The 72,089-nt window shown below is 36.5% G+C and overlaps 2 protein-coding genes across 3 annotated transcripts; one reads left to right on the top strand and one right to left on the bottom strand.

Moving 5' to 3' along the window:
• Positions 1-46,780: 46,780 nt before the first annotated feature.
• LOC123549945 (putative nuclease HARBI1) lies at positions 46,781-52,265 on the top strand. The gene is made up of 4 exons (XM_045338387.2): positions 46,781-47,275; positions 47,831-48,057; positions 51,730-51,837; positions 52,101-52,265. Exons 1-4 carry the CDS (start codon positions 46,781-46,783, stop codon positions 52,258-52,260), a joined length of 990 nt encoding a protein of 329 aa, XP_045194322.2. The 3' UTR covers positions 52,261-52,265.
• A 36-nt stretch (positions 52,266-52,301) lies between these two features.
• On the bottom strand, positions 52,302-55,788 carry LOC123549946 (uncharacterized). Of its 2 annotated transcripts, XM_053548849.1 has the most exons (4): positions 55,375-55,788; positions 54,500-54,641; positions 54,114-54,191; positions 52,302-53,275 (listed from the first exon to the last, which is right to left on the bottom strand). In XM_053548849.1, the coding sequence occupies exons 1-4, from the start codon at positions 55,493-55,495 to the stop codon at positions 53,167-53,169; spliced, it is 450 nt and encodes a 149-aa protein (XP_053404824.1). In that variant the 5' UTR covers positions 55,496-55,788; the 3' UTR covers positions 52,302-53,166. The 2 variants fall into 2 exon arrangements, with proteins under 2 accessions (XP_053404824.1, XP_053404825.1); XM_053548850.1 differs by lacking the exon at positions 54,114-54,191.
• Between the last annotated feature and the right edge of the window lie 16,301 nt (positions 55,789-72,089).

The following is a 72,089-nucleotide window of genomic DNA, read 5'->3' on the forward strand; positions in this document are numbered from 1 at the left end:
TTTAAGCCAAGTAATTTCAAAGTCCCTTCATCAATGGCAGAGTTATGGACTGGACAATAAACAGACAATGTTAACCTTTAACCTATAATTGTGACCTTGACCCTAGAGCTAGGGGACTGACACTGACATGTCTCATTAAAGGGAAGCAAAGTTATTTTAAAATCCCTTGATGAATGGCAGAGTTATGGACCGGACACAAAACAGACCCTGTTGACCTTTGACTTCTGTGACCTTGACCTTGGAGCTATTGGTTTGGGTCTTGCGCATGACACATTGTCTCATTATGGTAAACATTTATGCCAAGTTATTTCAAAATCCCTTTGTGGTTGGCAGAGTTATAGACTGCAGGGAAATAAATTAGCAGGAGCCAAGTAGCCCATGGCCCCTTGATTTTGGACTGGGCCCCCAAATTGTTGAAGAACATGCTCTTATACCTAACGTTAATTTATTTTTGACAGTCTGTGCCCCTAAATAACAAGAGCTGTCACAGGAGACAGCGCACTCGACTATTTCGCTGCAGGATAGTGAAACTGGGCACATTTGTTGAAGCTGGAGCTGTCACTGGAGTGTTTAATGACTCCAACGTGGATGAAATATTGGATAATAGCTCGAGTCTGTGTCAAAAGTATTAAGTAATAAGAGAGATAAGGATCAAGTGTATCAAAACCTTTTAATATTAAGTATAATTCTTAGCAAAAAGGGGGCGTAATTCATGAAATATTGGTGCAACAGTGATGCACCTTGTGTCATGTAGAATCAAATCCATTTTGTAATGACTTGAGATATAGTGAAAATGCATCACAATTAACCTTTAAATCTAAGTAAAAGTGGCATTATTCATGAAATATTGGTGCTAGAGTTATGAACCTTGTGTCGTATGATGTGGGTGATAAGGTGGAACAACTATTTCAAGTTTGAATCAAATCCATTCAGTAGTAACTGAGTTGGAGTAAAAGTGCATCAAAACTTTAACCTAAAATTATAAGTAAAAAGGAGGGATAATTCATGAAATAATGGTGCAAGAGTTATGGCCATTGTATAATATGATGTGACTGATGATGTTGAACAACTATTTTAAGTTTGAATCAAATCCATTCAGTAATATCTGAGATAAGGTGAAAGTGCATAAAAACTTTAACCTGAAATTCTAAGTAAAAGGGGGGATAAATCATAAAATACTGGTGCAAGAGTTATGGCCCTTGTGTCATATGATGTGAGTGATGATGTTGAACAACTATTTGAAGTGTTAAATTATAATTGCGATAAAGTGAAAGTGTACCAAAACTTTAACCTGAAATTCTAATTAAAATGTGGGATAATTCATGAAATATTGGTGCCAGAGTTATGACCCTTGTGCCATATGATGTGGATGATGATGTTGAACAACTATTTTAAGTTTGGTTCAAATCCATTAAGTAATAATTGAGATAAAGTGAAAGTGCACCAAAACTTTAACCTGAAATTCTAAGTAAAAAGGGGGAATAATTCATAAAATATTGGTGCAAGAGTTATGACCCTTGTGCCATATGATGTGGGGGATGACGTGGAACAACTATTTTAAGTTTGAAGTAAATCCATCAAGTAATAACAAAGATAAAGAGAAAGTGCTTCAAAACTTTAACCAAAGTGCGGACGCGGAAGGATGCCTATGTCGGGTCGAGTAGGATAGCTCTCCATACTCGTATAGTCGAGCTAAAAATAGCTAGTCTATATCCCTGGACTGGACACAAAACAGCCCGTGTTAACTGTTGACCTCTAATTGTGACCTTGTCCTTGGAGCTAGGGGTCTGAATCTTGCACATGACACATCATCTCATTATGGTGAACATTTATGCCAAGTTATTTCAAAATCCTTTTATGGATGTAAGAGTTACAGACCGGACAAGAATTTACCGGACGCACACCCTGACAGTGTGATTTTAATATGCCATCTTCGGGGGCATAAAAAACTGGTTTTGTTGTCATGAGATTTTGCTTGATACATGTTCTTACAAATTTTAAATAGAGAAATGCATTCATTGTCATTGCAGTCAGAAAATGTTTCCTTTCTTTTTATAAAAAAGCGAGAGTGATAGACTGTCACAAATTACACCCGTCATCGAAACTGGCTTAATTCAAGGGCCATAATCCAAGAGTGCCTGGGGCGATATTGCTGGTTATGGAACTTGGCTGAGATATTATGCCCATGAACATTATCTGCAAGTTTGTGGAAGATCGGATGAAAACTGTTCGACTTATTGAGAACTGACAAGGCTAAATTCACACTTTTGCCAGTAATTCAAGGGCCATAATCAAAGAGTGCCTTGGGCGATTTTGGGTTAGTTATGGAGCTTGGCCAAGATATTATGCCCACAAGCATTGTCACCAAGTTTGGTGAAGATCGGACGAAAACTGTTTGATTTAGAGAGCGGACATGCATTTGGACACCGACCGCCACGGGTGTTCACACAATACGCCCTGCTCTTCCAGAGACGGGCGTATAAAAAGCTGAAAACATAACACAAATTATGTCAGGCCCCGTTTTACCACAGAATAGTTTATGCTGCCAGGCCATCAATCTTTGCAAGAGCACCTGTGACTGTACCAAAAGTTCAGTCTTCATACACTGGCTGTAACATCTTTTCCTGACTGGGCCCCTAAATTGCTGAAGAAAATGCTCATGTACCTAACGTTAAGCATTTATTTTTGACAGTCTGTGCCCCTAAATAACAAGAGCTGTCAAAAGAGACAGCGCACTCGACTATTTCGCTGCTGGATAGTGAAACTGGGCACATTTGTTGAAGCTGGAGCTGTCACTGGAGTGTTTAATGACTCCAACGTGGATGAAATATTGGATAATAGCTTGAGTCTGTGTCAAAAGTATTAAGTAATAGAGATGTACACGCGTAGACCGATGTGAAGATGGACAACGGATTAGCGGCAAAAAGCGGGGAGTTTCTCAAAGTTATTACCGTAATAAATAAGTAAGGAGCGATAGCTTGAATTATGTATAAATTTATTCACAATTTAAAAAATCAGTCCAATTGATCTCCTCCGGCACACCAAAGCTGCAGATATCCTCACAGTAACAGACAGCAATCTCCTTGGATTGCGCCATACGGAGCTTACACATTTATATGTCTTTATTTGGCCTATTGCGTGCTCAACAGACACTCTATATCTTCTATGATATCTATTAAATCTAATACACATTTGCCTTTCTTGACCGTGTTTTCTGCGTAATTGAGCTGCGCTGTAAGGTGTTACAACGGGGTGTCCGTTTGGATAAATTTTGTCCGCTAACAGTGTACAGTTGTCAGGAAATGGCAAATCTGCTGTACCAATTTGACGCATTAGCCTGTATGTTTGTGCGTCGTTCTGGTGACCAAGAAAACCAGATTCAATATAACATATTTTACCACTGTTATCAACCACAACCTGTGTATGAAGACAGTGGTACATCCTATGTTCTGAGTAAAACTGATGTTGGTTATCAGTAGGCCTATATATTTCATGGCTAGTGCCATCTATTGCCCCAACAGCGACTTGTAGTTTAGGCCATCGTCCCCGCAACTGCTGCCAGTTCTGAATACTTGGCCATTGTATATACGCGGAAAGTGCATCATCAAATGCGGGAATAGAACGTTTTATTTCAGACTGAATGTACGACACACTACACCAAACATGCTTGATAATCCGGTAGGTTGGATATGTCCTCAACCACATTAAAACTAACAATATTCTGTTCCTTTTAGACAACACATTATCCTGTGACTCAGTCAGTACAATCAAATTCACAAATTGAAGGAACGTTTCAGGACTCTCACCAGTAATTTCAAAAAATGCGTACCGATGACTAGAAAACAACTCGAAAAGGTTCCTTCCAGTATAATTCAATTCCAGGTCTCGAAGAAGTCTGCTTCGGACATTGAGCAGAGGGTCCGGTGGAGGTTGACGAAGTTGAACAATGGTAGCCAATACATATCTTTGATAATCGGAAATGTCAGGTGGAGGTCTGGTTTGAATTAACAATAATCCAAGGAGATGCCGCCTACGCCGAGGATCCATTATTTTCTAAAAGAAATACATTTCCTTAAATACACTGAACAGTATTAATCTCACATTTTGGTACTACGCGAAAAAACATGAAGGTAAAGTAAGAACAAAAGAGAGTGTTTATATGTGAAAAAGTGAGATTTATATATGTACAATGTATACCAATATAAGGTACAATTATATGTAGTATACACGTCGGTCAATAGCCAAAACTATTGCCCTAGGTCTTAAGGATAAGTGAAAGCGGAAATAGTTGAGACTATTGACCGTCAGGCCATTCAACAGATGTTTTATAATATCATATCTGAAATAAATTATCATACTTATTTTCTTCAAGATTTAATTTTTAGCCATGCAAATTTTAGTGTTGAATATAAACCAACCATTACCAACTTTTAGTAACATCTCTAAACCGATAAAGCGGGACAGATCTACCTATCATAAAAATCAATAAAACCAATAATCCAATATCATCGCTACCGGACGGATTCGTTTATTTCCGTACTAATTGTTGTTGTTGTAGTAAGACGGGGCTGAAATCGATAATTAACAGCTTTGGTTATTATCTGATGCATTTACAGGCGGGCGGTTTGCTAAACGATATACTTGATTTGAATGAAGTTTTAATAAGTATTAAAGTGAAAGTCGGAACAAGTCAAAAATTTATATAATACTTTATTAATTGTCAAATAAAAGTAATATTTAAGAATATAAATTGTTATCTTAATATTTAGAAATCGTTACATTTTATACATCGAACACATCGATTTACTTTTTTTTAATACATGAAACTCAGCTACGTATATCTATGTACAGAAAAGAAATATTTACGCACAAGAAATTGTCTGTAAATAAAATAAATATTCAAGAATATGAATATGTTATCTAAAATATTTAGAAAGCGTATATACTTCCTCTATACGCGCTTTCTTTCACATATTATGAACATTAGAATATGAGCTTTTGTTTCTAAAATATTTTCAAAATTCTAAATCACTAACGTTTTTCGATTTTCAACGTAAAAGGTAGTAAAACAGCAAATTCTCATGTATTTCCGTAACATAAAGTTTGTCAGTAATTAAGTTTTGAAGCCTTCATAAGAAATATAGCATTTTTTTTCAAGATATCTAAAATGTACATTTGTTGTCGAACGATCTGGAGGCCAGTCGCTTTAAAGAAAAAGAAGTATAGAAATGAGACTTTTAAAAGGAAATACTTAACCCTTACCATGCTGGACACGATTGGTTCTTCCTTTACGATCAGTGTAGATCATGACCAGCCTGCACATCCGTGCAGACTGATCATGACCTGCACTAGCTGTCTGCCATTCAGCCAGTAACTTTTTGGTATGCACCCATTTTCATAATTAATAGTACTGTCCAAATTGAAAGATAGACAAGTTCATTATTGTAATTTAGCATGGTAAGGATTAAGTTTCTTATATCGTGCCTAAATAGAAATATCATATTTGCGTGACTTGAATAAGTACTGCTGACCAATACTTCTACCATAGTATACTTTAATTTAAATATATTGTTACAGGAAAAGAAAAACATTAAATAAAAATAACTTCACCAATATCTCAATTTTAGAATAGCAGACTTAACTAAGTAATAACTTAAGTTTTCGTGAAATTTGGGCCAGGATCTTTACTCAGTAAATATTTACGGAACAACTCTGTTAACGATGTGAATTCTAGATTTGTACTGATTTTTCCTACTGTCATACGATTTATGAAATAAGGGTAAAAATCGTAAAAACAAAACTCCTGAAAGAAAGGGAAAAGACTATATAAAGACAGAAGAAAGTGAAAGATATATATTACAACGCAAAAACCATAAAACCATAAAAATACATATCACTTATAGTAAGTGGGGTAACATATCTTTTATGACCCGGCTTGAAACAACACTGACCGGATATTGTTTACCCCTAGGCAATATTGCAATACACAATAAAAGTCAAAGGGTAATTTTAAGATATTTGTTACAATTAAATTATTTTATGCTTAATGTGATTGTGTGCAATCTAGAGACTAAAACAATTAATAGATATCGCAATTTTTTTTAAACGAATGATTAAAGAATGTACCAAAAACATGCATTAATTTAAGAATACAGAATAATATATACAAAAGGAGGTTCGGAAAGAAGCAGAATTATCAGTTCATCAAGTCTATCTTTCAAATTAAAGTTTGGTCATATTATGAATATTAGAAAATGATTTTTTTTTTCGTTTCAAAATTATTAAACAATCCCATATGAAGAAAAAAAGATGACCGCGTCGGAGATCGGACCCGGACCGCCGCGGCAATAAAAAAGTCTCCAGATCGTTCGGCAAAAAAAAAAAAATATATAGGTATATATCTGGAAATTAATCATCGCTATATTTCTTAAGAATGCTTTGAAACTCAATTACTGGCAGACTATATTTTACGGAAAAACACAAGAATTAGTTGCTTTAAGTATTTTTTTGCGATGAAAATTAAAAGCATTTGTATATTTAATGCGAATTGAACACTAAATCCTCCATAGCGTTATTTTAAACGACAGCGGATCTAGGTTTCGGCGTTTCTGAGTTCAACAATTAATTTGTTTTAATTTGTCTAATTACAATCTCAGGGTTTTTTTTGTCAATGTGAAGTTGCCTACAATTCATGGGCTTTGGGCTATAACAACTTGTACCGACAAAGTCTGACTAGCAGACGACAATATTTTCCGTTACAGCTTTCGAGTACTTACGGATAACGGCGGAAAAAGCCGGATTTTTTAAAGAAATGTTCACTGTACACACTAAAATGCAAAAAGGACCAAACAAACCATTATTAAATTTAAAACAAATTACACATCACGAAAATTGAATAATTTTTCTACATTTTTAGGGTATCGATTTTTTGATTATTTGCGGAAAATATCTCATTTTATCTGTTATATTTGAAAAAGTCAGTTTTTTTACCAGTTTCCTACAGAGTCTATATGAACTGAGGTGGGTCTATTTAAAGTCAAAAAGGACCAACCAAATATTAAAATATTTAAAAAAAAAATACTCATGATATCCGGAATAAATTAAACTTTAATTTGTGGGGTATCGAATTTTTGATTTCCAAATAGAACTTTTTCTATTTAAGTATTTTTTTCCTTCTTTGTTTATATAGGCAAATTTATCGATTTTCCGATAGATCGATGTTACTAAAAGTTGGTAATGCGTGTGGCGCAAACTACGGACGGACGGTTTATGTAAGATCTCAAGCATGTAATAACTATCTGTCTACGTAAAAGAATTTATTTTATGCTAACTAATGAAATACTGTATTCTATCAGTTAAATATTTTCATATCTCATCACTCACACTGTGAAAATATGAGAGATATAGCTCCGCCCCCTCGTGTATTGTGTATAAATCTTAAATCATTTGCTTAAAACAGGATGAAAATTGTAGTCGCACTTTGTTCTTTATAGTATATTTCTCGATTCAAATTATTTTACTTAATGAAAATTTCATAACGTTATGTAGAAAAAAAATAAAATAAAATGGAACTTTATGTTGTGTGCGTCTTTCTAACGTCATAACAAGGCTGACGTCATGCCTGTTTACGCGCGTCTGTTTCCCGCGCTGAGATTAAAATTTGTTGCAAATGCATATCTCAACGTAATTAAGCATACAATAAAAAGAAAATTTGTTTGTTTTTCGTGAATATGGAATAAATCTCACCTCGAAGTGAGAAAATTTTCACATTTTCACTCGCGCTACGCGCCCGTGAAAATATTTGAAATTTTCTCACTTCTCAGTGAGATATATTCCATATTCACTTAAAACAAACAAATATCCTCTATATATTAAAAACAATAATAGTTGTTACACATTTAGCTGTTACCATTTTCTATGCAAACATCACTGAGAATTCACACTAACGCGTTATTAAGTTATTGAGCTGAAAGTTTATCAGTATCTAGGTCACCGTGACCTTGATGTTTTAGCTACTGTCATCTTAGGAAATATTCCTTTGAGAACAAACTGTCCCTAATTATTGACCTGAAACCAAATGGTCTACCGATGTACAAAACAGACGGACAGATAGAATGACAATAAGCATTCAATAAAATGTTTTGTTCTTAATTTCTTATATTTGTACAATAGCCATCACATGAACTGTCACGATTTTCACGAGCGATACAAATAGTGCAAAGTCATTGTATGCGTACGTTTTATTTTGTGGCGAAAAAATAAACATGGATAATAACCAAGGTATGGTCGTTTTTATACATGAATAAGTTGAATATAATCTATATGTACTAAAAGGAAAATGAAATGAATTATAGAACATATGCAAACTTACTTATTACAGAAATAATCTATGCACTATCCAGCATGAGTCAATGGTTTTTTGTGTGTGTGTGTGTTTATGGACTATATGTAGTTATAACATGTTAGGCCAAGGCATAATAAACTTTGTGTCTGTCAACTTCTCTGTTGTTGATAAAATAATTTCTAAATTATTTATTTTGCAGGAACACTTCTCGCACGGAGAAAACAAAAGGTCAAATTTTCAGACGAAGAAGTGATCACCATCCTTCGGGCATATATTGCCCATCCAACCTCCTGGGTTGACGTTATTGACGATGTTAAAGGGAACATCGACCGCTTACAAGCGTCAGCGCGCCAATTGTATGCTACAGCCACAAACAAACAGCTACGGGACCGCATGTCTTCGAAGTTGAGTTCACTTATGGCTAGAAAACAAGACAGCATACAGAACGTGCAAATCAGGTAACAATGTTGTACTTATGTTTCACTAATTCGCATTAATGAATATTCATAATTTAATGCCATAATATACTGATATACTCTCATTTATATATTAATATTTTTATTTACGGAAGGTCGGTGGTTCTACCCAGGTGGCCGCTCGTGATGAAAACTGCACGGAGGGGCACCTGGGGTCTTCCTCCACCATTAAAGCTGGAAGTCGCCATATGACCTATCATGTGTCGGTGCGACGTTAAATCCAACAAAAATAAATATAAAAAAAATATATATTTTTATAATATATAATTTAAAAAAAATGTTAATAGGTAACATTTATGACAGGATTCCTGATCATACAGGTAATATCTATATTAATATTTTCATAGATCTTCTACAGTCAATTCGTGTTACAGAACGACGCCTTGTAGCTGATCCCATACCACCGTTGCATCAGCCTGCAGCGGCACCTGCAGCACCCGCACAGGCTCCACCAGCCGACCAAGCTCCCGTTCCTGGACCTGCCGTTCCTGCACGTGCTTAGGTAGACATGCGAGACGGCATTGTAGTGGGGATGCCACCTCCATCATCTGACACTGAAGGGGAAGCAGCAGACTCCCAACCACCTGCGAGAGGGGAGCGGAGGCGTAGGAGGAAGCGAAAGCGATCTCTTGCTGATTTGGTTAGAGAAAATCAAGTTATGTATAGGCGATGGATGAAAAAGAAACTGCCAAAGATCCAGCGGGAGTTGGGTATCTCATCATCTTCTTCTTCGTCTTCTGATGACGAGTGACATGTTTATTTCATGTATTTAGAAATAAAAATTGTAAAGTGTTTTTTTAGTAGATCTTATTTCTTTGCCCGTAAGGATCACTGTTACATATTATGCATATTGATTTAAAGGTTAGAACATTTTTGCACTATTTAAAATTTGTAACGCGTAATACTGATTAATGAAAAAGAATGATTTTAATAGTTTATGGCATATATCCCATACAAAAGCTTGCTTACATGTTATTAAGTCAAAAAAAGGACCTAACTCCATAAAATAACCAATCATGAACATCAGCAGATTGTCAGAATGGCAGACGAACAGACAGCTCAGACACTACACATCTCGCGGGATCTTTTAACATTTGGGGCAAAAAAAATGAGATAAAAAAAACGCAAAGACGCTGATTTTTGTTATCCTCTGAAGTCAGCTCAGGGATGCAATCACCTACCACCATAGGGAGCCAAAACGGAATCAACGTATTCACGGTTTAAAAGGACTTGATTAGAAGATATGTTGTTATATATTTTTTGTGCTACTTAAAGTTCGCAATTAAATGAAAGAACTGTGCCACGTCACATTCAAATGGAAGTGTCGGAACTTTGTATCTGGTGATACTGAACTTTGATTTTTGTTTTTCTTTCTTCTTATAATCAGTTTGGTTTTTTTTATATCATCTATTCATTGTTAATAATCATCTTATGTAAATAAATTTGTAAATATTGTAAAGGGTGTTGATTTGTTTTGATGGTTACTGTCGCCGGTACGGCCTTTCCTGTCACAGTGTTCACATAATACGCCCCGCTCTTCCAGAGACGGGCGTATAAAAAGCTGAAAACGTAACACAAATTATGTCAGGCCCTATTTACCATAGAATAGTTTATGCTGCCAGGCCATCAGTCTTTGCAAGAGCACTGTGACTGTACCAAAATTTCAGTCTTCATACACTGGCTATAACATCTTTTACTGAAAACACAAGCCAACAAATAACATTAAAAATAGAAGTACAACAACAGTAATAAAAAAGCGTTTTTTTTTTCCGACAGTCGAGCTATTTCTTTTGAACCATTTTGGTTGCAAAATACCCTTTGTAAACAGTTGAAAACTCATGTCAATACTGAGATGTCAAAAACATTTAATATCCCTTTGGTTAGAAATAGTACATGTACCATAATGTTGAGCCTGAGTCTTGTGGACAAACCACCTCAATGACTCAAACATTTTAGTACATTAAAAACAAGAGGGTCATGACGAACCTGAATCACTCACCTGAGTAATATGAGCCACATGTTTCAAATGGCAAATTGATGCTAAAATATTAAGAAAGTAGATCAGTAGGTCACATTCATAGTCACTGAAAGTCAGTTTCAAGATCAGTGTGCAAAACTGTACATGTCATCCAAATTTCAAGGCTTATCTTAAAAAAACAAAAAATGTAGGTCAGTAGGTCGAGGTCACAGTTAAGTAACCACTAATCACTCGTGATTATCAGGAAATCTAATTAAATAGTCTAGGAAATATGATCTGATAATTTTTGAGTTACTTTTTCCTACATAATTCATAAGAAGTGACCCCAGAGCGGGGCCTCTTTTCACCCCAGGAGTATAATTTGATAAATTTTGTTAAGAGATTCACTAGGCAATGCTACACACCAAATTTTAAAGTCCTAGGCCTTGAACTTTCAGACAAGAATATTTTCAATTTTTCATTTCTATATAAGTCTATTTTAAACTTGGGACCCCTAGGGCAGGGCCTCGTTTCACCGCAAGGGCATAATTTTAACAATTTTGTAGAGGAACACTAGGCAAGGCAACATCCCAAATACCAAAAACCTATGCCTTGCAGTTTCAGGGAAGAAGATTTTTTATTTTTTTCCCTATAAATTAAGTCTATGTTAAACCTGGCAGGGCCTCTCTTCACCCAAGGGGCATAATTTGAACAAGATTGGTATAGGACCACAAAAAAATGCAACATATCAAAAGCCTAGGCCTTGCAGTTTCAGACAAGAAGGTTTTTAAAGTTTTTTCCCCTATATAACTCTATGTAAAATTTGAGACCCCCGGGGAAGGGCCTCTTTTCACCCAAGAGTTATAATTTTAATAATTTTGGTAGAGAGTCACAAAGCAATGCTACATACCAAATATCAAAGGCCTAGGTCTTGTGGTTTTAGACAATCAAGCTTTTTCCTATACATGTCTATGTAAAACTTGTGACCCCTGCTCTTTTCACCAAAGGGACACTTTTTGAACAATCTTCATAGAAGTCATAAGATGATGTCACATGCCAAAATAGTTGACATAGCTAGGTATTCTTGCCTACAGATAGAGACTGTTTTAATAAACAAGTGATAAAAGTTTCAAAGCCATAATTATGTCAAACACAACACAAAATGTGAAATGGTACAAATTTCTAAGTTAAAAGGGGCCCTAATTCAATCAAAGTCCTTGATGGAGTGAAATGGGGATCAAATGTTCGGGTCATGTGCCCGTCGAATTTGCGAAAACGCTCACTTTATCCGTTTTTAAACCATGTCGAACTTAACTTATCGGCACACAGGTAATGACACATTGCTATATAATGTTTATCTGTGTCGGTAAGGTTCATATCTTTTCAACCATGCCATTAAAAGCGATATATGCCCGGTCAGATTGAACAGCGGAGGAAATGTTACAGCTCCTTAACTCGAAATACTGCAGAAATGCCGATTTTAGCGTATTTTTAAGTGCGCATGTAACATTAATTCTCGCCTGCCTGACGACCATTTCTACTGTATAATATATGTCCGTGTAGCTCACGGAAGTACCTATACAACCGTACTAGTTAACGCGAAATCTGGTCGGTCTTGTTAAACTGGGGAACAAATGTTCGAGTCACCTGCACGTCCAATTTGCGAAAACGTTCACTTTCTCCGTTTTTGAACCTCTTGAAACCTATATAATCGGCACACTGGTGATGATACAATGGCATGTGATGTATATCCGTGTAGGAAAGCGTCATATTTTTTTAACAATGCTTTTTAAAGCGGCATAAGCCGGGTCAGATTGAATAGCGAAGGATATGTTACAGCTAATGGCCTTGAAATAATGCAGAAATGTCGATTTTAGCGTTTTTTTTTAAAGCGCATATAACATCAATTCTCGCCTGCCCCATGATAATATCTGCTGTATAATATAGGTCCGTGTAGCGCACGGAAGTACCTATACAACCGTGCTATTTAATCCGAAATCTGGTCGGTGTTGTTGAAATGGGGATCAAATGTTCGAGTCACTTGCCCTTCGGATTTGCGAAAACGCTCACTTTATCCTTTTTTAAACCATATGGAACTTAAGTTATCGGCACATTGGCAATGATACATTGCTACGTAATGTATATCCGTGTAGGTAAAGGTCATATCTTTTCAACCATGCCCTTCAAAGCGATATATGTCAGGTCAGAATGAACAGCGGAAGAAATGTTCCAGCTCCATGCCATGAAATAATGCAGAAATGCCGATTTTAGCGATTTTTAAAGCGCATGTAACACTAATTCTCGCCTTCCTGCTGATCATATCTGCTGTATAATATATGTCCGTGTAACCCACGGAAGTACCTAGACAACCGTGCTATTTAATGCGAAATCTGGTCGGTGTTGTTGAAACGGGGATCAAATGTTCGAGTCACGTGTACGTCGAATTTGCGAAAACGTTCGCTTTATCCGTTTTCAAACCATGTGGAACTTAACTTATCGGCACACAGGTAATGACACATTGCTATATAATGTTTATCCGTGTCGGTAAGGTTCATATCTTTTCAACCATGCCATTAAAAGCGATATATGCCCGGTCAGATTGAACAGCGGAGGAAATGTTACAGCTCCTTAACTCGAAATACTGCAGAAATGCCGATTTTAGCGTTTTTTAAGCGCGCATGTAACATTAATTCTCGCCTGCCTGATGACCATATCTTTTGTATAATATATGTCCGTGTAGCTCACGGAAGTACCTATACAACCGTACTATTTATCGCGAAATCTGGTCGATCTTGTTAAACTGGGGATCAAATGTTCGAGTCACGTGCACGTTCAATTTGCGAAAACGTTCACTTTCTCCGTTTTTGAACCTCTTGAATCTTATATAATCGGCACAATGGTGATGATACAATGGCATGTAATGTAAATCCGTGTAGGTAAGCGTCATATCTTTTTAACAATGCCCTTTAAAGCGGTATAAGCCAGGTCAGGTTGAATAGCGAATGATATGTTACAGCTAATGGCCTTGAAATAATGCAGAAATGTCGATTTTAGCGGGTTTTTTTAAAGCGCAATAACATCAATTCTCGCCTGCCTTATGATCATATCTGCTGTGTGATATATGTCCGTGTAGCTCACGGAATTAACTATACAATAGTGCTGTTTAATGCGAAATCGGGTCGGTATTGTTTAAATGGGGATCAAATGTTCGAGACACGTGTACGTCGAATTTGCGAAAACGCTCACTTTATCCGTTTTTAAACCATGTGGACCTTAAATTATCGGCACACAGGTAATGACGTATTGCTATATAATGTATGTCCGTGTCGGTAAGATTCATATCTTTTCAACCATGCTATTAAAAGCGATATACGCCCGGTCAGATTGAACAGCGGAGGAAATCTTACAGCTGCTTAACTGGAAATAATGCAGAAATGTCGATTTTCGCGTGTGTTTTTTTAAACCGCATATAGCAATAATTCTCGCCTGCCTTATGATAATATCTACTGTATAATATATGTCCGTGTAGCTCACGGAAGTACCTATACAACCGTGCTATTTAATGCGAAATCTGGTCGGTGTTGTTCAACTGGGGATCAAATGTTCGAGTCAAGTGCCCGTCCAACTTGCAAAAACGCTCACTTTATCCGTTTTTAAACCACGTGGAACTTGAGTTATCGGCATATTGTTAATGATACATTCCTATGTAATATACATTCGTGTAGACAAAGGCCATATCTTTTTAACCATGCCCGTAAGACCTATATATGACCAGTCAGATTGCGCAACGGAGGAAATGTTCCAGCTCCTTGCCTTGAAATAATGCAGAAATGCCGATTTTAGCATTTATTAAGCGCTCATGTAACATCAATTCTCGCCTTCCTGCTGATCATATCTGCTGTATAATATATGTCCGTGTAACTCACGGAAGTACCTATACAACCGTGCTATTTAATGCGGAATGTGTCGGTATTGTTTAAATGGGGATCAAATGTTCGAGAAACGGGCACGTCGAATTTGCGAAAACGCTCACTTTATCCGTTTTAAAACCATATGGAACTTAAGTTATCGGCACACAGGTAACGACATATTGCTATATAATGTATATCCGTGTAGGTAAAGGTCATATCTTTTCAGCCATGCCCTAAAAAGCGATATATGTCAGGTCAGAAAGAAAAGCGGAAGAAATGTTCCAGCTCCGTGCCATGAAATAATGCAGAAATGCCAATTTTAGCGACTTTTAAAGCGCATGTAACATCAATTCTCGCCTTCCTGCCGATTATATCTGCTGTATAATATACGTCCGTGTAGCTCACGGAAGTACCTATACAACCGTGCTATTTAATGCGAAATCTGGTTGGTGTTGCTAAATTGGGGATCAAATGTTCGAGTCACGTGCCGGTCCAATTTGCGAAAACGCTTACTTTACCCGTTTTTAAACCACGTGAAACTTAAATTATCGGCACAGAGGTAATGACACATTGCTATATAATGTATATCCGTGTCGGTAAGGCTAATATCTTTTCAACCATGCCATTAAAAGGGATATATGCCCGGTCAGATTGAATAGCGGAAGACATGTTCCAGCTCCGTGCCTCGAAATAATGCAGACATGCCGATTTTAGCGGATTTTTTTTTTCAAAGCGCGTGTAAATTAAAATTTTGCGTGCCTGATGTTCATATCTGCTGTATAATATATGTCCGCGAAGCCCACGATAGTACCTATACAACCGTGGTATTTAATGCGAAATCTGATCGGTGTGGTTGGAATGGGGATCAAATGTTCGTGTCAGTTAATACCTTCGATTTGTTATACTTTTTGGCAGCAAATATACGAAATAACACCTAAGAAAGCCTGTAATTATAGCTAGATATTACTTTTATTGAATGGAATAACTTTGAGTAACATCCGTCTGTCCTTACGCGTTCTAGATAAGGCACAATTGCTGCAAAACACTTAATTCTTGCGAGTTTCACTGGTTTTTTTCTTGCAAATTTATTCATCTCCAACAAGCTCTAACAAATATGTCCAGTGGTGACGTATTAACACGAGATAACTTTTAACATGGTATTTTATAGTTTGGGCCTTTGGAGAAAGGAAGTAAAGAATTAGATCCGGATTCTCCGGTCGGTACCTCTCAAAAATAGGCTCGAACATGGAACCCTCTTACCGGACTTGTCGTTGATTTGTCTACATTAAGCTATATAGGAGAGCATGTTGAGAAGGCTCTAACTTCACAACCGGTTGTGCTAGAGGTAAGACTGAGGTACCGTTGGACTCGGCAGGGTTCATGCTACAATCTTGTGTTACAGTCCAACTCGAATCCGGTCCGATTTCTAGTGTAAGGGTTAATGAAATATGGGACGAAGCTAGACGAAAAGTAGGAGGTGTGCAAGTTCATGTCATGATAAAGACTCGTGCAACGTTTTATCAATTTTATTTCAAAAACAGAAATAAGTAAGTACTATTTTGTCTGTATGTCAGGGCTTCCTGCTAGGATTTGAACCTAGAATTCTTACCGAAGTAAGCGTGTTTCCTTACACTACAAGAAGTGACCACATAGCAACACAGACGTTTTAAAGCATCTTAACACTCATTTATACATAATATAAAAGTAAAATTAGTTCCCAAATCTGCAATAATAGATGATAACTGAAAAGACATATACAAAACAGCAACCTATATTATATATGTCACAGTGATACTTGTAAATATTTCGACGAAACAAAATTTAATACATCATGGCATGGACTGCTGTGATACGTGCTGATAAATTAACAACACTCGGTAGTAGGTACATGTACAACTAAACAAAATAACAAAAATGAAAGTGAATTTTGCAGTTGTTGTTGAATCTAAAAGTGGCAAAATTAAAAATATGTACCATATCTATAAACAAATGGATGCGGTTACTCGACCCCTTGATCCTACCAGTCTACCAGTCCGGGTATAATGTTATACTTTAACAGTAATTGCTGTTGGGAAAAGCTGAAGTAAGTTATCATCAAAATTGCCACTTTCCATTTGTAATTAAAGAATCTGTACATTTGTATGAAAAAAAAAAAGATATCTATGAGGCGTTAGACTCGAACTTCAATCATGAATTAAAGGATTGGATTTGGGTTTGGGTTTGGGTCTGACTTTGGTTCGTGCAAAATAGTCGGTCTGTGGTAAGGGTCATTGTCAATTGACAGTTCGGGTTCGGTTTGGGTTTATATTAAGTTGTTTACTTCGGGGTTTGCTTGCGTTAGGGTTTGGTTTATGTTTGGGTTTCAGTTAGGTTTGGGATTGAACTTGGGATGCGTTTAAGTTCGGCTTTGTGTTTCGGTTTGGATTTGGGTTGAAGTTCGGTTTAGGTTTGGGTTTGGGTTTGATGGTTACAGTTTCAGTTGTGTTTGGGATTGAAATTTGCATGGGTTTAGGTTTGGGTTTAATTCTGGGTTTGGGTTGGTGTTCGGGTTTGGCTTTGTCTTTGGGCTTTGGTTTGGATTGGTGCTATATCAAAAGGTCGGGCGTCTTGAGCAATTGACTATTGGGTTTGGGTTTGACATTAGGTTTTTCGTTTGTGTTTGGTTTGGGTTTAGATTACAGGGTTTGGGTGTAGGTTGGACTTCGGGTTGAGTTTGGATTTGGGTTTTCATTCCGGTTTGGATTTGGGTTTGGGTTGGGTCTGACTTTGGTTTGAGCAAAATAGTGGATATGGGTTAAGGGTCATTGTCAATTGACAGTTCGGCTTTCGTTTGGGTTTGGATTAAGTTTACTTGGGGTTTGGTTTGGATCTGAGAGTTTGGGTTAGGCTCTGGTTTTTCTTTGGGTTTCGTTTGGGTTTGGGATTGAATTTGGGATGGGTTTAGGTATGACTTTTGTTAAGGTTGGGATTTGGGTTGAAGTTTGGTTTGGGTATGAGTTGTGTTTGGGATTGATTTTGGGTTAGGTTAAGGTTCGGGTTAAAGTTTGCGTCTGGGTTTACGTTTGCGTTTGGTCTTGTCTTTGGGTTCGGTTTAGATTGGTGCATTATCAAAAGGTCGGGTGTCCTGGTCAATTGACTATTGGGTTTGTGTTTTGGGTTTGAGTTTGGGTTTGAGGGCTTCTGTTTCACTTGTGTTTGGGATTGAATTTGGGGTGGGTTAAGTTTAGGGTTAAAGTTTGGGTTCGGGGTCGAGTTTTGGTTTCTCTTTGGGGTTGGTTTGGACTGGTGCAATATCAAACGGTTTACAAGGTTTGGGTTTAGGTTTGACTTTCGGTTGGGTTTGGGTTTTCTTTCCAGTTTAGATTTGGGATAGGGTTTGGGTCTGACTTTGGTTTGAGCAAAATAGTCGGTCTGGGGTAAGGGTCACTGTCAATTGACAGTTCGGGTTTGGTTTCGGTTTGAATTAAGTTTACTTCGGGTTTGGTTTGGATCTGAGAGTTTGGGTTAGGCTTTGGTTTTTGTTTGGGTTTCAGTTGTGTTTGTGATTGAATTTGCGGTGGGTTTAAAATTAGGATTAAAGTTTGGGTTTGGGTTCGAGTTTGGGTTTCTCTTTGGGGTTGGTTTGAACTGGTGCAATATCAAAAGGTCGGGTGTCTTCCTCAATTGACTATTGGGTTTGGGTTTGACATTAGGTAAACGTTTGGGTTTGGTTTGGGTTTGGGTTGGGATTAAGTTCGAGCAAAATTGTCGGTCTAGGGTAAGAGTCATGGGTTTGGGTTTTCTTTCACTTTCAGGGTTTAAGAATATAGTGTAGTATCACACGTCATGTGACATATGGCATCTATTTATAGCCCCATAACTCACGTGACCTTATGACGTATTCTATATATGCAATGAGACTAGTACGAATGCGCGAACGCACGGCGAGTTCGTTCAGACAGACCTACGGACGGACAATGGTTCCACAAGTGCTATTTTTGTCCAAGAAACGGGTTCGAGCACTGATTTCCTATATAAAAATGATAAAAACAACCAAATCAGCATTGCTACCCGTCATGCATGTACATTCAATAACACATGCGAGCAAATTATGCATGTTTATGATATTTCTTTCGGAAATAAATGCAGCAGACGAAGAGAAACATCTTTGCTCGTAAAATTTCAATTAATTATACATTTCTTACCTTTTCATTAATGCAAAAAAATCGAAATAATTACGCTTCTATATTCCTACTGCATTCACTATGTAACAAAAATGGAGTCTTCTTTATCAACAAAATTGAATTCAGCCAATCAGAGCACGCCATCGCATGATGACATATTTTACCAATAATGCATTTCTCGCGCATGCACAAACATACTTCCGTGAACGCTTTTATGCACGGAATCTTCCTCTCACTAATACCCTAACCCTAACCCTAACCTTCCGTGAACGCTTTTATGCACGGAATCTTCCTCTCACTAATACCCCTGTCCCTATCCTTAATACCCTAACCCTATGTCGCCATATGACCTAAATTGTGTCGGTGCTACGTTAAACCCAACTAAATAAATCAAATAGATAATACCCTAACGCTAACGTTATAACCCTAATACACTAACCCTAACCCTAACTCTTAACCTTAACCTTAACCCTTAACCCTTAACCCTGACCCTAATCCAAAACCTAACCCTAACCCTAATCCCACCTCAAACCCAAACCCTTTAACCCAAACCAAACCCAAACGAAAACCTAAAGTCAAACCCAAACGCAAACAGAACATGAACCCAATTACAAACCCGAACTCCAAGTCAAACCTAAACCCATCCCCAATTTGATCCCAAATCTAACTGAAACCCAAACAGAAACCGAAGCGGAACCTTAACCAAAAGTCTGCAATCCAAACCTAACTCCAGCTGTACTAAATCCAAACCCAAACCAAACCCCGAACTGTGAATTTACAAGGACCCTTACCCCAGAACGACTATATATGCTCAAACCAAAGTCAGACACAAACCCAAACCCAAATCCAAACCGGAATGAAAACCGAAATCCAAACACAAACCTAACCCTAACCCTAAACCCAAAACCTGTAATCCAAACCCAAAACCAAAATCGAACACAAACGATAACCCTCATGTCAAACGCTAACCCAAACCCAGTAGTCAACTGATCTTTTGATATTGCACCAATCCAAACCAAACCCAACCGCAAAGACAGACCAGACTATTTCGCTCGAACCAAAGTCAGACCCAAACCCAAACCCAAATCCAAACCGTAATGAAAACCCAACCCAAACACAACCCAAAATCAAACCTGAACCCACCTCAAACCCAAACTCTTTAATCCAAACACAAATCCAAACTCAAACCCGAACCTAAACCCATCCCAAATTCGATCCCAAACTTCACTGGAATCCAAACAGAAACCGAAGCGAAACCTTAACCAAAAGTATGCAATCCAAACCAAACCTCAACTATACAATATCCAAACCCAAACCAAACCCGAAAACCCGAACTGTCAATTTACAATGACCCTTACCCCAGACCGAAAATATGCTCAAACTAAAGTCGGACACAAACCCAAACCCAAATCCAAACCGGAATGAAAACCCAAATCCAAACACAACCCTAACCCTAACCCTAAACCCAAACCCTGTAACCCAAACCCAAACCCAAAACCAGTCACAAACGATAACCCACCTAATGTCAAACGCTAATCCAAACCCAATAGTCAGTTGATCTTTTGATATTGCACCAGTCGAAACCAAACCCAAATCTAAACCGGAACGTAAACCCCAACCCAAACACAACCCAAAATCAAACCTAAACCCACCTCAAACCCAAACCCTTTTATCCAAACACAAATCCAAACTCAAACCTAAACCTAAACCCATTCCCAATTCGATCCCAAACCTAACTGAAACCCAAACAGAAACCAAAGCGAAACCTTAACAAAAAGTCTGCAATCCAAACCAAATCCCAAATATATTAAATCCTAACCCAAACCAAACCAAACCCGAAAACCCGAACTGTCAGTTTACAATGACCCTTACCCCAGACCGACTATATCCTCAAACCAAAGTCAGAAACAAACACAAACCCAAATCCAAACCGGAATGAAAACCCAAACCCAAACACGATCCTAAGTCTAACCTAAACCCAAACTCGGTAACCCAAACCCTGTAACCCAAACCTGTAACCCAAACCCAAACCCAAAACCAAACACAAACGATAACCTAATGTCAAACGCTAACCCAAACCAAATAGTCAATTGATCTTTTGATATTGCACCAATCCAAACCAAACCCAAAGACAAACCAGACTATTTTGCTCGAACCAAAGTCAGACACAAACCCGAACCCAAATCCAAACCGGAACCAAATAACCAAAACCCGAACACAACCCAAAATCAAACCTAAACCCACCTCATACACAAACCCTTTAATCCAAACACAAATCCAAACCCAACCCAAACCTATACCCATCCCCAATTCGATCTCAAACCTAACTGATAACCAAACAGAAACCAAAGCGGAACCTGAACCCAAAGTCTGCAATCCAAACCAAACCCCATATATACTACATCCAAACCCAAACCAAATCCTAACCCAATTTTTGGACTGTTTAGAGTAGGATCAACGTGTTTGTTAGGTCAGCTAGGGTCATGAAAAGGATGCCACAACGAATGTGAAGTAAATGAATTCGATGGTGTCATCCATTTTTCGATATCACTTCCGGTTCGAAATGTCATACCTCAAGCAATATTGGAGTGTTTAAAGTAGGATCAACTTTTTAATTAGGTCAGCTAGGGTCATGAAAAACGAATGTCACAACAAATGTGAAGTGTACAAATTCGACGGTGTCATCCATTTTTTTGATATCACTTCCGGTTCGAAATGTCATATCTCAAGCAATTTTGGAGTGTTTAAAATAGGATCAACTTTTTAATTAGGTCACCTAAGGTCATGAAAAAAATTGTCAGAACAAACGTGAAGTGCACAAAGTCGATGGTGTCATCTATTTTTCGATATCTCTTCCGGTTCGAAATGTCATATCTCAAGCAATTTTTGACATTTCAAGTAGGTCATCAACTTGTTAATTACGTCAGCTAGGGTCATGAAAGAAAAAAAATTCAAGAACAAATGTGAAGTGGACAAATTCGATGGTGTCATCCATTTTTCGAATTCACATCATGTTCGAAATGACATATCTCAACATATCTCAAGCAATTTTTTACTTTTTAAAATAGGATCAACTTCTTAATTAAAAAAAAAAGAAAAAGAAAAAAAACACACAAAAAAAACACCATACTTTCCCCACAGACAGGGTTTTATCTTCGTGTGTTCATATGTAGGTAATGGGTGAAGTGTAAGATAGGAGTAAGTACGGCAGTAAAGATAATTTTGTAATTAATGATGATCATCTCACTTGCATTAAGCGACCCTCCTGCTTTCTAACTCTGGACTTTGGACCCGACGACGACGCAGTTACCGCTTGAGTGTCAATGAGTTCAGAGGTTCGTGTTATCACTGTTATAAAACAATCTGAGTGTCCATAAGTTCAGAGGCTCGCTTCTCACTATTAAACAATCTGAGTGTTCATGAGTTCAGAGGCTCCCATTATGATTATTCCACACATATTATTTCTACATCACTAGCACTATCCTCTTCTGCGCTTTCGTTGTCACTATAAATTTCCTCAACTGTGTGAGAAGGAGTTATGTTCGAACTGTCATTTTCAACACTTTCATTGTTACTATACATGTCTTCTCTCCTGTAAGTAGGAATTACTTCCGGAAGTGACTGTACATCACTGTCACTATCGTTGTCACTAAAAAATCCTTCAGTAGTGGAAGTGTGACTTATGTTCGTAGGTGTGTCGATAAAAACGGCCTCGTCTTCCACCGTGTAGCCATTAACGATACGGGTTAGTGGTCTGCTTTCCGGAGGTATCCAATATTCATCGTGTGGAATGTCTACGTCTGCAGGGTTAACGTGTACAGATCGAACTAGCGGAGCAACGATGCTGACAGGCTTTCCGAGTTTGATTAAATCGCTGGTTGCGAGAAAGGGCGTTATTGCCTTAGACATCCAGGCTTTCTCAGGTCTAACAATCTTCCCATCGCCATCATTTTCGACAGAGTGCATCTTTCTCTTCATTTTGGAAGCTTTTAATATATATCAACTTATGTGTATCTTAACGCTGAGCAATTTACACTATTCGACTCGTTTGGCAGCTTATATATATCACATATTAGCCCAATAGCCGACGGCTAATGGCTGTTAGTCATTAGCCAGCTATCAACGGCTAATGCCATTTAACCATTATCCATTGGTCTACGGCTAATAGGTCTTAGCCATTAGCCAGTGGTCACCGGGTAAAACACCTCTGGACATTTCGCATGCAAAAATCAAATAGTGAAATGGATATAACTCTGCTGCAAATACATGCTTGATTGCCATGAAACTTTGCTCAAATAAGCTTTACTTTGCTCCCTTTATGGCAGTTGCTAAATATTTAACCTCACTTGATAGAAAATATCTTTTATGACGCATCACCTATGAGTTTTGAAAGACCGGCAATACAGATACTCTCTGTGCGTAACAGTACACACAGTACAGGCGCTCAGTGTGTAACAGTACACACAGTACACACGCTCAGTGTGTAACAGTACAGACGCTCAGTGTGTAAAAGTACACACGGTACAGATGCTCAGTGTGTAACAATACACACAGTACACACGCTCAGTGTGTAACAATACACACAGTACACACGCTCAGTATGTAACAGTAAACACACTACAGACGCTCATTGTGTAACTGTACAGACGCTCAGTGAGTAACATTAATTCTCGCCTGCCTGATGAACATATCTACTGTATAATATATGTCCGTGTAGCTCGAAACGCGAAATCTGGTCGGTCTTGTTAAACTGGGGATCAAATGTTCGAGTCAGGTGCACGTACAATTTGCGAAAACGTTCACTTTCTCCGTTTTTTGAATCTCATGAAACTTATATAATCGGCACACTGGTGATGATACAATGGCGTGTATGTATATCCGTGTAGGTAAGCGTCATATCTTTTTTTTAAACAATGCCCTTTAAAGCGGTATATGCCGGGTCAGATTGAATAGCGAAGGATATGTTACAGCTAATGGCCTTGAAATAATGCAAAAATGTCGATTTTAGCGGGTTTTTTTCAAGCGCATATAACATCAATTCTCGCCTGCCTTATGATCATATCTGCTGTATGATATATGTCCGTGTAGCTCACGGAAGTACCTACACAATCGTGCTATTTAATGCGAAATCTAGTCGGTATTGTTGAAATGGGGATCAAATGTTCGAGTCACGTGCATGTCGAATTTGCGAAAACGCTTACTTTATCCGTTTTTAAACCGTGTGGAACTTAACTTATCGGCACAGAGGTAATGACACATTGCTATATAATGTATATCCGTGTCGGTAAGGTTCATATCTTTTCAACCATGCCATTGAAAGCGATATATGCCCGGTCAGATTGAACGGCGGAGGAAATGTTACAGCTCCTTAACTCGAAATACTGCAGAAATGCCGATTTTAGCGTCTTTTTTAAGCGCGCATGTAACATTAATTCTCGCCTGCCTGATGACCATATCTTCTGTATAATATATGTCCGTGTAGCACACGGAAGTACCTATACAATCGTGCTATTTAATGCGAAATCGGGTCATTGTTGTTCAACTGGGGATCAAATGTTCGAGTCAAGTGCCCGTCCAACTTGCAAAAACGCTCACTTTATCGGTTTTTAAACCACGTGGAACTTGAGCTATCGGCACATTGGTAATGATACATTCCTATGTAATGTATATTCGTGTAGGCAAAGGCCATATCTTTTTAACCATGCCCGTAAAACCTATATATGACCAGTCAGATTGCGCAACGGGGGAAATGTTCCAGCTCCTTACCTTGAAATCATGCAGAAATGCCGATTTTATCATTTTTTTAAGCGCTCATGTAACATCAATTCTCGCCTTCCTGCTGATCATATCAGCTGTATGATATATGTCCGTGTAGCTCACGGAAGTACCTATACAACCGTGCTATTTAATGCGAAATCTGGTCGGTGTTGTTAAAGTGGGGATCAAATGTTCGAGACACGTGCACGTCGAATTTGCGAAAACGCTTACTTTATCCGTTTTAAACCATGTGGAACTTAAATTATCGGCACACATTGCTGTATAATGTATATCCGTGTAGGTAAAGGTCATATTTTTTCAGCCATTCCCTTTAAGGCGATATATGTCAGGTCAGAATGAACAGCGGAAGAAATGTTCCAGCCCCGTGCCATGAAATAATGCAGAAATGCCGATTTTAGCGATTTTTAAAGCGCATGTAACATCAATTCTCGCCTTCCTGCTGATCATATTTGTCGTATAATATATGTCCGTGTAGCTCACGGAAGTACCTTTATAAACGTGCTATTTAATGCAAAATCTGGTCGGTGTTGTTAAAGTGGGATCAAATGTTCGAGTCACGTGCCGGTCCAATTTGCAGAACGCTTAATTTATCCGTTTTTAAACCGCGTGAAAATTAAATTATTGTCACAGAGGTAATGACACATTGCTATATAATGTATATCCGTGTCGGTAAGGCTCATATCTTTTTTTAACCATGCCATTAAAAGCGATATATGCCCGGTCAGATTGAATAGCGGAAGACATGTTCCAGCTCCATGCCTGGAAATAATGCAGACATGCCGATTTTAGCTGTTTTTTTCTTTCAAAGCGCGTGTAACATAAAATTTCGCCTGCCTGATGCTCATATCTCCTGTATAATATATGTCCGTGTAGCCAAAGACAGTACCTATACAACCATGGTATTTAATGCGAAATCTGATCGGTGTGGTTGGAATGGGGATCAAATGTTCGTGTCAGTTAATACCTTCGATTTGTTATACTTTTTGGCATCAAATATACGAAATAACACCTAAGAAAGCCTGTAATTATAGCTAGATATTACTTTTATTGAATGGAATAACTTTGAGTAACATTCGTCTGTCCTTACGCGTTCTAGATAAGGCACAATTGCTGCAAAACAATGAATTCTTGTGAGTTTATCTGTTTTTTTTTCTTGCAAATTTATTCAACTCCAACATGCTCTAACAAATGTGTCTAGTGACGTATGAATACCAGATAACTTTTAACATTGTATATTATAGTTTGGGCCTTTGGAGAAAGGAACTAAAGAATTAGGTCCGGATTCTCCGGTCGGTCCCTCTCAAAAATAGGCTCCAACTTGGAACCCTCTTACCGGACTTGTCGTTGATTTGTCTACATTAGGCTATATAGGAGAGCATGTTGAGAAGGCTCTGACTTCACAACCGGTTGTGCTAGAGGTAAGACTGAGGTACCGTTGGACTCGGCAGGGTTCATGCCACAATCTTGTGTTACAGACCAACTCGAACCCGGTCCGATTTCTAGTGTAAGGGTTAGTGAAATATGGGACGAAGCTAGACGAAAAGTAGGAGGTGTGCGAGTTCGTGTCGTGATAAAGACTCGTGCAACATTTTATCAATTTTTATCAAAAACAGAAATAACTAAGTACTATTTTGTCTGTATGCCAGGGCTTCCTGCTAGGATTTGAACCTAAAATTCTTACCGAAGTAAGCGTGTTGCCTTACACTACAAGAAGTGACAAAATAGCAACGCAGACGTTTTAAAGCATCTTAACACTTATTTATACATAATATAAAAGTAAAATTAGTTCCCAAATCTGCAATAATAGATGATAACTGAAAAGACATATACAAAACAGCAACCTGTATTATAAATGTGTCGGTGATACTTGTAAATATTTCGACGAAACAAAATTTAATACATCATGGACTGCTGTGATACGTGCTGATAAATTAATAACACTCGGTAGTAGGTACATGTACAACTAAACAAAACATATAAATTAATAACACTCGGTAGTAGGTACATGTACAACTAAACAAAACATATATATATATATATATATATATATATATATTTATATATATATATAAGTGTGATATTAAAGAAAAAACATCAACATTTTCTCATACTCTCTCTCTCTCTCTCTCTCTCTCTCTCTCTCTCTCTATATATATATATATATATATACAAAAGAAGAAATTTTGCAGTTTTAGTTGAATCTAAAAGTGGCAAAATTAAAAATATGTACCATATCTATAAACAAATGGATGCGGTAACTCGACCCCCTTGATCCTACCAGTCTACCAGTCCGGGTATAATGTTATACTTTAACAGTAATTGCTGTTGGGAAAAGCTGAAGTAAGTTATTATCAAAATTGCCACTTTCCATTTGTAATTAAAGAATCTGTACATTTCTATGAAAAACAGATATCTATTAGGCGTTAGACTCGAACTTAAATCATGAATTAAAGGATTGGATTTGGGTTTGTGTTTGGGTCTGATTTTGGTTCGTGCAAAATAGTCGGTTTGTGGTTAGGGTCATTGTCAATCGACAGTTCGGGTTTGGTTTGGGTTTATATTAAGTTTACTCGAGGGGTTTGCTTGGGTTAGGGTTTGGTTTATGTTTGGGTTTCAGTTGGGTTTGGGATTGGACTTGGGATGCGTTTAAGTTCGGCTTTGTGTTTCGGTTTGGATTTGGGTTGAAGTTTGGTTTGGGTATGGGTTTAATCTCTTCGGTTTAAGTTGTGTTTTGGATTGAACTTGGGTTGGGTTTAGGTTTGACTTTGTGTTTAAGTTGGGATTTAGGTTGAAGATTGGATTGGGTATGGGTTTAATCTCTTCGGTTTAAGTTGTGTTTTGGATTGAACTTGGGTTGGGTTTAGGTTTGGGTTTAGGTTTGGGTTTGGGTTCGGGTTTGGGTTTGGGTTTATCTTTGGGTTTGGTTTAGATTGGTGCATTATCAAAACGTCGGGTGTCCTGGTCAATTGACTATTGGGTTTGGGATTTGGTTTTGGGTTTGGGTTTGAGAGTTTCGGTTTCAGTTTTGTTTGGGATTGAAATTAGCCTAGGTTTAGGTTTGGGTTTAAGGTTGGGTTTGGGTTTGGCTTCGGGTTTGGGTTTGCCTTTGGGTTTGGTTTGGATATTGGTTTATTATCAAAACGTCGGGTGTCCTGGTTAATTGACTATTGTGTTTGGGATTTGGTTTTGGGTTTGGGTTTAAGGGTTTCGGTTTCAGTTGTGTTTGGGATTGAAATATGCCTAGGTTTAGGTTTGGGTTTAAGGTTGGGTTTGGTTTGGGTTTGTCTTTGGGTTTGGTTTGGACTGGTGCATTATCAAAACGTCGGGTGTCCTGGTCAATTGACTATTGGGTTTGGGATTTGGTTTTGGGTTTGGGTTTGAGGGTTTCGGTTTCAGTTGTGTTTGGGATTGAAATTTGCTTAGGTTTAGGTTTGGGTTTAATGTTGGGTTTTGGTTTTGGTTTGGGATTGGGTTTGTCTCTGGGTTTGGTTTGGATTGATGCAATATCAAAAGGTCGGTGTCTTGATCAATTGACTATTGGGTTTGGGTTTGGGATTGACATTTGGGTTTCGTTTGTGTTAGGTTTGGGTTTGGATTGCAGGGTTTGTGTTTAGGTTTGATTTTGGGTTGTGTTTGGGTTTGGGTTTTCATTCCGGTTTAGATTTGAGCTTGGGTTTGGGTCTGACTTTGGTTTGAATAAAATAGTGGATCTGGGGTAAGGGTCATTGTCAATTGACAGTTCGGTTTTTGTTTGGGTTTGGATTAAGTTTACTTCGGGTTTGGTTTGGATCTTAGAGTTTGGGTTAGGCTTTGGCTTTTGTTTGGGTTTCATTTGGGTTTCAGATTGAATTTTGGATGGGTTTAGGTTTGGGTTTTTGTTTAGGTTTGGATTTGTGTTGAAGTCTGGTTTGGGTTTGGTTTTGTGGTTTCGGTTTGAGTTGTGTTTGGGATTGAATTTTGGTTGGGTTTAGGTTTTGGTTTAAGTTTGCGTTTGGGTTTGTGTTCGGGTTTGGGTTTGTCTTTGGGTCCGGTTAGGATTGATGCAATATCAAAACGTCGGGTGTCTTGGTTAATTAACTACTGGGTTTGGGTTTGACATTACGTTTTCGTTTGGGGTTGGGTTTCGGTTTCGATTTGAAATCTGGGTTGTGTTTGAGTTCGGGTTTTCATTTCAGTTTGGATTTTGGTGCGAGTTAATAGTCAATTGACTATTTGGTTTTGGTTTGGGTTTGACATTAGGTTTTCGTTTGGGTTTGGGTTACAGGGTCTTGGTTTACGTTTGACTTTGGGTTGGGTTTGGGTTTGGGTTTTTCTCCAGTTTGGTTTTGGGATTGGGTTTCGGTCTGACTTTGGTTTGAGGAAAATAGTCGGTCTGGGGTAAGGGTCACCGTCGATCGAAAGTTCGGGTTTGGTTTGGGTTTGGATTAAGTTTACTTCGGGTATGGTTTGGATCTGAGAGTTTGGGTTAGGCTTTTGTTTGGGTTTCAGTTGTGGTTGTGATTGAATTTGCGGTGGGTTTAAATTTAGGGTTAAAGTTTGGGTTTGGGTTCGAGTTTGGGTTTCTCTTTGGGGTTGGTTTGGACTGGTGCGATATCGAAAGGTCGGGTGTCTTCCTCAGTTGACTATTGGGTTTTGGGGTTTGTGTTTGACATTAGGTAAACGTTTGGGTTTGGGTTGGGATTTGGGTCCGATTGAAGTTCGAGCAAAATTGTCGGTCTAGGGTAAGTATCGTGGGTTTGGGTTTTCTTTCACTTTCAAGGTTTGAGAATATGATGTAGTATCACACGTCATGTGACATATGGCATCTATTTTTAGCTCCAGAACACACGTGACCTTATGACGTATTCTGTATGCAATGAGACTACTTGGGTACGCACGAACGGACGGTGAGTTCGTTCAGACAGACCTACGGACAGGCAATGGTCTCACAAGTGCCTTTTTCATCCCCAAAACGGGTACGAACACTGATTTCCTATATAAAAAACGATTAAAACAACCAAATCAGCATTGCTACCCGTCATGCGTATACATTCAATAACACATGCGAGCAATTTTATGCATATTTAGGATATTTCTTTCAGAAATAAATGCAGGAAGTCTATAAATACATTTGTGCTCGTAAGATTCCAATAAATAATAAACTTCTCACCTATCAATTCATGAAAGTATCCATCTAAATACAATTCTAAACTCAAGCTGTATTTCCTTGTAAATAAAAAATGGCGTCTTCTTTATCAACAACTTTGAAATCAGCCAATCAGAGAGCGCCATGACTTGATCATGTGAATTCAGCCAATCAGAGTGCGCCGTGACCGTAACACGTATTCTATATGCAATGAGACTACTGCGAACGCACAGACGGACGGCGATGTTCGTTCAGACAGACAAACAGACGGACAATGCACGCACAAGTGCCACTCTCGTTCCAAATATTTGGTTCGAACACTGATTTCCTATATAAACGATGGGGGCCTCCGTGGCCGAGTGGTTAGAGTCGTTGACTTCAAACCATTTGCCCCTCATCGATGTGGGTTCGAAACCTCATTTGGGGCGTAGAATTCTTCACGTGAGGAAGCCATCCAGCTGGCTTACGGAAGGTCGGTGGTTCTACCCAGGTGCCCGCTCGTGATGAAATAGTGCACGGAGGGGCACCTGGGGTCTTCCTCCACCATTAAAGCTGGAAAGTCGCCATATGACCTAAAATTGTGTCGGTGCGACGTTAAACCCAACAAAATAAATAAAATAAAACTATATAAACGATGAGTTAAACAACATTACTATATGCTACTGCTCATGCATGTGCAGTCATTAACACATTTTCCCTATTTATAATATTGATTTCACAAATAAATGCAGCAGACAAACAGAAACATCTTTGCTCGTAAAATTCCAACTAATCATACATTCATTACCTTTCCTTTAATGCAAAAAGTCCAAACAATTACACTTCCATATTCCTACTGCATTCACTATGTAACAAAAATGGCGTCTTCTTTATCAACAACTTTGACTTCAGCCAATCAGAGCACGCCATCGCATGATGATATATTTTACCAATAATGCATTCTCGCGCATGCGCAAACATACTTCCGTGAACGCTTTTATGCACGGAATCTTCCTCTCACTAATACCCTAATCCTAACCCTAACCTTAACCGGTTCGAAATGTCATATCTCAAGCAATAATTGAGTTTTAAAAGTAGGATCAACTTGTTAATTAGGTCATCTAGGGTCATGAATTTTTTTTTTCAAGAACAAATGTAAAATGGCCAAATTCGATGGTGTCATTCATTTTTCCAAATCACTTCCGGTTCAAAATGTCATATCTCAAGCAATAATTAACTTTTAAAAGTAGGATCAGCTTGTTTATTAGGTCATCTAGGGTCATGAAATTTCTTTTTCAAGAACAAATGTCAAGTGGCCAAATTCGATGGTGTCATTCATTTTTCGATATCACTTCCGGTTCGAAATGTCATATCTCAAGCAATAATTGACTTGAAAAAGTAGGATCAACTTGTTAATTAGGTCATCTAGGGTCATGAAATTTTTTTTTTCAAGAACAAATGTGAACTGGACAAACTCGATGGTGTCATTCATTTTTAGATATCACTTCCGGTTCGCAATGTCGTATCTCAAGCAAGAATTGACTTTTAAAAGTGGGATCAACTTGTTAATTAGGTTTTCTAGGGTGATGAAAATTTTTTTTCAAGAACAAATGTGAACTTGCCAAATTCGATGGTGTCATTCATTTTCCGATATCACTTCCGGTTCGAAATGTCATATCTCAAGCAATAATTGACTATTAAAAGTAGGATCAACATGTTAATTAGGTCATCTAGGGTCATGAATTTTGTTTTCAAGAACAAATGTAAAATGGCCAAATTCGATGGTGTCATTCATTTTTCGATATCACTTCCGGTTCGAAATGTCATATCTCAAGCAATAATTGACTTGAAAATGTAGGAACAACTTGTTAATTAGGTCATCTAGGGTGATGAATTTTAGCGGAAGTTCAATTTCTTTTCGGGTTTTCTGTTCTTCCCAAATTGTATGGTAGGAAACCCACAGCCGATCATTTGTCACGCGTCCGGATACCTACAAACCCCCCAAAATCCTCAAAAACCCTCAAAACGGGGTTAATGGCCACATTTCTACCTGAAGTAGAGGAAGGTCAATTTTTTTCGGGGTTTCCTATTGCTCCCAACCTGTATTATAGGAAACCCACAACCAATCACTTGTAACACGTCTGGATACTTACAAACAACCCCCCAAATCCCTCCCAAAAATAGGTAAATGGTGATATTTCAACCGGATGTAGCGGGATTTCAATTTCTTTTCGGGTTTTCTGTTCTTCCCAAACTGTATGATAGGAAACCCACAGCCGATCATTTGTCACGCGTCCGGATACCTACAAACCCCCAAAAACCCTCAAAAACACTCCAAAAAGGGGTTAATGGCCATATTTCTACCGGAAGTAGAGGAAGATCATTTTTTTCCGGGTTTCCTATTGTTCCCAACCTGTATTATAGGAAACCCACAACCAATCACTTGTAACACGTCTGGATACTTTCAAACAAACCCCCAAAACACTCCCAAAAAAGGGTAAATGGCCATATTTCAATCTGATGTAGCGGAAGTTTAATTTCTTTTCGGGTTTTCTGTTCTTCCCAAACTGTATGGTAGGAAACCCACAGCCGATCATTTGTCACGCGTCCGGATACCTACAAACCCCCAAAAAACCTACAGATAATTACAAAAATTGATCTAGTATCCATCATGAAAATCCTGGGATAAATTAGGATAAATGGGTTTCTTTTGAAGATTTTATAAGGTAAAAGACGTTAAACTAATAAATAACTATTACACATGCTTGTTTAAACAGTTTTAAATTTCATGGTTAACTATTACAGTTAACTATAATTAAATATCGTTAACTAAGGGTATAACTGCAAAATGATTAACCACTATTAAATACTACAGTTAACTATCGTTTACTACTATAGCTTATTGTATTTAGTTTACTTTAGATAATAAACTATAGTAGTAAACGATAGTTAACTGTAGTACTTAATAGTTCAACCCAAAACAAACAAAAAACTATTAACTACTACATTTAACTATCGTTTACTACTATAGTTTTATTAACGATAGTTTATATTATCTAAAGAAAACTATCGTTAACAAAAGTATATTAAAGTAAACAACATAGAAAATTACAGTTAAATAAAGACTACCTTTAACACCTACAGTTAACTATAGTTTACTACTAAACCAAAAACAAATGAGTAAAGAAGGGTAATTAGGTGTTTTTCAAGATTTTTTAAATGATAGTAAACCCGTTATTTTTCGGGTTTCTCTGTTCTTAAAAACTTTTTAGTAAGAAACCTACAGATAGTTACAACAATTAATCGAAAAAAAAAAACAGAAGGGTAAATGAGGGTAAATGTGTTGTTTTTTTTTTGAAGATTTTATAAGGTATAGCACGTTAAACTAATAAATAACTATTAAATGGTTGTATAAACGGTTTTAAATTTCATGGTTAACTATTACAGTTAACTATAGTTAACTATCGTAAACTAACGTTATAACTGCAAAGTAATTACCCACTATTAAATACTACAGTTAACTATAGTTTGCTACTATACTGTATTATCTACAGTTAACTATCATTAACTACATAAGATTAAAGTAGATAATATCGAAAATTCTGAATAAATGATTAACTACATTCAACCCTTCTATAGTTAACTATCATAAAAGGGGAAACGGTTCTTAATTCATTCTAAGAAATTTTCACACCGTTTCGTTTCATGAATAACTACTGTGGTAAAAGGAGCAAGCTGTCAGGGTTAATTATATATAAATATTGACCCGAACCTTCGCTTGACCCCTGATTTCATTTCTTTAATAACAATGACAGTATTCTCAGTCTTAAATACAGTTTACTCCGCCCATTAATTTAATCAGCCAATACAATTGCAGTCCGCTCTCTAGTGATTCTCTGACTGTATCCTAGATTCATTCTCTATCTTACTCTCTCTCTCTCTCACTGTGGACTTTCCTTCCACCTTGACCAAGGACTCAAATGCACATCTTAAGCTTGCTGAACTTTGATTCACTATTTACTACGAAATGCTTACCCTCATTGATGAATATAAATACCATGTCTGGCGCAAAAGAATAATCATTAAATAATGATATATAAATATATTTTACTATTGATAAAAGATGGAGTGACTATAACACTTATCACTTTTAACGATTTCCGCCACATTTCACTTAACCCCAGTTAACTATAGTTAACTACTCCAGTTAACTATAGTTAACTACTCCAGTTAACTATTGTTAATCACTCCAATTAACTGTAATTAAAACAACAGTATCTTCTGACATAATTTCAGATAAGGTTACCGTAGTCACCTATTGGGGTTTACTAGAGTTAACTACAGGTTTACTACAAAACGTTTTCATTCTTAATTTTCTATGATTTTACGCTTTTATATGTGTCACTTCTATCGAGGCCTATTTAGGGGTTTGGCCTATGACTCAAATGCACTTCTCAAGTTTGCTAAACCTTAACTCACTATTTATTAAGAAATGGTTACCCTCATTGATAAATATTATTACCATGTATGGCGCATATAATGATTTATCAAATGGTGATATATATATTCAGTCTCATTTTATATCGTAATCATCCACTTATAACAAACACCATTAGCTATCATCTAATACATCGGTAGATATAACACCGTTCATATAAAATCTAACATCTGCAAAATTATTCTAATATTATTTTTTCTTCAATATAAACTTACACAAAAATATATGTGCATTAAAATAAATTATAGATCAAATAACTTACTTCTATGTCCTAAATCCAATATTTTTTTAAAAAAATGAAACACTTTTACTTTTATATTTCTTATATGAAAGCTGATTAATCAAAAGCATCCAAATCAGAAATGAAACGTTAGTGCTTTTCAAAAACAAGATGTGCGCACGCATCACGTGATATTTTCAGCCAATAAAACCAAATAAGTCACATGGAAAAATCAACCAATCACAAGCCGTCATCTCATTCAATCTCATCTCATATCGTATTTTACCTCTACCCTAACCCTAACCCTAACCCTAACCATCTTCCTCTCACTAATATCCTAACCCTAACCCTAAACCCAAACCCAAACCCTAACCCTAACCCTTAGGGTTTAGGGTTAGGGTTAGGGTTAGGGTATTAATGAGAGGAAGATTCCGTGCATAAAAGCGTTCACGGAAGTATGTTTGCGCATGCGCGAGACATGCATTATTGGTAAAATATGTCATCATGCGATGGCGTGCTCTGATTGGCTGAATTCAAAGTTGTTGATAAAGAAGACGCCATTTTTGTTACATAGTGAATGCAGTAGGAATATGGAAGTGTAATTTATTTGATTTTTTGCATTAATGAAAAGGTAAGAAATGTATAGTTAATTTGGAATTTTACGAGCAAAGATGTTTCTCCTTGTCTGCTGCATTTATTTCGGAAAGAGATATCATAAACATTCATAAAATTGCTCGCACGTGTTATTGAATGTACATGCATGACGGGTAGCAATGCTGATTTGGTTGCTTTAATCATTTATATAGAGGAAATCAGTGCTCGAACCCGTTTCTGGGTCGAAAATGGCACTTGTGGGACCATTGTCCGTCCGTAGGTCTGTCTGAACGAACTCGCCGTGCGTTCGCGCGTTCGTACTAGTCTCATTACATATAGAATACTTCATAAGGTCACGTGAGTTATGGAGCTATAAATAGATGCCATATGTCACATGACGTGTGATACTACATCATATCCTTAAACCCTATCATAAGTTTATTATGTAGTATTTATTTACATTGTATTATTTATTAAACATCCACTGGAGATAAATCATTTTTCAGAAACAGAAAACTTGGAAGCAATTGTTTTAACTTCATATCGCGCTATGATCACTTAGCGCACTATAATAGGCAGAAATATCGATATTTATTTTTCATATTTTCAAATTAAAATCTCAAATTGCCATTTCATCTTTTGAAATAATGTCCTTATATTTAATCTGTCAAGACAGAATGATAAACACCTTCTTGCTGCATTTTTAATTTTTCAAAGGACCAACTATAACGAAAATAAGTGATGTTGAAACTTTGTATCCATTTTTCTCGAAATGGAAAAAAAGGACATAGCTCACTATAAGAATTATGCGACGATTTGATGATTGCAAAAGAAAAACTTAGTTACATTGACATTCACCATGATTTAACCATTCAAACAGTTTGTTTGGTGATATTAAAATGGAATTAAAAGAAGAAGTATTCTAAATGATGTTATTAATTAAATAAAAAATTCCCAATCTGAGTAAAAACCACGCTATTTTTCCCAATTTATCCGGTACCGGACCTTTTCCCAAAAGGGAAAAAAAACACTGTTAAAACAATACCTCTGCAGACATGAAAAGAAAACCTGTCTATTAGTGGCGAAAACTCGCAAGTTTAATAATGATGATTAAGTGCAATGACACCCTAAAGAGAGAGTTAAAACTAAAGTATATTGTATAAACATTTCTTCATTGAATTAATCATGAACTGCACCATCGAATCTGTAAATAAATTTAATATTTAGGCCGGAGCACAGTTTTACATGTGGATAGGGATAGTATTAAGACTGAGAAAGAGGATTCTGACGTTACAATGTCAATATTAAATTTTCCTTCTCTGGATGAACTTCTTGTTACCCTCTCATGAGTCATGAATGCAATATTTATATAATACTTCGGTGTCTTCCTTCTAGATTATTGTGTGACCATGACTTTGTTCCTGAATGAGCAAGGTAACATTCCATTATGTATGTTTTTACTATAATAATTCATAAACGTTTTCTTTTTATCAGTATTAAGAGTTATTAGTGTGCAAAGAGTTTGTTTACATCAGTGCTCCAGGTAGCTACTTTTAGAGGGGCAGCCCACCCCTCGTGCCCTTTAAGTCCACCCCTCTGGCCTTTTGATCCGCCCCTCTGCCCCGCAGATCGCCACCGATTTGCCCTAAATGATATAGGCCCGATTCATCAATTTGCATTACAAAAACCAGTACAAAATAGCCGAGTTTACAATGCTTTCCGTGTATTGTTTCAACGACCCTGTTTATTCATGCATGATTGCACTGACACGTGGCGCTATTTTTGGGGACACCAGTGTGATATTTTAATCAATTTGTGTATTCTCGCTTTTAGTTACTGTGACCTTGACCTTGACCAAATTGAATTAAAATGACATTTCTTATCAAAAGGAAAAGAAAAATAGAATTTTAGATCAAAGTTGGCTTTGAAAACACGTCCTTCCATCCACCTGACTAAACTTAGCTTTTGGTCTACTGAGCCACCATGGATTTTTCTAAGTTTGAAGATTAAATCAGTTAAAATAACCTTGAACTTGACCTCAGTGAACTGATTTTCAATCCAAACCTTGATTTTTTTTTATAAGTTACCTATTGGCCAAGTTTTATTTCAATACACTAATAAAAAACTTAAGTTATTGAGCAGAAACCTTTTTTTTTTAATTTTTAGCAACTGCGACCTTGAAATAACCAAAATGACCCCAAATGCAATTCAAAGCTTTTTCTCCTAATAATCTATCAACAGGCCATGATTGGTGCCTGTATCTTTTTCTGTTCTAAAGATACTTAAGGAAACACTTTGGGATGGGATGGAAAGGACGGACTGACCGACGGACTACGGATGTGATTCCTATAGTCCCCACTTAACTCTGTTAAGAGGGTTTATAATAAATATACATCAAAAACAATCTGGAATATCAGACATCCAGAAAGCTGGGGAAAATGGCTGGACATTCGTTCTGATAATACATGTCTAAAAATCTGCCAGACTAAACAACAATCCACAGCTCCGAAAATGTACATATAATGCCAGTGTCTTTTTTAAGCATTGTGGGGAATGGTGGCGGGCCTGTACAGAGTGAAAAATTGCGTCGTAACTACTTAAATAGGGGGAAAATTGCGTCATGATAGAAGCAGTGTTTCTCATAAATTATGTTACAATTAAAAAGAAAATGTTTTAAAAGCACATTCTCTCATGTTTTAAATGGTACAGATTACTTTATCATGTACATCTAGAAAGGGTTTTGTTGGTTGGGATAAGTAAAAAAAAGAAAAAAATCGAGGGGGATTTTTTTCAGAAATAGGTGGAAAAACATCCTTTTTTAATCCCACGCCGTGGCGGAGGGATTATAGGAATGGTCTGCGTCCGTCCGTCCTTCCGTCTTTCCGTGCCCGCGAAATGATGGTTAAGTGACTGCATAACGGTACTTTCTCTTTGATGTCATTCATTCCGTTCTGTTTATGCGACTATTTTTCTTTTTATGTGACTGTTAGAACAATAGAGAGAACAATGGGGGTGTCACATAAAGACCGTTTCGTTAGAACGTCCGTCCTTCCGTCCTTAACAAAATCGTGTCCGGTCCATATCTCCTAAACCCCTTGAAGGATTTTCATGAAACTTGGGTCAAATGATCACCTCATCAAGACGATGTGCAGAACCTACAAGTCAGCCTTGTCGGTTCAAGGTCAAGGTCACAACTCAAGGTCAAAGGTTTGAGCCTGCCATTTTGTGTCCACTCTATATCTCATAAACCCCTTGAAGGAATTTTATAAAACTTGGATCAAATGATCACCTCATCAAGACGATGTGCAGAATCTATGAGTCAGCCATGCCGGCTCAAGGTCAAGGTCACAACTTAGGGTCAAAGATTTTGAGCCTTCCATTTTGTGTCCGCTCTATATCTTCTAAACTCCTAGAAGGATTTTCATGAAACTTGGGTCAAATGATCACCTTATCAAGACGATGTGCAGAACCCATAGGTCAACCTTGTCGGCTCAAGGTCAAGGTCACAACTCAAGGTCAAAGGTTTGAGCCTTCCATTTTCTGTCCGCTCTATATCTCCTAAACCCCTTGAAGGAATTTTATCAAACTTGGGTCAAATGATCACCTCATCAAAACGATATGCAGAAATTATGAGTCAACCATGCCAGCTCAAGTTCAAGGTCACAACTAAGGGTCGATGGTTTGAGCGTTCCATTTTGTGTCCACTCTGTATCTCATAAACCCCTTAAAGGATTTTCATCAAATTTGGGTCAAATGATCACCTCATCAAGAACTCATGAGTCAGCTATGTCAACTCAAGGTCAAGGTCACAACTGAAGGTCAAAGGTTTCAGCTCTGTATCTCTTAAACCTCTTGAAGGATTTTCATGAAACTTGGGTCAATTGATCACCTCATCAAGACGTTGTGCAGAATTCATGAGTCAGCCATGTCAGTTCAAGGTCAAGGTCACAGCTAAAATCAAAGGTTTACCCTTTCACTATCCATAGCAGTGGCGGGGGATTTAGCTGTCTTTCAGACTGCCTTGTTGACAAGGGAATGGGGCCGAATTTCGGTCCTAAACACGGCCTAAAAATACACTGAATGCAGAACCAAATAAGGAGCTGCGTTCAATAAACGTTTGATGCCCCCGGTGGCATCCTTGTCGATAGAAAGCAACCTAAGTCCAAAACGAAGTCAAGGTCAAACTGAGGTCAGGTGATGTTTGAAGATGAGGAATGGTCACTGGTTACATATGTATTAGTATCAATTCATTCTTGTAAGCAGTATTGATGCTAGACGAAACGGTCCCATTTATTTAACCAAGATGGCCCATATCAAGCATCCTAAGTCCAAAATATGATCAAGGTCAAACTGAGGTCAGGTGATGTCTGAAAATGAGGAATGGTCACAGGTTACATCTGCATTAGTATCAAGTCATTCTAGTTAGGGGTATTGATGCTAGACGAAATGGTCCCATTTGGGTTACCTCGTACGGACGGACGAGGTCAAGGTCAAACTGAGGTCAGGTGATGTTTGAAGATGAGGAATGGTCACAGGTTACATCTGTATTAGTATCAATTCATTCTGGTAAGCGGTATTGATGCTAGACGAAACGGTACCATTAGGTTAACCAAGAGATGGCCCATATAAAGCAACCTAAGTCCAAAATAAGGTCAAGGTCAAGATCTAACTGAGGTCAAGTGATGTATGAAGATGAGGAATGGTCACAGGTTACATCTGTATTAGTATCAATTTATTCTTGTAAGTGGTATTGATGCTAGACGAAACGGTACCATTTGGTTAACCAAGAGATGGCCCATATAAAGCAACCTAAGTCCAAAATGAGGTCAAGGTAAAACTGAGGTCAGGTGATGTCTGAAGTTGAGGAATGGTCACAGGTTACATCTGCATTAGTATCAAGTCATTCTAATTAGGGGTATTGATGCTAAACGAAACGGTCCCATTTGGTTATGCTCGTACGGACGGACGAACGAACGGACGGGACAATCACTATATGCCTCCCGCATCAGTAGATGCCGGGGGCATAAAAAGCCTCTCTAAACTACCACTTTAGCACCTTGTTTTACAGGCTAGGCACAAGTCTTTGCCATTTGTCATTATATTTAGATAGACCCTCTTCATTTCATCCTCATTTTTTGCTTTCTGTATGTTTGGTAGGCATATGTTTTCATTAATATCTGGATTTTGTACCAGTATATTTTTAATGACGCCATTTTGTCCGAGATGTTGTGGTTCTCAGGATACGATAAATGCTAGCAAATCAGACTGTATACGTGATAAAAAGTAGCAGACCGCATCAAAATTGTGCAGTCATGTCCATCAGACCAACAACTTCCCGGATGTCTGGAATATATACACAGTCATTTCTTCTACATATATATTCAACCGACACCATGGCCCATATTCATAAAGAATCTTAGATAAAAATATATCTTAGAAGTCAACATTTTCTAAGTATTGCTCACTTTTGACTTAAAATCTGTCTTAGAAACATTTTTGCCTACGAATTGTTCTAAAAACAGATTTTGGCTTAGAAAATATCTTAAGTAGGCGATTTTTCTCTTAAAATTTAAGACAGGTGGTTACTTATCTTAACTCTTAAGAATTATCTTAGAAAAGTCAAACAAAATGGACGCCAATGACCGCAATTAAATTTTAGCAGTAAGTATAGCTATATCTTTCGCCCAAGTAGTATTTTCGGTAATTTTCGTTGTTTTTTCCACTTTCCGCAACCCTTTCCGCATATAGTGACGGTGATTGAAGGGAGGTAAAAGTGATAGAACTTCCGTTTAATTTTTGAATACACAAGACCGATTTTTCATCGAAATAATTCGTAGGTTGAACTAGAGTGCCTGCATTATACAAAGAATATAGTCTTTTATCGACAAGGAATCTGCATGACTCAACTAGATGGACTCGGCATTTCCTGATGCACTCGGAATCTTAGTTTCACTTTGAACTTGCATGGTGATGTCAACAACAAAAAATTATTGACATGATTGAGTTAGGACAGAGTGCTGCGACAGAGTGTGTTACAAAAATGCCGAGTTTGTGTCGATGTTTAAGATAAATAAATTTTGATATGCTGTTTAGGCAAGAGAATACATTTTCAAAATGAAAGTGTCGTGGTTACCGGACACAACCTAGACCCGGAACTTGGGAGTGTAGAGGTCCATTACTGGGCATTCTAGAGGTCCCGTAAATTGCGGTAATCAATATGAATACTGAGAATTGACAAAATGATGCATCATATATTTTACTGTTGCTGTTAAAATTAGATGTCATTAAACAGTTATTCATAAAAAAGTTTTTAAATACATAAGTATGGAAATTGTCACAAGATTTCAAAACTGTTTTTATTTTGAAAATCCAGTTAAAAATTTGTTAAAAGTGAAATATCCCGATCCAATAAACCTATAAGTGAAATATTCCGATCAAATAAACCTTTTTTGCAACAGATTTAAATGAGTGCTGTCTTAGAAATTTTGCCATTATTAATTACGGCCCACCTCCATTTAGCGACTGAATGATACAGTGATTTATTCCCAATTTCCAGTCGATTAACAGTAAATCTTTAGTATGTATCTACACAAAATTGTTTCCACAGAAATACGGATATCTTCAGTAAATAACAGGTAGCATTACTTCAAAATAGTCATGAGGAAATCAAGTCTATTACTGGACTGCTAGAAAATCCCTTGAGGATTTGCTATCCATTCGGTCAACGAACGGCAAAAAGTGGGGCTAGGCGTATGGTTACCGTAGGGTAGACACTGCCTTCATTGAGAGCCTGTAATCGGAAGCTTTATTATTTCTTGTTTGTCTTTAGATTGATAAATAAAAGTATTAATATTTACTTCAGTAAAGAAAAAGTTAGTTTTGTTATTTTAAATCTTAGTCCTAAGAAAATGCATGGAAGACTTTAGAATACAGTATACAAAATGCTATTAATTAATTGAATTTGCTATCAGATTTACCCAGGATTAAAAAAAGGATAATAAATACTTCTATTTCCTGTGACTTACAATTTATTCAAACAAAGAAGTATAAAATACATAGAATGGCAAGTGGCTGTAATCTCGCGTGATCTCATGTGAGAGCCTGAATCGGCGTTATCTTAGTAAAACAAACATCGGCGAGCATGGAGTTATAATTTGAACCTTTAGAAACTGCATTTTAAATACATGTTAGCTTCTAAAACAACATTAGTTTAATGTGAAACAGTCTTAAGGTTTAGCAGTATATCACAAAACAACAGATTTGTTTAGCGAATGAACAGCATCTTGACACACAACTTATCTGTCCAATACATGTTGTACTGTTCTGTCCCACGGAGTTGGATACTTAAAAATATTCTAAATGAGTTGCCCCCCTTTAAATACGAATGTCATTTGTAAAGAAATAAATGTAAACAATTGTCAAAACGATGTTTTACCTAGTTATGTAAAGTTTAAACACTCGCACGACGTTTCAAATGCATCAAAACGTAGAAATATAACAGCTTTTTAAAAATGGTGAGTTTTTAAACGCGCTGGGCTGTCCAGAAGTGTGGCCCCTTCATGAAGTCCCTTTCCGGAATTCAATAAATATATGAATAAATTGCCATTAAAAGAAGCGTGATCATACGGTGATAATTAATTTACCAATGAATAATTACTTTCGCATACAAAATGGTGCGTGGAGAAGCGACACTTCCGGTAAACGAGATCTCATTCAGTTATCATGGGATGTTGGTGAGATTTGCTCTGTATGCCTTTCAAGTTGCTTATCTATTTATTTTTATAGGTCTTTCATTCAAAACACTGTGAAAAATACTAAAACAAATTTCTAAGATGAAGTATTCTTGCCTACCCAGCAGGGAAAGTATACAAATATCTGAGCATGCTCTGGTTATAGATATCCCTTTTTTCCCTAGGGAATAATGTTGTCTAAGTACATACACTAAGGTGACATCACTGTTGTGACATCATAAACTTAATGAATAATGTCAGGGAAAACCCAAATATCTTTGTGTACATGATATTTTTTTTTAACATGATAGGCAAGATAAATGATCTAAAATGCCTGCCTATGTAAGACAGCTGTTTTCCCATCCTTTGGGACAACATGAATTAAAAGCCTCTCTAATGCTTGTTTTTGCATTCTACACTGCCCGCCAGTAGGGAAAACCCCGTCTTACACAGGCAGGCATATAAGATCATTATACAGTCTCCTAGTCCTAGCTCTACAATATGTATCTCAATTGTGAAATACCATTTTCGGCATTCATATTGATTACCAGACCTCTAGCCATCGGTGAGTGGACCTCTAGGCACGTCCGTCCTAAATAGTGAAAGCGCAAATGTTTCTTTTATTACAATACTGACACTGGCTTGAGAACCGGAACTGATACCCAAAAGGCAGTGGACTTACTCATCCATATCCGGATCCTAAGGCAGCAAACTTGTTCATCCAGAATTGGTTCTTTTGTGAAAGTACCTTCTTAAGCTAGGAAATCTTATTTTTTCCTATGTATAAGCCAAGCTCGACTATAGATATGTAACTGAAGTAATACGTATAGATTTTGAACTGACCTATTATTTTGACACTCCACTGATTCTATACTTGCGTTTTATTACCCTATTTTGATATATGATATAGAATGTAATCATAATTTCTGAGTGTTGTTACCAGATATACCTGTAGTAAACTGCAAGTTAAGGGGTACAGCAACTATGCATGAAGTTGCGCCAGGAGACGAGGAGGTTTATATCTCTGGATCTCAACCTCCTGCCTCAGTCTCTGCACCCAGGTGTCTTCTTAGCTTCAGTTTTGTAATGTAAACTACAAGTAGTCTGAAAACACTAGTAAAATGTCTTCTATAGAGGAACACTTTAATCTTTTTATTTTTTTTTTTGAGAAGATTCTTTATTTGAAGTCAAGGAAGTTACATTGTTTATACAGTAATTGTGAATTTTGAGCAAGAAAAAATGTAGAAAAAGGGTTTTTGGAACATGTAATATGCATTATTGTATCCTCTATAGTAAATTCGAAAATTAGAAAAAAATGTAAATGTTAAATTTTAAATTATTGTATTTTGTTGAGAATGAAGTGGAGTGTCTTTCAAAAGATTTTGCCTACCCAACATTTGAGCAGTATATTGTTGCGAAAATGGTTTTAAATGAACTGCTTGAAAGCTGCCACATGCAAGAAATATTAATGTTATTATTATGAGGGGATAAAAGTAAGTGACATATGTAAATCTTTTTTCTCTCAACTGGTAAAATAGGATACAGATGTAAGTATAAGCTGATTTTTATCTGAGAAATTGTAATTGTGAAATTAAAGTAGGCAATATGATACTGTCCGTGTGAAGACTACTGTATGATTACAATTTTTAAATGCATTTGGCTCAAAGATAGATGTGTCATTGAACATTATAATTTTTAATCATACTTCTGCATCAAACTCTGAACAGCGGAACTCTTCATACTTCTGCTTCAAACTCTGAACAGCGGAACTCTTCATACTTCTGCATCAAACTCAGAACAGCGGAACTCTTCATACTTCTGCATCAAACTCAGAACAGTGGAATTCTTCATACTGCACAATTCCCTCGGGACTCTATGGATGTTGCTGTAAAGACTGAAGGCCTTGGGGTATCATCCATGCAATGAGCTGTTAAAACAAATCTCAGTTATTGCATGGGATGCTTCATTGCCTATTTATCAACAGGACTAGCCGTAATATTCATAATCTGGAGATGACCTCTTTGACACAGATATCATTCATTTTAAAGTAGCTCATAGGCTTATGGATATATGCCAATGGGTAGTCTTCCCAAATGGAGTGAAAATTGAATTTAAATTTTGGACAGTAGTGCAACCTTGACAGGAGTCGTACAAATTACACATACCGATGCTGCACTCACCTGACTTCATTGTAAGTTGTATATGTTATGGAGTTCCAGAACCTATGAGTGTTGACATATGGACTGTAGCCCTTGGGGTATCATCCATGCACTGAGCTGTTAAAACCAACCTGGTTAATGCAAGGGATTTTCTTTGCATTTTTTTATCAACATGACTAACAGAAATACTCATCTTCGGGAAATTAATTCCTAGACATTTTGCTGGTGAGAATTGCATAAAAGACTGATGGATAATCATGCAAAATTGTAAGTAAAAAAAAACATTTGACAGGAAACAACTTTAGAAAGTGTTTTTTTTTTCTGAAGTAGAAAGGTAATGTAAATTTTTTTTTTTTATGGCAGTTTTATCTTCATTCTTAGCTTGAATGTACGAGCTATCCTACTCACCGTGGCGTCTGCGTCTTTACTGGTATGGGTGTTTTTATGCTTCTTTCATCTTAATCACCGTCTCATAAATGGTCGGCAATTCATCTGGATCACGTGATATCAAATTAATTAAAATGAATATCCGTTTAAATTGCATACCATTCCCAAATTAATTAATTCATATCTGGAATGTTTGAAGTTATTTGTGACATCACTTTTAAAAGTTCTTTAGCAAAGATATTTCAGTTTTCATAATACATTCATTGACGAGCTTAACAGGTTTTTAACATCTTACTACTAATTTCAAGAGAACATTGCAAATGTAATAAAAGACTATTAGATTTGCATTGAGAAATATACACTTTTCTTTGTGGCATAATATTGCGCTGCTAAATTTGTGCAATATTTCCACATATTTCACATCACTTGTGCATATTTCCTGATACAAATCTAATAACTCTTAAACTATTTTGTTAGTTTCGATGCAGTGGGTCATGTTTTCAGTGAATATGAAGTCACAGCTACAAACTCTGCTTTTCTTTTAAACTCTTCTGGTGTTAGCAGTGAAAATTTAAACTTAAAACAGGTATTTCTCATCAGCACCAGGGTCAGAAGGCACGTAACTCTTGCACCAATATTTAATGAATTATCCCACTTTCTACTAAGAATTTCAGGTTAAAGGTTTGAGAATCTTACCCTGTATCTCAGTTATTTGTTCCACCTTATCACACACATCATATGAAACAAGGTGCATAACTCTGGCACAAACTCTACATGAATAGAAGGTTAATTTTGATTCTGTCTCAGTTATTCCTATACTGATTTGATTCAAATTGAAAGTACAATGTACAACATCATCTCTCAAATCAAATGACACAAGGCCCCTAACTTCTGCACCAATGTCTTATGAGTTTTGCTGCCTTTTTGTTTGGAATTATACATGCATAGTGTTTTGATTCACTTCTCATCTCTTGTTACTAAATATTTCTGACACAGACTCGAGCTATTGTGCTATTCATATTACATCTCATAGTAGTATTTTAATGCCCGAGTGATAGTTCCAGTTTCCTCTGATGTGCCCAGTTTCACTAACTAGCAGTGAAATAGTCAAGCGTACTGTCTCCTTTTACAACTGTTGTGAATTTAAGAAAAATTTTACTGCAAGTACATTTAGGTAGCTTCGTAATACAACAAATTTGAAAGTGGTAGACAATATTTCAGAGAGGAATTTCTGTATGAACCAATATATTATGATGTGAATCACTGTAGAAATCCCAAGAGATTCAGTGCTTGCTCCTTTATTCAAATGCTGGATAGTTGTTAGTTTAACACTTTTTATGTAAATACTTGAATTTAAATTGTGAGCAGAATTTTGAAAATTCATATTCTCTAAACTATGTATAACTAATTTAACAATCAATTTGTTAACACATTGTTCAATTTCTTCAATGTTTCAGACATGGCAAGACGTCAGTTTCATGAAAGGCCAGACTTCATTAACACTTTAACCAATGCTGAACTTGTTGACAGATACAGACTAGATAGAGATGGGATTTTGTATTTGCATGAAAGTTTGAAAGATATCTTAGATCCAGCAACAAACAGGAACAATAGTGTATCCTCATTACATCAGATTCTGATAACACTTAGATACTATGCAACTGGAGGTATCCAACTAAATGATGCGGATATCCATGGAATCTCTCAGCCAACAGTGTCAAGATGTATTAGTAAAGTTACTGATGCCCTGTGTTCACCTGCATTCATAAGGAGACACATATCTTTTCCAGTTGACCAAGAAGAAGTTAGGAAAGTAAATGCTGGTTTTTTTGGAGTTGCAGGTTTTCCACATGTAATTGATGTTATAGATGGCACTCACATTCAGATTAAGGCACCAGTTGTAGAGGAAGCTTCTTATGTTAATCGTATGGGTTACCATTCGATAAACACACAGGTTGTATGTTTTAATGAAATTCAGTTCTTTCATTACATAAAATATAAAATACCAAAGGGTAAACTTTCAGGTAAAGGCATGGCTTACATTTTATAAATTGATTTATTTGGGTCATATCCCAAACACATTCTTGTAAATTTTTTAACCTTACTGCAGTCAGTGTTTAATACTTGAGTCGTAATTATTTTCTGCAAAAAGTGTTCTTCAGATAGTACTTTTAACTATGAAAATCATTGTTCAAATAATTAAAGGAAAGCTGGGTAATCCAAATAAAGACAACCGGTGCTTCAGAATTATGGAAATTAGAAAAACACTAAATGGAAATTCAAGATTCAAGGAATGAATAAGCATAGACATATTTTTTATAATATATCATAAGCACGTCCCCTGAGCGACCAATATTTTTTATATGACATTTTCTGTATCAAGCTTGACTTTTTTTACAGGTTTAATTTCTAGGCAAATAGGAATTATTTTGAAGAGATACAAAATGTGTTGTTTGCAGTCAAAGTAGTTATAATGTGATTTTTTGATAAATGTTCATTTGTCCTTCAGGTTGTTTTTGATGACACTGATAGGATAACAGATGTGGTGGCAAGATGGCCTGGTTCTACTCACGACAGTAGAATCCTACGTGAGAGTGCCTTAAGCACAATACTTGAGGGTGGCCATGTTCCAGGGCCGCATAATTACTTGTTAGGAGACAGTGGGTATCCGTGCAAGAAGTGGCTGCTTACCCCCTATTTGAATCCACCAGCAGGATCCCAAACAGAATATAACAAGTAAGATACTTTAAAGAATTTTATGTTCTAATTTGACTTAAGAAATAATATAATAGGAAAATATTGCTTTAACAACATGATAGGCCCTTTATGGACATGGAAATTGGTTCAGTTTTCGTTCAAGTCAAAGTTTAGTCAAAACTATATGAGATGTGTCTTTGAAACTTTTAACACTTGTATATTATCATGACTCCCATCTGTAGGCAAGACTGCATTAACCTTTTAACAATTTTGGCTGAATAATGGCACATTTTGGACTTGGAAATTATTACAGTTTTTTGGTATTTTGCCCAACATTTTTGTCATATGGCTTTGCATTTTGGAGACTTTCTTTACTGTCATAGTCTACTTAACAAAGGACAAGGAATTAAGGTGAGTTATGACCCTTTTTGACATAGAAGTTAGTAAATTTTTGCATACCAGTCAATATTTTATCTAATTTATAACTGTTTGATATATGGCTTTAAAACTTTGAACACATGTAAGCTTTACCCGTCTAATCATAACAAATTTTAGTTTCTTAACTATTGTGATTAAGTCAATTTGACCAACGTCTCTTATACTATAAACAAGGTCGACATTTATTACATGTGTGAATTATCATTTGAGCTCAGCTGTCACGTAGTGACCCTAGGTGAGCTTTTGTGACTGCTTGATATCCGTCATGTATTGTGTGTCAACAATTTGTAAAAAAAATCTTCTTCTGAACCACTTGGCAGATTTACAACAAACTTCACAGGAATGATCCTTGGGTGACTTACTTTCAAAATTGCATGAAGAATTTAAATTCCATTCAGACCTCTGGTTTCCATGGCAACTGAAAATCTTGTTGTCAGAAACTTTGTCAGAATTCAAAAATACTGTGTAGAAATGATGTCTAGGCGATCCTCTATCAAAATTGTGTAAGCCATTCGGTTTCGATAAGAAACATGTCCGCTAGGGGACAGGGATTATTTTTCCTACTGAGAGTGTTCAAATTATCCTCCAAGGGTTAAATATGGCCCGTCCCTGGGTCAAATTTATGGTTTATGTAGACTTACATAGGGAAAAACTGAAAATTTTCTTGTCCACAGCTACAAGGCTAAAGGCTTTGATATTTGGTTTATGACATCATCTAGTGGTCCTCTACCAAGATTGTTCAAAATAATCTCCAGGGATGAAGAGAGGCCCTGCCTCTGGTGGTCCAAAAAAAACAAAGAAAAATATCAAACAGGGAATGCCACGCACCAAAAACGCAGCCTCCCCAAAACGAAACCCCCCAGCACGCAGACGCGCGCACCACACACACATACACACACACACGCACACACACCCAAAGCCAACACATAAGGACAAAACGAACAACACACACGCACACAAAGCCAACACATAAGACGAAACGAACAAACAAAGGAACACAGTGGGGCACCGCCTTGGAACGGTCAGTGGCAAAAACACCACTGGGGAGCTTAAACCGGTTTATGGTGCACCTAACCTCACTCTTACCCCCACCATGTTCCAAAGACATGGGACAGTGTAAATAAAAGTAATCCCCTCCAGGTGAATCTCTTACACACGTAATGGAAACAAAAAGGCATGGCATGTAAAACACAAAAATGCTCGTGTATAAATATATAAAAAACAAACCTTAAGAACCAAAAACGTATGTACTCAATGCCTTTTCAGAAGACAGAGCAACAAGAGAAACACCCTTAAGGGCCCGACGAAACAGGCCAGAAGACAAATATCAAAACAGTTCAGTCCTGGTAGGATTTAAAAACTGCTCATCATAGAGTCCTCCCCCTCTTCCGTCAGACGCAATCAAAGAGGGAAGCGTAGTATCCAACTGTAAACGGGTTGAACACTAAACATGCGGTATGTCTCAAATAGTTGGGTCGTAGCCTCTTTTAATAAAACGTTTGATAATCTTTCCAAATACATTTGGAAAATTACCGTGACCCAAGATCTTACGAAGTTTGTAAACCACATCCCAATAAAAAACGGGTTTAGAAATACCTTCTCGCAGAAGTGTCTTTAAATTGCTATTGAATTTTAAAACTAAATCAGAATTACGATAATAAAATTTAGCAAAATATTTACGCAATTTGTAATAACGGTAGCCTTGCTGAAGAAGTTTACCTGTAATATATTGATTACGTTCATTGAAATGCTTGACATGACTACACGCTCTGGCAAACCGAATTAATTGAGAAATATATACCCCATAAGATGTAGCCTGAGGTACATCCCCATTCAAATGGGGAAAATTTACAATACTAAAATTAAAATCATCCCTCTTGTCATAAATTTTGGTATGTATAAAATTGTCATAAATAGAGAGATGTAAATCTAAAAATGAAGCATCAGTATCCGAATTGTTAGTTTTAATTAACTGAAGCTCCCTAGGATAAATAGTACCCACCAATTGACCAAAAATCGGATTATCCATATTAAGAATATCATCTAGATAGCGTGATGTATTATTAAATGCCGTTATAATATCTGCCTGCGTATCTGGAGAGAGGTTCAACATAAAGTCTCTTTCATAACAATATAAAAACAAATCTGCGACAAGGGGTGCACAATTTGTTCCCATGGGAATACCAACAACTTGTCTAAAAACTGCATTCCCAAACCTGATGTAAATGTTGTTCAATAAAAAGGAAAGGGCTTTACAAACTTCGTCACAGGTCCACATTGTATAATGTTTAATAATATTGTTAGTAAAAAAAGCTTTATCAAAATTGCAAGCAATAAATGTAGCATTCTCTCTGGCAAAAGTCTTTTGAATTAGGGCAGTTAATTTGTCATTTATTAAGTTATGTGGTAAAGTGGTATACAAAGTAGAAAAATCGTATGTACTGACTATAGATACCTTGTAATTATTAATTTTCAACTTATCCAGGATTTCACCAGAATTTTTAATCGACCAAAATAAGTGTTTACCAGAGTTTTCGTATACTTAACATAGACTTGTATAACAAAAACAGAATTAAAAGTCTTTAGGCCTTTGATATTTGGTATGCAGTATTACCTTATGCTCCTCTACCATGATTATTCAGATTATTACCCTAGGGTGAAAAAATGCTCCACCCCAGGGTCCCAAGGCTTTACATAGACTTATATGGGATTTTTTTAAAAAGTCTTCTTGTCTAAAAGTTCAAGACCTAGGACTTTAATACTTGGTATTTTGCATTGCCTAGTGGTTCTCTAATAAAGAATGTTCAAATTATGCCCTTAGTTTGAAAAGAGGCCGTATCCTGGGGTTCACTTGTTATATATGAGTTATATAGGAAAAAGTACTTTAAAATTTTCGGATCATATTTCTAAAACTGTTCTATTACAATTATCTGATGATCCCAATTAAACCCCAAGTAATTTTGGGTCACTTTACTTTGTCCATGACCTACAGTCTTACTTTCTTGTTGTTTGTTTTTAAGATGCAGCCATGAAAATTTAATGACAAACACAGTTTTTCAAACCGACCTTAACAATTAGACTCATTAACCATGAATCTGACATACTCTCTTAATATTTTAGCATCAGTTTCACATTTGAAACATAAAGCTCATTACTCAGGTAATTGATCAAGGGTCATCATGGCCCACTTGTCTTGTTATGCAATGGCTTTATTTTGCTCATGTGACATCAAACATGGGATGAATATATGTATGTATTGTATTTATTTATCAGGGCCCACAAGAGAACAAGAGCCAAAGTTGAGAGGGCCATTGGCCAGTTCAAAAGAAGATGGGGCATCTTGCATGGTGAGGTTCGTCTAACTCCTGAGAAGGCGTGCAGGTATTTCAAGTTCATTAGTGAACTTGTTGCATTTTCTTCAACAGTTATTTCTAAACTTTTTAGATCCAATTCTATTTTGCAGGAAACTTAGCTCTCCTGTTGTAACAAACAAAACACACTTAAATTTTCAGTACACTAATTTAACTTAATCAGTATGATATAAATTACATATTTGTGGCATGCTTGTTTTCTTCAGGTATGTGGGAGTTGGACAAATACTGCAACTTAGCAATGAGATTGTTAAAGATAAATTATATTTTCAGGGTCATAATGGCATGTGCAGTTTTACATAACATATGCAGGGACAGAAACATTCCATTTGAAAATGGGGTTCCAAATCTGAACAATGCTCCTAACAATGTTTACCAGGGTGCTCAAAATGGTCTCCAGTACCGCAACATTATAGCAGCTACATACTTCTAAGTGAAAGTGCCATTTTACTGTGCCTCTGATCACAAGGACACTCAGAAAAAGTTATAGTGCCTCCGAACACATTGACACTCGGATTAATGAGCAAAGTGTGAATTTTAAACCTTGAGGATATATGTGCCTCCGAACACAGTGACACTCGGATTAATGAGCAAAGTGTGAATTTTAAACCTTGAGGATATATGTGCCTCCGAACACATTGACACTCGGATTAATGAGCAAAGTGTGAATTTCAAACCTTGAGAATATATGTGCCTCCGAACACATTGGCACTCGGATTAATGAGCAAAGTGTGAATTTCAAACCTTGAGAATATATGTGCCTCTGGACACACTGACACTCAGATTAATGAGCAAAATGTGAATTTTAAACCTTGAGGATATATGTGCCTCCAAACACAGTGACACTCGGATTAATGAGCAAAGTGTGAATTTCAAACCTTGAGAATATATGTGCCTCTGAACACAGAGACATCGGATTAATTAGCAAAGTGTGAATTTCAAACTAATGTAAATTGTCAACTTTGAGAATATATGTGCCTCCAAACACATTGACACTTGGGTGAATTTCCAACTTTTAGAGTATCCATACCTCGGACCACAGTGACACTCTGATTAATGAGCAAAGTGTGAATTTCCAACTTGGAAAATATAAGTACCTCTGAACCCAGTGACACTCAGATTATTGATAAAATGTAAATTTTCAACTTTGATAATAAACGAGCCTCAGGATAAATTGACACCCGGATGAATGAAGAAAAGGTGAATTTCCAACTTTGAGAATATAAGTGCCTCTGAACACAAGTGGCCCCCGGATTAATAAGCAAAGTGTGAAATCAAACCTTGAGAAAAATGTTTAATATTTATGATAAGAACACATTTATTCCATTTGTTTTACATCTTAAGTTTTTTTTTCCAGATACTGTATTTCTAGGATGAGTTTTCTTTTCTTCAAGTTTTCAACACTTTCCTTTTCCAGTACTGTATGGCAATTGCAGGTGCTACTGTTGCTGAAATAAATAAAACATTCATGTAAAGGATGTGCATGTTTACTTTTATACAGCCTTACTTTATTTGCAAGTATGCAGGTTAATTAAAGCAGCATTGTTTAGTCGTATGAGTAAATATCATTGGAGTGCATTATTGTATTATTGTACTGTTAATATTTAGTTTTACTTAAATGGCTCTTGATAATGTAAATATATTTATCACATGTTTGACGTCGCGGGAGTGTAATAAAGCCATTGGATAAAAATGATAATACACTAGTGTATTAAAGCTTTGATGCCGACGTCATTTGTACTATAGGCGAAGTCGGTCAAATTGTCTTGTTTATATAGTTAAAGAAAGTCATCTTTTTTATTTTTCGACAAGAAAGGCTAGCATGTGATAAAAAGAATATTACATTTGTGACTTTCCATATTGAATTTATCAAACTCGTTGAATGAAATGCTTGGCAGAGCCTTGCATTTTATTATTTTATTCAACTTTTTTGATAAATTCAATATGAAAAGACACCCATGTAATATCCTCTGTAGCAAGTATGTCCATCAAATCTTACATGTATATATGTTTAAATATTCATTGAAATAATGATCTAAGGACAAACTTGTATTCAGTTTGTAAGTTGTATTTTATTTAATTTATGTTCCTTGTTTATACATGTACATAGACAAAGGTTATAAAAATGGCCTCTAGTCATCCTCCTCTTTGTCTGTGCTTAGGTCTTCAACATTTCCTTAAAACATAGCTAAATTGATCACCTCATAAAGACTTAGTGCAGAATTCTGAGTAAGCAATATCAGGTCAAGGTCAATGCAACATGATAAAGACTTACAAGTAATTTACCTTGTCATAGTTTTGTTTCCAAGTGGAAGTTGTTCTGATGCCTCATACAGAGCATCGACATTTATGTTATTTTCATCACTGAAAATAATTAATTTTTATACATATATAGGCACATAATACAACTGAAGTAGTTTATACATTACAAGGAAATTTTTCAAATCTATGGTTGCAATGGTACATTATTTACATTTTTTAAATATTGCTACATGTTTCATGTTTTATGTCAAAACTTAAATTTAAAACAATGTACATGTACTTACTATCTAGCAGCAAATAAGCTAAATGAGGAACACTGCTGCATGGTGCTCAGCAGTGAACTTTCCAGTAATACAAAAATTTATCCCAATTTATGAAATAGTTATGTGACTGTCGTAGATTTTATTTACCTTTCTACCAGTTTATCGAGCAGATAAAAAGATGAATCAAGGCTGGTGTTGCTCGCACCCTTCACTGCAACTGTGTCCTTTCCAATTACATTCATTACTGCTTCCGTGAGGTAGTCCAACTTTTTCTCACAGACACCTCCACCTAATTAAGATAAAATGTAAAAATACTGTAATATCACCTTTCAGTACAAATGATATTACCTTACTGATAATTTCTAAACATCATTTTTCAGTTTGATTAAAGGTTTCAAGTGGCAACATTCCCTGATTTTGTGCTTTTGGCATGATTAAGGTTAAGGTTAAGGTCACACTTAGAGGTGAAGGTTTAATATGGTCTGTTTCTTGTCTGGTCCATTTCTTTGCCTCTTAATGAAAGGATTTGGGCAGGCTTTAGGGGCTTTTGTAAGCTTTCGTTTTAGCTCACCTGAGCCTAAAGACTCATGGTAAGCTTTTGTGACCACTCGATGTTCGTTGTCCATTGTATGTTGTCCGCCATGTGTCCATTAACATTTTCAACCACTGGCCATAATTACACCAAACTTCACAGGAAAATTCCTTTAGAGATCCCCTTCCAAATTTGTTCAAAATTTACAGCTACAACATTCATACAAACATGTTGCAAATCTGTGTTAATACTGAAGAATATCTTTCTGCACTTATGCTCATTTGCAGCTTGATGTGGATCTTTGATATGTGTTGTTCAACCTTTGTACATGAACTTGAAAATGGACAATTTCTTACTTAGGCAGCTATCAGTAATGTTATTTTGTGTAAATGACAAGAAATATCATGTGCCAGCACTGCTTTTTACTCTCAAAGCTGTTTGTACTTGGAAGAGATATGATTAGTCTCTGTTTTATTTCCTTTTAACATACCAGTAAGGGCCCTGTCCTTGACAAAGTCCGAGTAAATGTTGCGATGCTTCGCAGTCATGTTAAACCACTTCTTTTCTAACTTGTCAGATGTTCGACTGCAATTTGCCGATGCATTAAACATGCCTTCTACTTCTTTCCAAAGTTTTTTTTTCGTTTGGCAATTGGCAATTTATGTATGAATTATGCTGAATATGATAAAACAGTATTTATTTATAAGATGAAACTTTATATGCTGGGTTACTTATATCATGTTGTATGACTATTTCAAGAACAGTTTAGCTGTTCTACTCTTCCTGGTCATTTGAAACGTTTTTTTTTTCTTTTCTAGGTCAATTACCAACCTCACTTGGTCTAGATCCATAATTAAAAATCCTGGTTAAAGTTTTATATGCAAGTTACAAACTAATGCATCATTGGGAGTGGGGGGGGGGGGTGGGGTTGGGGGAGGGAATTCATCGTAAAAATGATTTCAATTGGGATGCGCCCCCGTCAAATTATTACACCCAACTTTTAACTGCCCATCGTGCATAAATTGTATTAAAGCAGTCTTTTGCTATAAGTCATTTCTTAACTGTAACTTCACATTAACATTGTTTAGCATGCAAACAAAATATGTGCAGGGTCTGGCCTATTATACCTAAGTTCAAGGTCACCAAGGTGTTATACTTGGGTTAATATTAAGGTTAAATTTTTTTCGGCAAGCTTTGTTTGTCTGTCATTTCTTTCTTATTATTGCTTAAATTTTAGAGTAGCTTCACATTTACATTGTTCAGCATGCAAACAAAGTAAGTGCAAGGGCTAGACCCATAATAGGTCAAGTCCACCATGATTTATACTGAGGTTATTTTTAAGGTTAAAGTTTTTCATCAACCTTTGTTTTTTTTGTCATGTCTTGGTTAGTATTCCTCACATCTTATTGTAACTTCAAATAAACATTGTCCACTATGACATCTTTCAGTAAAATATTGAAAAGACTGGTTACTTGCAGAGAAGGGACTGTTCACAAAAATCTTTGACAGTGCATTTTGAAGTATAAATTAGCATTAATCTAATAATTACATTTTGATTTAAATTTAGTATGTCTTCTTAAAATTAAGATAATAACATAGAAATGTTTTAACATTTTCTGGAACGCTGGGTATTTTTCATAATTATCTAGCAATATTGCTTTGATACATTTTAGTTATATAGTGTGTAATGATTAGCAAAAATAGACTTTACTGCAGTTTTATTTGTACAGATAAAGAATTTTGGCTATGTACCAAAAGTAATAAATAGAATGGAATTTCTTGCATACCAGAAGAGGAATTCTGGTATCTTTACCCGTGCTGGAAAAATCCATCTTACATTCCGGGGTATAAGATGACTCTTGTGCTTTAAATGACGTATTACAAACTACATATGAGCCGTGCCATGAGAAAACCAACATTTGCGGCCAGCATAGATCCAGAACAGCCTGCGCATCCGTGAAGTCTGGTCAGGATCCATGCTGTTCGCTTTTAAAGACTATTGTTATTGGAGAAACCATTAGCGTCCAGCATGGATCCTGACCAGACTGTGCAGGCTGGTCTGGATCCATGCTGGTCGCAAACCCACTATGTTGGTTTTCTCATGGCACGGCTCAATTATTATGTAGATTTATGTAGTTATTTATATATCATTTCAGAAAACAGAAAAAAAAATCCAATACCATAACAGTTCCTCTTTGTTCCTGATAGTGTATTTCTCAATTCAAAATAGGTTATTTTATCAAAAATATATAACATTAAGCTGCAACTGATAAAACAAAACCGGAGCTAAACATTGTTATTTGTATTTGAAACGTCATGATATTTTTCCTGTTTACAGACATTGCTTTCCAGCGCTTTGTTTAAATACGCTGCTATAAGAAATAGTTTAAAAAGAAAGCAGTTCGTTTGATTTTATTAGCTCACCTGAGCACAAAGTGCTCAAGGTGAGCTTTTGTGATTGCCCTATGTCCGATGTCCGCCGTCGTCCATCGTCGTCAAAAATTTCACTGTAAACATTCTAGAGGTCACAATATAGGCGCAATCATAATGAAACTTGGTCAGAATGTTACCCTTAGTAAAATCTAGGACCAGTTTGATATCGGATTATCTGGTTTCAAAAACTAGGTCACCAGGCCAAATCAAAGGAAAAGCTTGTGAACACTCTATAGGTTACAATTTTGACCCAATCTTAATGAAACTTGGTCAGAATGTTACCCTTAATAAAATCTTTAATTGGGGTCAAAAACTAGGTCACTAAGTCATTCAAAGGAAAAGCTTCTTGACAGAGGCCAAATTTATGATCATAGCTTGATGAAACTTGATCAGAATGTTACTCTTGATTATCTTTAAGTCAATAGGTCAGGTGAGGGATACAGGGCCTTTACGGCCCTCTTGTTTTTATTATTTTTTCTTAATATTGGTATGCAAGAAAAAGATTCTGTCGCTGGTTATAGGTGCCAATTGGGAATATCCGGCTCTTAGGTAACTGTTTGGGGAGTGACTCATCTGGAGCTTTGTTACCGCCTAAACCGTTACCCTCCAGGCCAGAAATTCTCATCAGTACTTACAACTAGTGAAAGAATCTTATAGACACCTTTTGTTGTATATTTTACTATAGCACTATGTTAAGAATGGCTATAGCATGCAATGCTGTATTTTATTTCAATGTTATTTGCTTAGAAGAGGCTACATAAATAAACAGTTATCAATTGTAATCACGTGATCAGTACAGGTATTATGTACTCACTGGTTTTCTTACTCAACATTGGTACAATCATGTACTCACTCGGTTACTCAACATCTGTACACTCTTATACTCACACAATCACTTACTCAACATATGCACACTTGGTACTAAATATTTGTACACTCGTATACTCACTTGTTCACTTATTCAACATCCGTACACTCGTGTTCTCCCTTTGTCACTCAACATTCATACATGTATGTATTCATGTACCCACTCAGTCACTTACTCAACATCCGTACTGGCAGGTACTCACTCGGTCAGATACTTATCATTCATGCACCAGTAAATTATTCAACATTTTGTGCATTCATGTACTTGCTCAACATCCATATATGTATTCATGTAGTCACTTGGTCACTACCAACTTTTTGTACCCCCGACAACAAAGTTGTAAGGGGGTATAATGGTTTCAAATTGTCTGTCTATCCGTAGACACAATCTTGTGCACACCACCTCTCCTCATCCCCTTGACACAATTTAATGAAACTTCACAAAAGTAATCAGCAACAACAGAAGTTGTGCATAGGTCATGTTAGGTTCTTCCAGAAACAAAATTGCAGTTGGCGCACAATCTTTCCTCATCCTCTTGACACAATTTAATAAAACTTCAAACAAGTGATCAGTAACAATATAAGTTGTGCAAGGGGCATGTTAGATTCTTTCGGAAATAAGATTTGCAGAGTTACAGAACTTTGTTTTTTTTACTATACTATATACATAGACACAATCTTGTGCGCACCATCTCTCCTCATCCCTTTAACACAGTTTAATGAAAATTCACACAAGTGATTAGTAACAACAGTAGTTGTGCATGGGGCATGTTAGGTTCTTTCAACAACAAAAGTACAGAGTTAGGGGACTTTGTTCCTTGTTAACATACTGTGTACATACAGTCTGCATATGAACCCTTGCACACAATTTAATGAAACTTCACACAAGTGATCAGTACCAACCATAGTTTTGCATGTTACGTTCTTTTAGATAAATATTCTGCATAGTTATGTAGTTATGGGACTTTGTTTTTTGTTACTATACTGTAGACATACAGTCCACAGTCTTGTGTGTGTCAAATTGCAATGTACTGTGTCAGTGCATGAGGGTGGGGGGGGGGGGGGAACCATTCATCACCTTTAGTGATAGCTCTAGTTAGTTCACCTGAGCACTAAGTGGTCAAGGTGTGCTTTTGTGATCACCCTGTGTCCGTTGCCTATCTGTACGTTTAAATCCAATGCAAATTTGTTACTGTATTTAATAACATATACAACAATCTTTATGATCTTTAGGTCAAGTGAGATTGTGGGTAATGTGGGGTCAAAACGTAGGTAAATAGGTCAGATTAAAGGAAAAACTAGTTAACACTACAGAGGCCATATTTATGTCCATATCTTAATGAAACTTGGTCAGAATGTTAATCTTAAGGATCTTGAGGTCAATAGGTCAGGTGAGCAATACAGGGTCTTCAGTGCCTTCTTGTTATGTACTTTCATACCAGTGATATTTTTATTCACAAATGATATCGAATATCGTACACATGTACTTATATTCTAATTCTTAATATGAGTTTGGAAGTTAAATGGTGTGTTTTAGATCGGAATATGTTTATTGTGTCTTGTAGTTCTAGTAAGAATGGTAATTGTACCCCCCGACAACAAAGTTGTAAGGGGGGGGGGGGGGGAGTATACTGCTTTCAGGTTGTCTGTCCGTAGACGCAATCTTGTGCGCACCATCTCTCTTTATCCCCTTGACAGAATTTTAATGATACTTCACACAAGTAATCAGTACCAACAGTAGTTGTGCATGGGGCATGTTAGGTTCTTTTAGAAAAAAAAATTGCTGATTTATGGGGCTTTGTTTTGTTTTTTTGTTACTATACTATATACATAGACACAATCTTGTGCGCATAATCTCTCCTCATCCCCTTGACACAATTTAATGAAACTTCACACAAGTGATCAGTAACAACAATAGTTATGCATGGGGCATGTTAGGTTCTTTCAGAAAAAAAAAATTGCAGAGTTATGGGATTTTGTTTTTTTTGTTACTATACTATATACATAGACACAATCTTGTGCGCACCATCTCTCCTCATCCCCTTGACACACTTTAACGAAACTTCACACAAGTGATCAGTAACAGGAGTAGTTGTGCATGGGGTATGTTAGGTTCTTTCAGCGACAAAAAATTGCAGAGTTATGGGACTTTGTTTCTTGTTGACATACCATGTACATATAGTCTGCATATTATGCAATCTTGTGCGTGCCTAATCTACCAAACCCTTGCACACAATTTAATGAAACTTCACACAAGTGATCAGTACCAACCCTAGTTGTGCATGGTGCATGTTACATTCTTTTAGATAAATATTCTGCATAGTTATGGGACTTTGTTTTTTGTTACTATACTGTATACATACAGTCTATAAACATACGGTCCACATAATTATGCAATATTGTGTGTGTCAAATTGCAATGTACTGTGTCAGTGCATGCGGGGGGAACATTCATCACCTTTAGTGATAGCTCTAGTTTACAATTGTTTTATGTTGTATGTTAATTCCAATGTTTGTAAATGAATGAGACGTAAATGAAATAAAATAAAATACATACTATAAAATATGTATGTCATGCTTGCAGTGTGTAAATTGCTTGTATATTAACTGCTAAAATGTCATATTTTCTCACCTGTGCATAACACCTGAACCCACTGTACACCATGTAGATGACACAAAGGGTTATTGATCCTTGACATGTTAAGACTATAATAAGATGGCAAGCTGAATTTATCATACCTCTCAATAGTTTAGATATAATAGTGAGCAGAAATGTTTTTTAACATAATGAACTTATTGGGAATATTCTTCAGATGAAGTAAATTAGCACAGGCCCTGCGTAATTATGACTCAGAGTGCAGACAAGCTTTGTAACAGGTAGACATGCACACAGACAGGAGTAAATCAAAAGGTCTACTTTATAAATCAGCCTTTAAAGCTATATAGCATCATTATAACCGTAAAAAAAGATATCTATTTTTTACTGAGAGCTTCTTTAATAAGAATTGTGTACATACTACAGTGCCAGTTCCTAGTTTACAAAGTCGCAATTGTCCCATAGAAATTTCTGAATGTCACATAAAATTTTTAAATATCACATAATTTTTTGTGTATGACGGGCCATTGTCCCATGGGCAAAAATTCTTTCCCAGTCACTGCAGTCGTCTGTGATTTATAAATCATCACTCATTTTTGTTATTCAAAGTTATTCGTAACAATCTGACAATCAGATAATTTCAATTAGTAATTACAGTTGCAATTTTTATTCAAATTTATCACATGTTTGACGCCGCAGGAGTGTAATCAAGCCATTAAATAAAAGTGATAATACACTAGTGTAAATACCAATACAGCTTTGACGTCAACGTCGTTTATAGTGTAGGAGACGTTGGTCAAATTGACTTACTTATATAGTAAAAGAAAGAAGATTTTTTTTATGTTTCGACAGGAAAGGCTAACATGCAATAAAAAGAATATTACATTTGTGACATTTCACATTGGAATAAAATTGATAAAATGCTAGGCAGAGCCTCGCATTTCATTAAACTCGTTTAATAAATTCAATATGAAGACACTCATGAATATCCACTGTATTCACTTACTGCTAAATTTATTTTAAACACATATAAACCGATAACACATGAAATGCAGGAAAACTTGTTATAACTGTGGTTTGGGTGCACTAAAGAAATTTTAAACTTGGTATGTTCACTTTCGACAAGTCTAACCAAGTCACGAGACAATATTTGGTACAACTAGAAACGCAACACTTTGTCTACAGTCACTATAAGTGTTTTGATTTCAACAAGTCTAACCATGTAATGAGACAATAAATAATATCTCACAGGTAAGAGGTCTGAAGAAAGATCTGACTTATCATGAGAATATTTGATATATCTAGAAACGAAACTCTGTCTACAGTCAGTATTTTTTTAACCTGATAATTGACGAAAAAACTGCACTTATTTCTATTTTTTGGGATAGGGGCAGGAAGATTTCTACATGATTTTACAATACTGTTACTGCATAAACTTCAAATATACATATTATATGTAGATCTGCAAAGTATATGTCTTCTCAAACCTTAAATATTATGCCTGCAAGTTATTACATTCATTCCTCAAATTCTAAAAACTCATTGGTTCATGCTACTGCAAGGGTTTCAAGGAAAGTATGAAAACATTGAAGGAGGAAACGTTGCCTTTCTAGATATACTGCGCATATATGATGAGAGACCCTCAACTAGTTCTAGTGGCCCATGCATTACCAGGGTTGTAAAGCAGCAGGGGCACAGTAGCCCTTGGTCCCTAGAATATTGGAGGAAAGGACCATCTACAAAATGTATCATGTTTAACATTATCTAATTATTTTTAACAGTACTGTATTGGTCCCTAAATAAAAAACTAGCATCCTTATTTACTCTGCATTCTTAAACTTTTCTTAATAATGTGAATGTCAAAGAACTCCTTGTTAAATCATGTACCACTGGTAAATTTATGCTTTGCCAGCTGATGGTTCATCAAATTTGCATACGTGCTACATTTTTGGCCCATTATCTCCGTAAGGAGAATACAATCATGACGGCTGAAATTGCCTTCACTTTCCTTTTTCTCCATTGTGGAAGTAACAATATCGTCTGCAATGAGTTTCCGGTTTTAATTCCAAGCTATTTTTATCATTCCTGGATTTTCCAAATCCTATTTTTGCTCATGGGTGGGGTATTTTACAGTGGTGCATCCCGTGTGAATGAAACGACCGAAAAAATGAAACATCGTTTCAATCCAAACGGTGAATGCATGCTGCTGTCTTATTTCTCCTTCAGTATGTGTATTATCCTCTAATGATCCAAAGATTCCAACAGTTGACGAGGTAGGATTGACATGCACCGCATGAGACTGGTACAACGGATTAAATAACATCGCATCAGCTCATACTGTGAACGCAATCCTTTTCAATCCTTCTGTGCTGTCGTCGCAAACCTTCTTTTCTGTAAATCAACACAATAAAATCCGCCTTTTCACACCACAAACACTTTAATATCGCAATTTATCAGAGACATGTAGTACTTCTCCATACATCGCCGCCATTTTTATGTCACGCGAATCAAGTGCGTAATAGACAGGAAATGCGTCATAGTAGAGCACGAGTTACTAAATATAGATATAGAAATGAAACTAAGAAAAAATATATTCTTAAATTTTTTTTCGCTAAGATTTTTCTGAGTCGCTTTATGAATAAGAACTTAAAAATTTCTCTTAACTAAGTCTAAAAAATTAAGATAAGAAATATCTTAGAGGTTATTCTAAGATTCTTTATGAATACGGGCCCATGCGTATTTAAAAAATGAAAACGACATGTATGTACGGTAGTTTTCCCATCAAAATATAGTATGGAGTGCACCAGCAATAAAAACATTTTTAGAGCTCAGAAATTTAGTTAACTGACTGTATGCTATTCAAGTTGCGAAACACAAGATTCTGAGCTATTTTCATCATAACATTCAATGAATTGATGAAATTTGCGCAGCAACATCAAAAAAAAAAAAATGACAGCATCCATGTTTTCAGTGGCAACCCCTGTGAGTTTTGTCAGTAAACAAATAAGACGGCTTATCTACAGACGCTTAGTTAGGAGTCAGTATAACTACCTGAATGATCAGAGTAATGGCCAGGTACCACTGCTTAGTACAATCAACATGTACGCTAGTTAAAGCTGTCTACATGAATGCATCAGTACTATGGCATCGTGTTGTTTTTGTTTTGTTTTTTTTCAATTCACATCACAGTGTAGTTTTTCTCTACATTGGGCAAGTTGTTTTTATACGCCCGAAGGGACGTATTATGTTATGACGCTGGTGTCCGTCTGTCCGTCTGTCCGTCCGTCTGTTCGTTAGCAATTTCGTGTCCGCTCTGTAACTCTTGAACCCCTTGAAGGATTTCAAGGAAACTTTACACAAATGTTCACCACACCGAGACGATGTGCAGACCGCATGTTTTGGATGTCTCACTTCAAGGTCAAGGTCACACTTAGGAGTCAAAGGTCATATCAGTTTGTTTCGTGTCCGCTCTGTAACTCTTGAACCCCTTGAAGGATTTCAAAGAAACTTGACAAAAATGTTCACCACACCAAGACGACGTGCAGAGCGCATGTTCCGGATGACTTGCTTCAACGTCAAGGTCACACTTAGGGGTCAAAAGTCATATCAGTTTGTTTCGTGTCCGCTCTGTAACTCTTGAACTGCTGGAAGGATTTCAAAGAAACTTGGCAGAAATGTTCACCACATTGTAACGATGTGCAGAGCGCATGTTCCGGATGACTCGCTTCAAGGTCAAGGTCACACTTAAGGGTCAAAGGTCATATATGACTTTGTTTTGTGTATATTGTTCTGCATTGCAGTGGTCTTGTTTTTATTTGGCAGATCTCTTTTTTATACTTACAATATTTTTTTTTAATTACTTCCCTTTTATGTTACTATAAATAGCTTATTTTGAAACTTTTTTATTATTGGCCATAGGGAAAAACCGAGACCACTTTTCTGTGGTACAACATGGATGGTACTTCCAATTTTAATGTGTATTTTTACATACCTATACCTGATAAGGATTTTTTTGTAGACTTTGATTTTTTTTTGTGGACTTAGATTTGTTTTTTGAAGTTTTCCTTTTGTTGTTCCAGTCCTTTGGGGCTACAACAGTCAAGTTCTTAAAATTTTGCTCCAATCCTATGATGTAAGCCTTCGGGTGTATATTGCCCCGCATGGCGGCTCTCTTGTTTTCTAAAGCTTTCACGTAGCTTTTTTCAAAAATTCAAACACAATTGTCTTCGGAGAGCTGCACAGGCTGTCTATCTTCTTGAGCCAGAAACTTGTGGGTAAATGAGGTATATTTTATAGTAAGCGAAGATTGAGGGAGAAATCTTTTTGCTTACATCTTGACATTTTTTTATCTTCTATATATTAAGGCTGGTCAGCTCTGTCAGTATAACCCATTCTATTGTTGATTTCTGGCCATTTTTGGTCGGTTTTCATCAAAAGGCAACCTAGAACTGATTTCAACTTGCCCCCCCCCCCCCCCTGGATTCCAACTTGCCCAGGATTTTCTACTTTTACAAAGATGTTCAATCACTAGTTTGAAATACAGTTTCAGGAAAAACATTAAATCACTGAAATTTAGTCTATGTTCTATTGGATATTGTTCTGTTGTACACAAATTTGAAAAGCACAATGTAATAAAATCTTAACCCTATGAGCAGATGAGTGCTTAATAAGCAGTAGTTAGCATTAATTTCTTGTCATCAGCATTGTCAGTGAAGAACCTGATCAGTCGGTACGGGGTTAGGGTTAGGGTTAGAGTTAGGTTAGGTAATTTTTTTTTACCGTCGCCTTTACCTTTACCTTTATATCAGTAGTTAGCATTTGTCGTCAATGTAAACTAGTGGTGTAACGATACATAAAACTATCGATGCATTGCAATTGCCGTAGTCCCGATAGTAGGAATCGATAGTGAAAGCTACGATCCAATAACAAGTTCATTCAACTATCGATGGTTTCGATGTTTAAAAGAAAAATATAAAAAAGATAAAACCTTGTTGCGGTCTATTTATTTCCAACGCGAGTACGACTGTTTACTTCCAGTTTGATACATGATGTAATGGACTCGTACTAAAATCCGACAATGCGGTACCGATACGAACTCATGGCGCGTTGGCTTCCCTTGTTAATCATTCGCTACGTACAGGGGGATCACTGCGTGTAGGGCTGAGTACCGCCTTGAAAAAAATACCACGGTATACCACGGTTCTTCCTTATTACTGTGGTATATAACACGGTATACCACCATTTTTTTCGTAAGACTAACAGCTAAGGTAGTGGTCATAAAAATATTTAAAAACTCTCAAAAATACTTAATTTATTATAAGAAACAACGAAGACTATATATAGTTACTGATATATAGTTACTGATTATTCAGGGGTTATACTGACCACAAACCAAGCGTTTGTGGGCTTACCGTCATATTATAATACAATTATTCCCGTGACCAGAGATGGCTGGTTCCCAAATTATACGCTTTTGATTTATATTGACCTGAAAAAAAGCTCCACTCAAATATTCACAAATATTGCCTTCAACTACAATTTGCTGGTAAATTCCACAACAGTTTTCAGGTTTTAGCCCTACAAAGATAAAAAGAAAACGGTTGCCCCTCTTCTTCTTTGCCGCTGGCAGATAATCTTTCATAATGGTAACATGTTCAGTCTGTTTGGATATTCGGCGATTTCATTGACACGAATGTAAAAGCAAGTGCAACAATAATGTGAAATACTGGTGTGAATACAGTATAGTGGTTTTTAGGTTGAAACCGCGAAGCGGTTGAGACCTATAACTACCGTATTTCAGAGCTTGCAAAAATATCATACTGACAGTTTTCACTGAAAGGCAAATTAATCCGCCATAAGGTTTTTGCACGTTTTTCAGGCTAATCGACCTGTAGATATTTTTATTGATATAAACTGTTCTCTGAACATTGTTCTACATTCCGTTGATATTTTCATACATATGTTAATACAATAAGGTTAAAGAATACGTCATTTCGCATGAAAATATGGTTTTAGGTCTGCACGTTTTTTTTTATATTACGCGTTTTGTCAATATGTACTATATAAGTTCCGGATTTGTTTTACAATTGTTGTTGAATTGAAAAAATTACTCGAAAGTTGACATTTTTATAAAGGCCATAAGGCCGAAACGTTAATAAAACAGAGTGAAAACTACAGTCTTTAAAATAGATCGTTAAGCAAAATAGAATCAAAGCAGTACATAACAAGTGGTTAGTTATGTAGAATATCACATGGGGGGCTTTTTTCATGATGTGAAGTTTCCCGATGTTGGCCTACATATGTGTCTCCGATTAATGAAACTGTTTAATTTCATTTAAGCAAAATAGAATCAAAGCATCGCAAGGGGGCATTTGGGTCTTCTCTCGATGTAACCCTACATTCCATTCATGTGTTCCGCCAGCGCTTTGCTTATAGTGACTTGCAGCTATATAAGTTCAATATATATCTTCTGAAAAAAAAACCAAAAAAAAACAAAAAACAAGAGGGTCATGATGACCCTAGATTGCTCACCTGAGTAATATGAGCTACATGTTTCAAATGTCAGACTTATTGTTAGGGTGCACAGACCTTGACTTAACCTCTATTTTTCTCATTAAATCGTCTGCTCAAATTCTAGATCGATATCGGGGATATATTTTACTACTTTATTACATGTAAAACCTAGCTCTTTGTGTAGAAAAAGATCGGAGGAGATGCACATGACTACTTATGGGAGTGAAGCCATGGTCAAGTGACTGATACAAGTGATGGAAACGCTAATATTTTATAGGTAGACATCAGGAAATACATACTTTAACTTTCATTTTACCAGCTTCGACTAAAGTTTTAAAGCATATAACGTAGCTTAAAACATCAGCAGACATTCTTCTTTACAATCAAGCATCGTTAAAGCTGATATTTGACATGAAAATAGCCTTTACTAGTCGGGAAAATTGCAGTATATATTAATATGAACTACATTCGAGTAGACCACGGTGGCATATCCGGCGAATAACTACCTTCATGCCTTTAATACCAGCTCCTGTGAAAGTGAAGGCGACATACACACTTCTTACCAGAACAACATGTTTTTCTTCAGATTATAATTTGTTAACAGCCTACCGAAAGGTTTCAACCTCTCTGTGCTTTCAGCGCTTTGATTTACTTCGGGGCTAACAAAAATTAAGTAGATCTGTACTGTTTCCGAATTGTCATTGATAATTTAAGTGTCCTTCTTCTTTACACACTTTGGATCTATTACTTCAAGGAGTGACGCAATCTTCTTTGATCTCTTTAAATGATAACTTCACACAAAAAAATCAGTTATACTATTTAATGTCCGAAACCAAGAATTATAATGGTATACGTACAAGTATAAATATGCTAGGAAAGTGGGTCCTATGAAAGATCAAATAAGAAGTATATTATGATTTGAATTACGATATGATCTTTATTTAAAGACACTTGAGTTTGAAAATGTGTGAAACACAAAATAATATGATCTAGAAACTAGGCTTTCTGTTATTCGTTGTTTGATCATAAAAGTACAAAAATGAGTGTAAACCGAAAACAGTTTGTTTGATATTTGGCGATTTCCTTGACATCATACACGAATTTCAAACTAACTGAAACAATCGTGTGAAATACTGATGTATATTCAGTAAACTGGTTTATTAATTCGAGGCTAGCACAAATTGATCTCGTTGTTTTAATGAAGTATTGTTCATAAATAATTATCCATAAGTAAGCGTCTATTTCGCTTTTCACACTTTTGATTTTTAACTTTTATTAGTCACCCAATCTTTATATGTGAAGATGAGAACTTCACACAACGAATCAGTGTAATCAGGAATATACACTACTCTTGGTCTGATACATGAACATATACTATATGTTATATGTTATAACAGTACCTAAACTACGATCTTACAGACTGTTTAAAACTGAATTTAAACAAGAACAATATGTAGATTTAAATTTAAAACGTAATGAACGATCTCTTCTTGCATAGTTAAGGTGTGGCATTTTACCAATTCGAGTCGAGACTGGGCGATATATAGGATAACTCATTGAGCAAAGACTCTGTAAAATGTGTAATACGGGCGCAAACACTCTGTAAAATGTGTAATACGGGCCTAATTGAAGACGAAATCCATTTTGTTATCAACTGTACCTTTTACAACAATTTAAAGTTGCAACATTTTAGTGGCATTGTTTTAGGGGATATTTACATAAGTATGAGCGACTCTGAGAAACTTGTATATCTTGTGAACAATTACCCAAGATTAGCTAAGATCCTAGGGGATGCATATTTAAAGCGTAAAAATTGTCAGTTTCACTGAAAATTCGTGTTCTAATTTTGTGTATTAAATGTGAAACATTTCTTTTATGTGTATGACGAAAGATGTTCTCGTTACACTTTGAATTGCTTTTATTTATTATTATAACATGATAAGACTGCGTCAAACTGTAGTTGCTACAAATGTATTGATAACTCTGTTCACACTGTGTACATCTTTATATATGTTAAAATATGAGGTGATTTATAGGCCCACAGGGCCGGGTGCAAATAAGTTGTTATTTGAAAGTTGTATTATTTATTTGCAAATTGCACATGTCACGTTGATAAATAAACATTTACTTATACTATTTAAAATCCGGACTCAAAATTATGAAAATATACAAGTATAAATATGCTAGAGAAGTGGGTAGACATACTACTTTTAGTAGTAAGACAATCGTCAGGAGAACTTCAAACAATATATCAGTCTGATATGTACCTATACTATTTAATGTCTGGACCAAAGAATTACAAAGGTATATAAGTATAGATATATTAGGGCTGTGGGTTCTGTAAAATATCGAATAAGAAGTATTATATTTGAATTACGATCTTGCTTCATTTCAAAGACACCTAGACACTCTCAGAGCGATTCCTGGTAGTACAAGTACCAGAGGCAGCTTCATCGCTCGGTGAGGAAATATCCGGCGTAATTCATCTTCTTTAACCAGTCTTAAGTCCTTCACCAGCAATGCTTAGACCCAACGAATGCGTAAACCTACGTCTTCTTCTTGAACCTCATCTTTACCAAACTAAACGTTTTTAAGGAGTGTACAGACCGGACACGCGTTGCATTGCGTATAAGAGTAGACGGGTGCACGGACCGGACACGCGCTATTTTGCGTTGTTGAAGAGTTGGGCACTGACCCGGTCGCGCGTTGCCTGCATATATTTGGGCAAAGTAGCAGTTGTTTGTACCTAAATGTCTTAGAAAAAACTGTGATAAAATTTGGGCAATGTTCTTTCCTGTCGGGCCCTTTTTAGGTTTTAAGGGGAAAAATTGTGATAGGGTATTAGGGGGAATTTTTACTGGCGGGAAAGTAATGGCAGAGGTTAGAAGGAAATGTCGGTATGTAGTTTTTGTCAACTTTATATGAAAGGGGTAGAGTAAGTAAAGTTCCTTTGGGAAAAATGCCTTTGATTGATACCCCGTTTAAGAGAGTTGCTGTCACATCTTTGGGTCCGATCAAACCCTTTAGGACTGATTAGGAAAAAAAAGGTACTTTTTGGAGGGGGTAGATTATGCATGATTTTCCAGAAGCCATAGCATCCCTAGAATTAAAAAATGAGAGAGTAGCAGAGGCATTGGGTAGATATGTATAGTAGATTAGGGGCCGAGGAAATCCCTTCCCGATTGTGGTCGCAGTTTACGTCAGCCTTTGGAAAAGGTTAGTAGGTTATTGTCATTAAGGTATTTTAAACTACAACACCGTATCCCCCTTTGTGAAAAAGGGTTTTAGTAGAGAATTTTTAACGGTAGTTTAAAGCAGAGGGTTTGAAGCGTATGTGTAGTAAAGAGCCCTAGAGTTTGGGGAAAAGGGTTTTTAAATTTGCTTTTTTGTTTGCTTACCGTGAAGTTCCCCAAAAGTTTGGGTTTTTTCCCCCTTTGGGGGTTACTTTATGGTAAAAACCAACCCGGGGGGGCCCGAAAACTGTGCTAAGGATTTATGGGTGGTAAGAGGGAAAAAATTTTGGGTTTAAAAAACCACTTACCAGTAGGGTTCGGATTTGCAAAAAAGTGGGGGGTTCCCATGTAAAACAGTCAGAAACAGTTAGCAAAAAGTAGTGCTAGATACAAGAAATTTCCCCCAGGAAGGTAGAGATAGGGGTTTAAGGCAGGGGAGTAAGGTAATTTTATTGTTACCTACGAAACTTTAAAAGTTGTTGTTTCATTGGAAAAGGGGCCTTAGTAGGAGTTAGAGGTAGTAAATAGGGTAGATTAAGGGTAGTTTTAGGGCGGAAAGTTGAAAACTTTTCACGCAAACATGCTGAAACAGTACTGTGAAAAGGGAAGGGGTGTAGTAAGTCTTTAAAGTAAGGGTATTTTAAATAAAGGGTTTGGGGCAGTAAATTTTAGAGGAGGATCAGAGGATTATGACGATTTAGATCCGAATAAAGTAAATAATTTAAAATTTCGAGTACAGTAGAAAAGGATTGTTTTGTGTCTATAAAGCAGGGTACAGAAACGTACAAAGATGTAGAGGTAAATCCAAAGTTACCAGTAGCATGTAAGCAGGAAGTAGTAGACTTGTTAGAAAATTTCTCAGATGTACTGACAGATATTCCTGGAAATACTAACTTAGTTGAACATGATATTCAGTTGTCAACTACAGATCCGATAAGAGTAAAGGGTTATCCTATTCCTTTTCATTCACAGCCAGTAGTAAAAGAGGAAGTAGATAAAATGTTGGAGTTGGGAGTAATCGAACCATCAGATGCTCCATTTTCCGTTTATATAAGATGTTAGATTTATACTGAAATTTGTATCGTGATAATTGTAAAGCACTGTTTCAAAAACTTATGTCAAACATTTTGTTAATTATGGAACGCCATTACTGCATTGTATTGTTATGTATAAATCTATATGGCAAGTTAGTACCATGTATGTAATTATTATTGTAATTTGTAATTGTGTGCAGTCTATAGCACATCAAATTTAAATGTCCGTTGTAGTGTATGGCATTAGATATTATATGGATGCCAACTATGATATAACGTTTGATTTATATTGAATTTTGTTTATTTATAGTTGTAAATAATAGCTGCAGTTTATCATGTCCGTATCTATAATGTTTCATCATAAAAGTTTCATATCTTTTTCATACTTTAACTTTAGTCTTTTAAGAAAGTAATTTTTGTAATAATGGAAGTAATTAGTGACGTATTTTAATCACGTGACGTCTGAACTTAGTAGCACATATATTTTGTATAAGTAGCACATATTATTTATGGGAGCCTACGGAGGTATG

This window comes from Mercenaria mercenaria, chromosome 7 (assembly GCF_021730395.1).
Source record: "Mercenaria mercenaria strain notata chromosome 7, MADL_Memer_1, whole genome shotgun sequence".
Taxonomy (NCBI): domain Eukaryota; kingdom Metazoa; phylum Mollusca; class Bivalvia; order Venerida; family Veneridae; genus Mercenaria; species Mercenaria mercenaria.

Excerpts from the sequence above, each read along its gene's own strand:
- LOC123549945 (XM_045338387.2), top strand. The coding sequence starts at position 46,781 with ATGGCAAGACGTCAGTTTCATGAAAGGCCAGACTTCATTAACACTTTA. Across the intron at positions 48,058-51,729 it reads TCCCAAACAGAATATAACAA|GGCCCACAAGAGAACAAGAG; the intron begins GTAAGATACTTT and ends TTTATTTATCAG. Across the intron at positions 51,838-52,100 it reads ACTCCTGAGAAGGCGTGCAG|GGTCATAATGGCATGTGCAG; the intron begins GTATTTCAAGTT and ends TTATATTTTCAG.
- LOC123549946 (XM_053548849.1), bottom strand. The coding sequence starts at position 55,495 with ATGTTTAATGCATCGGCAAATTGCAGTCGAACATCTGACAAGTTAGAA. Across the intron at positions 54,642-55,374 it reads CAAGGACAGGGCCCTTACTG|GTGGAGGTGTCTGTGAGAAA; the intron begins GTATGTTAAAAG and ends TATCTTAATTAG. Across the intron at positions 53,276-54,113 it reads GGAAACAAAACTATGACAAG|CAACAGTAGCACCTGCAATT; the intron begins GTAAATTACTTG and ends TATTTATTTCAG.